General features: G+C 45.0%; 5 protein-coding genes across 7 annotated transcripts; 1 reads left to right on the top strand and 4 right to left on the bottom strand.

Annotated features, from left to right (window-relative positions):
* Positions 1-997: 997 nt before the first annotated feature.
* Positions 998-5752, bottom strand: LOC112240132 (zinc finger protein 79). Its single transcript, XM_042316834.1, has 4 exons — positions 5411-5752; positions 4821-4951; positions 4484-4594; positions 998-4299 (listed from the first exon to the last, which is right to left on the bottom strand). Exon 4 carries the CDS (start codon positions 3989-3991, stop codon positions 1652-1654), a length of 2340 nt encoding a protein of 779 aa, XP_042172768.1. The 5' UTR covers positions 3992-4299; positions 4484-4594; positions 4821-4951; positions 5411-5752; the 3' UTR covers positions 998-1651.
* An 18786-nt stretch (positions 5753-24538) lies between these two features.
* On the bottom strand, positions 24539-30172 carry LOC121845436 (zinc finger protein 135-like). 3 transcript variants are annotated; one of them, XM_042316839.1, is made up of 5 exons: positions 29814-30172; positions 29485-29728; positions 26348-26484; positions 26074-26170; positions 24539-25873 (listed from the first exon to the last, which is right to left on the bottom strand). In XM_042316839.1, the coding sequence occupies exons 2-5, from the start codon at positions 29708-29710 to the stop codon at positions 24654-24656; spliced, it is 1680 nt and encodes a 559-aa protein (XP_042172773.1). In that variant the 5' UTR covers positions 29711-29728; positions 29814-30172; the 3' UTR covers positions 24539-24653. The 3 variants fall into 3 exon arrangements, with proteins under 3 accessions (XP_042172773.1, XP_042172774.1, XP_042172772.1); XM_042316840.1 differs by having other exon boundaries at positions 29985-30172; XM_042316838.1 differs by having other exon boundaries at positions 29485-30172.
* Positions 30173-33955: 3783 nt separating this feature from the next.
* On the top strand, positions 33956-44401 carry LOC112240135 (zinc finger protein 250-like). Its single transcript, XM_042316835.1, has 4 exons — positions 33956-34569; positions 40368-40510; positions 40869-40980; positions 41163-44401. Exon 4 carries the CDS (start codon positions 41471-41473, stop codon positions 43763-43765), a length of 2295 nt encoding a protein of 764 aa, XP_042172769.1. The 5' UTR covers positions 33956-34569; positions 40368-40510; positions 40869-40980; positions 41163-41470; the 3' UTR covers positions 43766-44401.
* Positions 44402-44856: 455 nt separating this feature from the next.
* On the bottom strand, positions 44857-45889 carry LOC121845437 (zinc finger protein 239-like). Its single transcript, XM_042316844.1, has one exon. The coding sequence runs from the start codon at positions 45882-45884 to the stop codon at positions 45117-45119; it is 768 nt and encodes a 255-aa protein (XP_042172778.1). The 5' UTR covers positions 45885-45889; the 3' UTR covers positions 44857-45116.
* Positions 45890-58417: 12528 nt separating this feature from the next.
* LOC112240131 (zinc finger protein 628) lies at positions 58418-68263 on the bottom strand. The gene is made up of 4 exons (XM_042316836.1): positions 67676-68263; positions 60851-60987; positions 60408-60504; positions 58418-60157 (listed from the first exon to the last, which is right to left on the bottom strand). Exons 1-4 carry the CDS (start codon positions 67956-67958, stop codon positions 58932-58934), a joined length of 1743 nt encoding a protein of 580 aa, XP_042172770.1. The 5' UTR covers positions 67959-68263; the 3' UTR covers positions 58418-58931.
* Between the last annotated feature and the right edge of the window lie 2778 nt (positions 68264-71041).

The raw sequence follows: 71041 nt of genomic DNA, 5'->3' as shown, positions 1-71041 counted from the left end.
ACAGTTAGTGTCATGAACAGTGCCAGTGCCAATAGAAATAGACATGTTAGATTCTGGGTTAAACTTTGAACATTGTTATACTCAGAAGAATAGTATCTAACGGTGAGGGACTGGTTTTTACTTCAGAAGTTAATGGTCTGTAGGAGCCAGATGGCTTTGGAATGTGTAGGGGAGACGGGTGGAGATCTTAGAACAATGTCACTGAGGGAGAGGGTAATGTATAACGTTTACATTATGTCAGGATATGTTATTGTTAGACATTAGGGATCCTCTGGGAGAAGAGACACTGTCTATCAATCACCATGACAGCCTTGAGTTGAAGAGACTCAGCCTTGGAGAAAGGGTTGTCAGTACTTGTGTGAAATGTTGTTTGTCTGAATGCAGCTCTATCGACCCTTTGGGAAGAATTAAACTTGGATAAGCTTTCCTAGTGTCCGTGGAGTCATTAACTCAAAGAATTAGAACCTAACATGTGGTACGAGTTCCCCAATGCTGGAAGGGCCCCTGAGTGAAAATATTTTGGATCCCTTGGTCTCGATTTTTATTTGACATTGAGAACATTTTTTTTTATGATCAATTGTTTATTAATAAGGACATTGAAAATATAATCTGTTGGAAACCTAACCATGTTTTGAATAATCATGTATGCCTTTTATATCAGGAGTTCCCAAACTCTGTCCTCACGTTTTGTTTTTTTGCCATACTGTAAAGGACGTCACGCTGCTTGCTAAGCGAGTACCACATCCTCCAGATTCGGCCCATACCGGTTTTGAACTCGGGACCTCTCAAACACACGTGACCACCCTTCTCAAGCGTTTTATCCGATTGCGCCACCTCAACAGTTACCGAATGAGGCGATGCAAACGGTCTAGGAATCGTCTGTCATAATGATCATACCAACCATTTCAAAAGCACTTAAACACGATCATGGCAGACTTACAACTTCCCACAAGCACATGAATGCCCCATATTCAAGTATGACCAATTCTTCAACCAATAAGATTTTAGCTAGCTTGATTGCTAGCTACCTTTACTAATAATAACATTTGTTCGTTTGCTTAACATTGACTATATGATAAAACTAGCGACATTATCCGCATTAATACGTTTGTAATTGTGAAATAGATTTGTTGTCATGTTTTGGAGGAAATGTATAAGGTTAGTAGTGAAATGTAACAACCCCCTCCACAAGAAAAATTACGACTTCGACGGTTGTTCAAGTGAAACTTCCGATGCCAGACCAGATTTTCAAGTACAAATAAAACGGAATAAACACATTTTAAAGCAACAACTTCAAACCCGCAGAACATTTTTTTTAAAGCATTTTGTGTGACATGAACACAGTACACCTAAATTTAAATGTGGTTTTAGGATTCTAACTTTTCTAATAAATAGAATGAAAAACAAATGACAACCAGAATTAGTTTTAATTAAATTAATCAACTCAATTCAAATTCAACATTTTTCTTTAACATTTTGCTACATTCTCTCGCAGCATGATTCTTCCAAACAAAAGCAAATTCACAGCAAACAGAACTATTCCCTCATCACCATCTGACACCCTATTCCCTATATAGTGCTATATTTCTAGTCCAAAGTAGTGCACTATATAGGGAATAGGGTGCCATTAAAGGCTCGTCCCCTGTCCTCTCTATCTGTCTTTGTGTATTGTCTTCAGGTGTTTCTTCAGATGGCCAGTCTGTTTGAAGTGCTTGCCACACTCAGAGCAGGTGTAAGGTTTCTCCCCAGTGTGGACAAATTTGTGCCTCTTCAGATTATTGTAATCCAGAAAGCCCTTCCCGCAGTACGAGCACCAGTGTCTCTTCTCCCCGTTGTGCCACCTCAGGTGAACATTCAGCTCCACACGCCTCTTGAACCGCTTCACACAGAGGGAGCAGGCAAACGGTTTCTCTCCAGTGTGAACGCGGAGATGCGTCTCCATGTCGCGCCGGATGACGAAGCGTTTGTCACAGATCGGGCAGATGAACGGGCGCACGCCGCTGTGGACCATCTGCTCGTGCTTAGTCAGGCCGAAGCGGTAGACAAAGGTCTTGTCGCACTTCGGACACTGGTGGCCACGCTGTTCACCGTGGACGCGGGCGTGGCGGTTGAGGCCCTTGAGGTTGGGGAAGTCCTTGCCGCAGGTGGAGCAGGCGAACGGGCGCTTCCCCGTGTGAAGGGAGGCATGGCTCTCTAAAGCAGCGGCGCTGCTCAGTACGCGACCACAGTCTGCACACTGGTTCTTGGTAAAACGTTTCCGTGGAGACTTGGGAGACTGTTGGAGCTGGAACGGTCCTGGCGGCGACCACATCGGTTGTGACTTGCGATACCGCTGCGCCTGCTGGAATGTCAGCGTGCATGGGGGGGACTTTTTGAATCCGGAGTGAGGGCTGACGGTGACAATGAAGGGGATAGGTTGAGGGGTGGACGGAGAACGTTTCAAATTCAATAACGCCGCGGCCGCCGAGCGAGGTCTGCCGCGACGAGGGGTGGCAGAAATTACCTTGAACTGGTGAGGCTGTGGGTGAGGAGGGGTGGTAGGAGAAGGATTCAAATTCGCCTCCGTAGCCTGGTGTGGGCTGGGGGTACCGTGAGGGCTGGTGCAACGCGGGCTGGTGCGGCGTGGGCTGAGGCTTGAGGTAGACGCAGCATGAGGGCTGGGGCTGTACGACCGGCGGCGCTGTGGAGTGGAAGGCAGAAACGATGTCTGTGTGACCAGACCTCTAAGCTCTGACCTCTGACCTTGCTGTGAGGTCTTAGTGACCTTCGACCTACTCCTCTTAGCCTGGGCTAGGGCCAAACCTCTCTGAGCCTGCACCCAGGTCATGCTTCTCTTCTTGGATTTGGACACACAAACACCTCCACCAATAGGTGATTGTCTGGTCAGAGAGGTCACATCAGTGTTAGCTCCTCCCTCTTCCTCACTGATGATGTGGTTACTACTTCCTTGTCCACTAGACTTGTCGTCAGCCATCTCACCGTTAGCTGTGTCCTCTACTACATCCTGGTCAACGTGTGATTCGCTGGACTTTTCTTCTCCGTCCTCCATCACCTTTGAGTAGTCGTGGTCTAGAGGGGCGGTTCTCTCTCCTCTGGGTTTCTTAGCAACCACTGGAGATGGCGTGCTGTCCTGGGGGCGGGGCCTTAAGCGGAGGCGGAGACCGGAGAGGAGCGCTTCACGTCGACTTGACTTTCGCTTGCTGCCTAACTGGACAACAATCTCCTCCTTTTTCTCACCGACGGGGGTCGTTTCCGTAGCAACAGACCTGGTCATCACAGCTTCCATAGACGTGGCAGAGAGGGGGGAAAGCCTCTCCCCCTCATCTTCCTCCTCCTCTTTTTCCTCCACCCACGGTAGGGAGCGTACTAAGGGTGCTACTGACAACTGAGCTGAAAACTGTGTCATAAACATCTGACAGGGGCCAGAGGGTGTGGTTACAGCAGGGGCGGACAGCTGTAGAGGGGCTTCATCAGACGTCCTCTCTGGGACAACAGGGGACTTCGGTGATGGCAGAGTGGGGGACGGTTGCACATGCTCAGTGACCAAGGACACCTGCTTCTCAGAGGGGCCGGCAAGTTCTTCAGACAAAGTTAGCAACTGAGCGGACTGGACCGGTGTTGGCGGAGTTGCCGTGGCAACGCCCGATTTCTCCAAAACTGTAGGCGGTAGCGGTTGTGTTGGTGGTGCGGCCGGTGGTCCATCAGGTACAGCTGTAGGCCTAGCTGGTTGTGTTGAGGGCACTGCTATTGGACGAGCTACAGGTAGAACGTTTGTGTGGGACTGTGCTGGTGATGGTCGAGGAGATGGGGATGGACGAGGGGGTACGGGGCTGGGCTGTGTATTCTGAAGAGGGGTTCTGGGTAACCCGGAGATGACAGGTGGCGGGCGCTCTGACGATGCTGCTGTCGACTTCACCGCTACAGTCGACTGGACCGCCGTGGTCGTTTGGACAGTTTCTTTTGACAGAGTAGTTACCGTGGACTGGGCCATTACAGTAGACAGGACAGTTGATGTAGATTGGATAGTGGCTGCTGATTGAGGAGATGCTGTCAGGTGTAATGTTGGAGACTCTGCTGTTGGTATTACAAGTGACTGCTGTTCTGCTCCAGGGGCCTGGCCTGCACTGGCATTGGTAACTTCTCTGGTCCTGGGCTGGGATGGGCTGAGAGCCTGGGGGGTCTCCTGGGTGTCTGGATCTCCCTGGAGGGGGGCCTCTGCTGAGGTAGGCTGGGTGGTGGGAGGCCTTTCCTGGGTGTAACGGTTGACCAGGGCTCTGACGGCTCCAGGTGGGACCAGGGCTACAGAGGGAGGGAGATTGACAGGATGGAGAAAGGTAGAGGGGAAAGTTGTAAGGGAGAAACAGAAAGAAAAAAAGACAGAGAACAACAGTGGAGAGATTATTATAGATATTATTAGAGCCTGGTTCTCAACCCAATACTGTTTAATACATTGTAATAAGAAGCAGGTCTCCCTAGTTCCTACCTCTGCCTGGTAACTCTCTGAGAGGTTGTCTGCGGACCAGAGTCGGGGGCTCTCCCCCCTCCTGCTTTAGCAGTATGTACCCGGGGAGTAGTCATCAGAATAGTCTGCCTCCTTGGGGGGGTGAATGGGGAAAGACAACCACAATAGGGTCAACAAAAACTCTGATGAAGGCTGTGAGGTCAATATGTACACTTAAATACACAAGTGATTCTAGGGAGAGCAGTGTTAAGGTTTTTCTTTTCACTGGGGTCGACAAAAACAGGTTGAGTATAGAGGTAGATTAATTGTCAAGACAGCACCCACAGATCTGGGACTCAGGCTTGAAGCCTCGTCTTACCCAGTCCACCTCCTGTTTGATCAGTACAAAGGCCATCTGTGGGTTGTCCTCCTTGTCGTAGGCCCCACGGTGCAGGTCCTCCTCGCGCAGGTGCTGTTCCACAGACAGAGGCAAAGCTTGCACTGTCAGAACTGGAAATACCAGATTAGGAGAGACAGTGGTTAGGAGATGAGGAAATGTAGAGGTGAAGATGACATGACAACATATTGTGTTGCAAAGTGACTAGCATTATTAAGGTTATCAGTAATTTATGAATGCATAATATAGGCTACACCTCTCAAACATGTTCTGTTTAATATTGTAGTCTATACAAATTAAACATAGGTACATGAAGCAGTTTTGTTAAATATTCTCAACTTTGAGACTTCATATGCTCAGCTGAATAGCTAGCTATCAGGATGTGTGATCACTTGAACGTAGCTTAGCTAGCTTGTCCAAAGGTGTATTCATTCCACCGATTCTGTTGCAAAACGTTTCTTGAAAGGGAGCAAACGAAACCGGAGGGACCTACCTGAATTTGTACAATATCTACTAATTTTAAACTGAAAACAAACTGTTTTGAGGGAACAAATAACCCGGTTTCTACTCACCACATTGGACACCAATGTCACGTTTGCCGATACGTGATGTTCTTTGACTCGGTCCAGGCTCTGCGGTTTGTCTTTCACTTTCACCCGTCGATTTCTTCACATTTTCAGGGGATCGAAGGCGCGATTTGAGGTCCTCGTTCTCTTCTTTTATTCTGCATATTTCGAATCGCAGCTCCTCAATAGTTGTTTCGAAAAGTTGCGTTGTCTCCATGACTGCCGTCTTCAGCACCTTCTCCATAACAGAGGCGAACTGGGTTTCAAAACCTTCTTTCGCCATGTTAGCGGCGGCCATCTTCAACCCACACACACACGAATATAAATAATCTTCTTCTATGGTATATTGGCGAATGTACAATTTAATCTGTATCCCGCCACCTACTGTGCGGGATGGAAACATAATTCCCCAAAAGTGTAACAAACTACCAAACATAAAAAATACAATAGAGGTAAAATCGTTAAGTCCAACAAACGTTTCTGCAGTAGCCACAATAATGTCAAGTTTCTTAGACTTCTTTGAGATTTGAGCAGCACAGTTTATAACTGTGGCAATGAATGCCACAAAATCCACCTTTTTTCCACACACAGCATCTTTTGACTGGCAGCACACATTTACTACAGGCTGTGGTGCTTCCACTATCATATCTCCAGGAGCATCAACTGTTCTCAAGTATTTTAATTACCTCCTCATAGGAGATTGATAACTTTTGCAATCTCCTTCACCTTGTATGCAGGGCACTCGGGATCATGATCCCCACCACAATTGCAACACCATCCTTCTACACACCGTTGAAACATGGCCAAATCCTTTACAATTCTTAGACTGCAGTGGTTTGGGGATGAAAGCTCTTACAGCACATCTTACATAACCAAGCTTCACATGCATAGGTAGGTGTTCTTTATCAAAAAACAACAGTACCTACAGACTTTCTTCATTCACCCAGCGGGTCAGACGCTGGGCACCAACCACACCAGGAATTCTCTTCAGGTATTCAACCTGAACATCTGTCATCACCCGAAGTTTAAAGCACAAAATGTATGTTGCCCGGATTCATTTGAGGCCCACTGCAATCTTCCTCTGTTCTTCATAAATACAGATAATCATAATAAGACCACTCTTGGTCACTCATAGGCTACTTCACAATTTGTTACACCTCAAACGGGTCTCCCACATATACATCCTTACTTAACAAACGCATCCTAACAAGAAGCGATTCAATATCATCCACACACGTGTCCTCCACTCCAATTTTAGACCATTTCCTTTCTGTTCCGGTTCGACACTACTGTTATCCATTCAGAACATTCATCTTCACCAACTTTGATCGACGCGCTGCTTGATACGAACTCAGCGTCCACTTCCGCCATCTTACTTATTTTTATTTGTTATTGCAACAATAATAGCAATATTAGACATCAATACAGGGACATTCCTGTGAATACAATTTAAAAAATGTATTTATAGAACACCAGTCGACCACAAAAAAAAATCATAATAATTTGGAATTTGTGGCTGTGACAACTAGTGAAAACTGAAGCCATTTTCTGATCAATCCTGTCCATTATATTCAAAACAATAATATAGTTACCACAAACACAAAGTCAGAAGGCCAAACTACTCAAACCCGACCAAACAGATGCACAGCCTTTGGCAGGAGAAAAAAAACTCAGTTGGGTGTGTAAAAGTCTCCCATTCAAAGGTGTTCCGTTTCAAGATGTGGGCACAAAGACGTCTGAATGGCACCAGGGGAAAGACGGACAAACAAAAGCCAAAGAGAAAAATGCTGCTGAAATGGCAGTAAGTTCAAAGACAGATCATTGTAATTTATACCATACACTTTTACAAAAACATCCTTTTAATACTGTACTAACTGTCAAAATAAAGAATGTTGCACACTCCATGTGTAATCTCCCAGCAATTTAATGGGTATTTACCAACATTTTGGCATCACTGTGATGCCTCACCCTGAGGAAGGCACAGTGATGGCACGTTTCTCAATAAAATTGAAGAAAGTGGGACTTTAAACGGGTGGCCTATGTGGTTACTAAAGATCCAACGGCACTTATTGCCAGAGCACGTCATGATGAGTACCATTGTAGGTGTACTGTGTTTATCAAACTGTATTCCTATCAGTAACATGTATGTTAAGTGTATGAATAATGTATATTAGACAAAATATCTGTAAAAAATAAAATAAATAAATACTCATGTAAAATAGTTAAATTTGTCCTCCAAAGAGGGAGGTGGATGGGACAATACAATAAGGTTAGGATTGTGTGTTCCCCCTTAAGCTGTGAAGAGCTTTGGGTGTCTAGAAAAGTGCTATGTAAGCCCAATCAATTATCATTATTAATACTACTTCTGTAACCTGTAAGCCCAATCAATTATCATTATTAATACTACTTCTGTAGCCTGAAGACCATGCCTTTCTCAAAAGATGTAAACTGGTACAAAATACCAAAATAGGTAGACTGCAAGGCTGTGTAATGTTAATGAATAAATTACTATAGTAAGTGCCTATGTCACAAATAAAGTAATATGGTTTAAGTTTTCATCTTAAATCAGCCATAATTCTGCCAATTTCAAACATTTACGTTCATCTGAGCATTCCTGTGAAACCGTGTTACTAGTGGATTACGTGTGGGTTCTCATTTGTTTGCCTACATTCCATTTTTAAAACAATGCCGATATTGGAGTAAACCTATTTTGGGTTAAGACACGACTCCAACACCATCACTAAGTTTGCAGACGACACAGCAGAGGTAGGCCTGATCACTGACAACAATGAGACAGCCTATAGGGAGGAGGTCCGACACCTGGCAGTGTGGTGCCAGGACAACAAGCTCTCCCTCAACATGATCAAGACAAAGGAGATGATTGTGGACTACAGAAAAAGGAGGACCGAGCACACCCCCATTCTCATCGACGGGGCACGACAACGCCTATTCCCCCTCAGGCGACTGAAAAGATTTGGCATGGGTCCTCAGATCCTCAAAAAGTTCTACAGCTGCAGCATCGAGACCATTCTGACTGGTTGCATCACCACCTGATATGGCAACTACTCGGCCTCCGACCGCAAGGCATTACAGAGGGTAGTGCATACGGCCCAGTACATCACTGGGGCCAAGCTTTTTGCCATTCAGGACCTCTATACCAGGCCGTGTCAGAGGAAGGTGACTGACGGGGCCCCCCCTGAGGGGTCCCCGTGTTGAGGGTCAGTGTGGTAGATGTTGTTGCCTACCTGGGCACCTGGCGGTGTCCCGTCAGGAGATCCAGGATCCAGTTGCAGAGGGAGGTGTTCAGTCCCAGGGTCCTTAGTTTAGTGATGATCTTGGAGGGCACTATGGTGTTGAACACTGAGCTGTAGTCAATGAACAGCATTCTAACATAGGTGTTCCTCTTGTCCAGGTGGGAGAGGGTAGTGTGAAGTGCAATAGAGATTGCGTCATCTGTGGATCTGTTGGGGCGGTATGCAAATTGGAGTAGGTCCAGGGTGTCTGGGATGATAATGTTGATGTGAGCCATGACCAGCCTTTCAAAGCATTTCATGGCTACAGATGTGAGTGCTACGGGGCGATAGTCATTTATACAGGTGACCTTGGCGTTCTGGTACAAGTCAAACCCTTTGTTTGCGCCAAATTCTACATAAGTGTGGGAAAGAGAATTATTACTTCACTTCATCTAAGGTAAAACATATAGAGGTAAGCTATAGAAATGGCTAAAAACCTATTTACCAAATGTAAATAATTAATTATATATTAACTGAATACATGGGGAGTATTATGCTTATTGTACAAAAAGACCAACCATAGAACTCCATGAAACACAATTCAGGTAAGATTTTCCATCCAGTTAACATAAAGTATTATGTACAGTAAGACAATGGATGGTTGTAATATGGTGAGTGATTGGGGGAGAAAGCAAGCATGATGCTTGATGAACAGAAAATATACTTATTCTAGTTTGGTCGGGTGGCTTTAGTCTGACTACCCATACAAATCACTCCGGCCAAAAGACACGCCCACTAAGGTTTCTACTGGAGCGATTGATAGAGCAGCAGAACTGAATTCAAGACGAGTCTTCTAATAACCAAGATTATATCCTTCCTGTTTGGCCCTGTCTGGGGGTGTCCTCGGATGGGGCCACAGTGTCTCCTGACCCCTCCTGTCTCAGCCTCCAGTATTTATGCTGCAGTAGTTAATGTGTCGGGGGGCTAGGGTCAGTTTGTTATATCTGGAGTACCTCTCGTGTCCTATTCGGTGTCCTGTGTGAATCTAAGTGTGCATTCTCTAATTCTCTCTTTCTCTCTCTCTCTCTCGGAGGACCTGAGCCCTAGGACCATGACCCAGGACTACCTGACATGATGACTCCTTGCTGTCCCCAGTCCACCTGGCCGTGCTGCTGCTCCAGTTTCAACTGTTCTGCCTTATTATTATTCGACCATGCTGGTCATTTATGAACATTTGAACATCTTGGCCATGTTCTGTTATAATCTCCACCCGGCACAGCCAGAAGAGGACTGGCCACCCCACATATGCTCTCTCTAATTCTCTCTTTCTTTCTCTCTCTCGGAGGACCTGAGCCCTAGGACCATGCCCCAGGACTACCTGACATGATGACTCCTTGCTGTCCCCAGTCCACCTGACCATGCTGCTGCTCCAGTTTCAACTGTTCTGCCTTATTATTATACGACCATGCTGGTAATTTATGAACATTTGAACATCTTGGCCATGTTCTGTTATAATCTCCACCCGGCACAGCCAGAAGAGGACTGGCCACCCTACATAGCCTGGTTCCTCTCTAGGTTTCTTCCTAGGTTTTGGCCTTTCTAGGGAGTTTTTCCTAGCCACCGTGCTTCTACACCTGCATTGCTTGCTGTTTGGGGTTTTAGGCTGGGTTTCTGTACAGCACTTTGAGATATCAGCTGATGTATGAAGGGCTATATAAATAAATTTGATTTGATTTGATTAGACTAAACTAGAGCTTGCAGAACTTGATTTTTGTAGTGTGGTGTCAAAAAAGCAGAGAATCTCTTTATTACGGCTTTACAAACATTGAATCTATATGTTTTGACCATGACAGTTTAAAATCTAAGGTAACGCCAAGTAATTTAGTCTCCTCAACTTGTTCAACAGCCACACCATTCATTACCAGTTTCAGCTAAGGTCTAGCACTTAAGGAATTATTTGTACCAAATACAATGCTTTTAGTTTTAGAAATGATCAGGGCCAGTTTATTACTGGCCACGCATTCTAAAACAGACTGCAACTCTTTTTAAGGGTTTCAGTGACTTCATTAGCTGTGGTTGCTGATGCATGTATGGTTTAATCATCAGCATACATGGACACACATAATTGTTTTCATGCCAGTGGCAGGTCATTGATAAAAAAAATTGAAAATAGTAGAGGGCCTAGAGAGCTGCCCTGCGGTACACCACACTTCACATGGTTGACATTAGAGAAGCTTCCATTAAAGAAAACCCTTGGAGTTCTATTAGATAGATAGCTCTAAATCCACAATGAGGCAGAAGTTGAAAAGCCATAGCACATATGTTTTTTCAGCAACAGGTTATGGTCAATAATATCAAAGGCTGCACTGAAATCTAACAGTACAGCTCCCACAGTCTTCTTATGAACAATTTCTTTCAACCAATCATCAGTCATTTGTGTCAGTGCAGTCAATGTTAAGTGCCCTCCTCTATAAGCATGCCGAAAGTCTGCTGTTAATTTGTTTACAGAGAAATTCCATTGTATTTTGTAAACCCATTTTTTCCAACAGTTTGCTAAGAGCTGGAAGAAACCTTATAGGTCTGCTGTTAGAACCACTGAAGGCCGCTTTACCACTCTTGGGTAGCAGAATTACTTTGGCTTCCCTCCGGGCCTGAGGACAAAGACTTTCCTCTAGGCTAAGATTACAAAAATATGACAGATATGAGTGGCTATAGAGTCAGCTACCATCCTCAGTAGCTTTCCATCTAAATTGTCAATGCCACGAGGTTTGTCATCATTGATCGATAACAATAATTTTTCCACCTCTCCCACACTAACTTTACAAAATTCTAACTAGCACTGCTTTTCTTTGATTATTAGTTATTTTTATGCATGAATACAATTGCTCACTGTTTGTTGTAGGCATTTCCTGCCTAAGTTTGCCCACTTTGCCAATGAAATATTCATTAAAATAATTGGCAACATCAAATGGTTTTGTGATGAATAAGCCATCTGATTCGATGAAAGATGGAGTTGAATTTGTCTTTCTGCCCAAAATTTCATTTTTTCCATAATTATTTGTATCATTGATCTTGGCTTCATAATAAAGTTTATTTTTCTTTAGTCACATAATTTCTCAATTTACAATAAGTCAGATGTGCAGCTAGACCTATTAGCCACTCCTTTTGCCACATCTCTTTCAACCGTACAGTTTTCAAATTCCTCATCAATCCATGGAGCCTTAACAGTTCTAAAAGTCTAAACAGGTGCATGTTTATCAATAATTGGAAGAAGCAATTTCATAAATGTATCAAGTGCAGCGTCTGGATGCTCCTCATTCATCACATCAGACCAACAAATATTTCAAACATCCACATAAGAGTCACAGCAAAATATTTGGTATTATCTCTTATACACTATTTTAGGCCCAGCTGTTGGAACTTTGTCTTTCCTGGATATAGCCACTCTACAGTGGATTGCAGCAATTACAGCTGCAAGTCTCTTGTGGTATGTCTCTATAAGCTTGGCACATAACTGGGATATTTGCCCAATCTTCAAGACAAAACTGCTTCAGCTCCTTCAAGTTGGGTGGGTTCCACTGGTGCACAGCAATCTTTAAGTCATACCACACATTCTCAATTGGATTGAGGTCTGGGATTTGACTAGGCCATTCCAAGACATTTAAATGTTTCCCCTTAAATGACTCGAGTTAGCAATATGCATAGGGTCATTGTCCTGCTCGAAGGTGAACCTCTGTCCCAGTCTCAAATATCTGGGAGACTGAAACAGGTTTCCCCTCGAGATATTCCTTGTAGTTAGCGCCATCATTCCTTCAAATTTGACCCATTTCCCAGTCCCTGCCGATAAAAAACATGGTGTTCTCAGGGTGATGAGAGGTGTTGGGTTTGTGCCAGACACAGCGTTTTCCTTGATGGCCAAATAGCTACATTTTAGTTCCATCTGACCACGGTACCTTCTTTCATATGTTTGGGGAGTCTCCCACATGCCTTTTGGCGATCACCAAACGTGTTTGCTTATTTTTTTCTTTTAAGCAATGGCTTTCTTCTGGCCACTCTTCCGTAAAGCCCAGCTCTGTGTAGTGTACAACTTAAAGTGGTCAAATGGACAGATACTCCAATCTCCGCTGGGGAGCTTTGCATCTCCTTCAGGGTTATATTTGGTCTCTTTGTTGCCCCTCTGATTAATGCCCTCCGTGCCTGGTCCGTGAGTTTTGGTGGGCGGCCCTCTCTTGGCAGGTTTGTTGTGGTGCCATATTCTTTCCATTTTTTAATAATGGATTTAATGGTGCTCTGTGGGATGTTCAAAGTTTCTGATATTTTTTTATAACCCAAACCTGATCTGTACTTCTCCACAACTTTGTCCACGACCTGTTTGGAGAGCTCCTTGGTCTTCATGGTGCCCCTTGATAGTGGTGCCCCTTGCATAGTGGTGTTGCAGACTCTGGGACTCTTTCAGAACAGGTGTATATATACTGAGACCATGTGACACTTAAATTGCACACCGGTGGACTTTATTTACCTAATTATGTGACTTTGAAGGTAATTGAATGCACCAGATCTTATTTAGGGCTTTCATAGCAAAAGGGGGTGAATACATATGCACGTACCACTTTTCCATTTTTTTTTAAACAAGTTTTTAATTTTTTATTTCACTTCACCAATTTGGACTATTTTGTGTATGTACATTACATGAAATCCAAATAAAAAAAATCTATTTAAATTGCAGGTTGTAATGCAACAAAATAGGAAAAAAATTCCAAGGGGGATGAATACTTTTGCAAGGCGTTGTATTGTGATCACGGCATCTAATGGGTACAGATATACCTTTAGAACAAAGTCCTACAGCATTAGTAACAATGTGATCGATACATGGGGATGATCTTGTTCCTGTAGTGTTTGTAAACACCCTGGTAGGTTGTTTAATAACCTGAACCAGATTACAGGAAGAAGCTTCCTCTTGAGCGGACAGCTTAATGAAAACCAGTCAATACTCAGGTCCCCAAGAAAGTAGACCTCTCTTTTAACATCACATACACTATCAAGCATTTCAGACATATTATTTAGATACAGACTGTTAGCACTTAGATGTGCCAAGTGAACCTGCAACCACAACACATAAGATATTCTCTAAGCATTACAGGGATATGTCTCTGAATATAACAGCAACTCCTCCCCCATGAGCATTTCTGTCTCTTCTATAGATGTTATATCCTTGTATTGCTACTGATATATCATCAAATTAATTATCTAAGTGAGTCTCAGAAATGGCTAATATATGAATGTTATCTGATGTTAGCAAGTTATTGATTTCATGAATCATATTTCTAAGGCTACATATATTAATATGGGCTATTTTCAGCCCTTTCCTGGGTAGCTTATCAGAGATAGACATAATAATGAAAAGAGCAGACAAAGCAAGATAAAAAAAAAAACATACAATCAGCAGTCCATTAATCAATTGGTGTGTGTGTGTGCGCGCGCACGCACTGCGGGGTTGAGGCTTTGAACCATAGGCTTGGCTCTCTCATCACTTCCAGGCTTCTGGGAGGGTGGACAGTGAGCCTGTCATAGCGGATGTACGCAATGTCCCCACGCGCTCTTGCCGCTTTCACTGCTGGGATCAGTTCTTTCCTCTTCTGGTACACTGCTTCAGGATAGTCCTCATTAAGGAAGATGTACGTTCCTCTCTGGTTCTTGGCTCTTTCCAGAACAGCTACCTAGTCCTTGAACCTCAGGAACTTGACCACTATTGACCTGGGCCTATCACCTGGGCCGGTGGTGGGTTTTCCAGTCCTGTGGGCGCACTCCACCTGAATCTTCCTGTGGTCCATCTTAAATTTCTCAGAGATCATTTCCCTCACTTTGTCCTCAGACTCTGTCCAAGTTTCATGTGGAGATTCTGCAATTCCATCCACAACCATGTTGTTCTGCCTTGATTTATCTGTCATTGCTATCATGGATTCACACAAAGAACTGATGTCCTCTCTCAATGACTTACAGATTGCTGTCATCTTGCATTTCTCCTGTTTCAACTCATCGTTCTGACCCTGGGAGAACTGTAAACTGTTCTTCAGGTCCTGGACCTTTCTGGTCAAGTTGTCCATTATTTTATTAGTAGAATCCACAAGTATTTGGACAAAACACTTGAAACTATTTTCTTGTTGTTGTAACAACTGCTTGTAGGTCTCTTTTTGTTCGTTTAAAAGATCCTTTACGTGTGATAGAGAGACACCACTGTCTTCAACAATACTCCTGCTGGCTTTGGTCTTTGTCATGGTAGCTAGCAATGTCTGTTACCCTGTTACTCCTCGCAGTTCCAGACAGGGCAGGGTAAAATTGAAAACAACAAACAGCAGGAATCTAGACAGCCACAAACCCGGGACAATCCGCGGTCCCAGTCACAATGGCTAACCGCATCGCGGGCTGCATTCAAGTGAACCTTGCTAGCTTGATATGCTGCTAGCTATCAGCTAGGCTAGCTGCGACGCCAAATAGCTCCACAGACCCGTCCTTGGTTGGCAGGATCACTGGAAAGAGAGACAAGCCAGCAACTGATGATGCCAACTGCATCGCGGGATCCTAACGAAGAAGGTAGGTCGCTACCAAGAACTTTCCAATACACTTTCAAATAACAAACTTTCCAAACAAACAAAACCGAGCTCTTTCTCATTCTGCGTTCAACAGGAAGTTACATAGCAAGTATCTTTAATAAGTGTGCATGAACTCGATTGTCATTTTATATGTGAAGTTGTGACGGAAGTCCCACCTTTGCGGGAATCCCATGTGGCTTTGGCCTTAGGGATAAGTGACCCTAATGGTGAATATTCCCTAACATTTGAACTACTGGTTACACTTATGATAATCCAGACAATCTCAGTTGATTGGATATCATCACCTCATTCAATTTAATAAGAAGCAACACTTTCAGGTTAATCAAGGTATGATTATTTATTATTTTATTTATCTGTTATTTTACCAGGTAAGTTGACTGGGAACACGTTCTCATTTGCAGCAACGACCTGGGGAATAGTTACAGGGGAGAGGAGGGGGATGAATGAGCCAATTGTAAACTGGGGATTATTAGGTGACCGTGATGGTTTGAGGGCCAGATTGGGAATTTAGCCAGGACACCGGGGTTAACACCCCTACTCTTACGATAAGTGCCATGGGATCTTTTAATGACCTCATCGAGAGTCAGTACACCCGTTTAACGTCCCATCCGAAAGACGGCACTCTACACAGGGTAAGAGTGCCGTCTTTCAGCACTGCCCTGGGGAATTGGGATATTTTTTTTTATACCAGAGGAAAGAGTGCCTCCTACTGGCCCTCCAACAGTATCTGGTCTCCCATCCAGGAACTGACCAGGACCAACCCTGCTTAGCGTCAGAAGCAAGCCAGCAGTGATATGCAGGGTGGTATGCTGCTGGAACATTAATCATTATCATCGATTAATCAATTATATTTGCTTTTGCAAATTAATTCACGCTCAACTACCACATTACGGATACAGTAGTGATGGTTCATTAACGTCTACAAATAGCTTCAATCGTTTTTTGCAGCTTCCAACGAATTCCAAACCCACACTTTGAAAAAAATTGTAACAGTGTTCTCAATTTTTTCAAATATTTTGCAAGCTATCAGAGTGGGTGGTCCCCACTCCCCCGCTAATTAGTGAACACTCAGAAAGGATTGACCTCTGACCTCAGCAGCGATACCAACCCTAACTATGCCATTAGCGGAAAAACGGTAGAAATCACTACAAACTCTCTCCAAAATCAACCATCGGGCGCAGGCCTTTTCCAGTTTAGCCCTGATGTCTTGCCATCCAAGATTGACATCGGTCCAATACCACAGTTCTCAGCCGAAGCACGAGCAGGAAACGATAGACAAAGGGACAGGTGGCGAGAACTGGGGAACTAATGACAAAAGCAGAAAAGCAAACATTCTGATAGCTAAGGAACTGCGTTTGAAAACTGAACCATTAAATGTAATTGCTAAAACGTATGACGACGAACGAGCACAAACTCTTCAACAAAATCGTCTTCAACAGGAACAAAATAGTTTTCTACAGGAACAACTCGATTTAGCCAAAACTAAATACGACGATGTCCACGCCAAACTAGATAAATCTGACGAGTAATCTACTAACAGGAGCGAGCAAATTGATAACATGCATGCAGTTTGGTTGAACGTTACTTAAAGTAACATTGTTCTACTCCAAATGCTGCAGACCAAAGACGATCAGTTAATGAACACAATGACTAAGTTGGATGGCAAATCAGCAGAACTCATTGAAGTTACTGACCTAATGAATGATGAGAGAACTCAGGTGATGAAGTTGGAAATAGTGATTTCTAGACTAGCGGAGGAAATCTCATCACTGAATCTCTCGCTCTGTACTCAAGAACTCTATCTGCAAACCCTGACAGATAAGTATGAGACCGAAAGGAGCAAGTGCGACACTCATGTGTCCAATATCAGTACTCTATGCGCTCAAGTGGACTCTGTAATGCAGCAGAATACCATCCTTAAGTACAATCTGGTTGAATTCCAGAACAGTCACGCGCTACAACGTCACTACCCAACCAAGCAACCGTAGCCCGGCACTCAGGAGTGAAGACGATAGTAGGTTTCAGACTTTGCCTCCCTCCTGTGTCCCTCAGTATTCTTCTCTTGGCCATTTAGCACTGAATAATGTGGCGCCTCTTCGCCAACAAAGCCAAGCTTCTCCTCTTGGCCTTTCGCCCCCAATTTCCCCACAGGGTGAAGCCAACCCTCTCCGCCCTCTTGGTGCGGAACGCCTTGACAAACTCATCAAGAATTTCCCCACCTTTGACCCTGTTCCAGGTCAGCCAAACGATACTGAGACGTTCGTAGCTGACATAGCGGACGCATTGGATGGCTACCCGAACGCTACGGGTTCTGACAGGGTTTACCTGTTGAAGTGAACATCGAATAGACACGCGACGAGGTTCATTTGTCTACAACAGCAACACGTGCTAAACGACTACGCTAAACTTGCCACAGCTTTGAAATTAGAATTCAGTGGTTCTGCGACTCGCAAACACAATAGCTCACTGGCTAACGCTATAAATCAAGCTCAGAAAGAACACCCACAAGCTTACTGTCATAGGCTTCGTTCAGCTTACTTTGGCCTACTCACCGAAACAGGAATGGAAGAGCTGTTACCATTCAAACAAATGTTTCTGTTTAACATGTATCCCACCTTCATTACCTACTTGAGCCCTACAGCCCACGTTGGCTTGCCTATCTTATAACTCAGAGAGCTTGAAGCACAGCTTTTGAGGAATCAAAAGCTCGCCACGCCAAGAGCCCTGACAACTCTGTTTTGAAGTTTGACCAGAGGCGCTCACTCCAGTTAGAGGGTGCATTATCAGGTATTGGAGCATTGAGAGATGACGCACAACAATGGTCTCTACGACGAATCCAATAACCACCTCGGTCGAAATAACTGTAAAGTGGGTCGCCATCGAAACGACTACCGCTACAATCGACCTGTTCACACCGTTCCTGCACCCAACCAAAACAAAGTGTCAGAGCACAAGGGTAACAAAGGGTTAAATGACGATCAAAAAGTAGACCAATGTTCTTAGAAGCGCCACTTTGTGAAGAACTAAAGCAATAATTATTTTTTAGAAAAGGGTAAAAGATAAGTCACAAGGACTAGACGGAGAATTGCCGGGCACCAGGTCCGCAGGAAATAACACCCGTAGCAAGTTAAAAATCGAATTTCTCCCGCTCTCACTCGAGACCCTATCCAGGGCCTGCTCGATCAAGAAACAAGCCCACAGGCTGTGTCTACAGACTCTGATACTAAGGTTGCGAAGAAAAAGGTCAAAAGCTTCACTAAAACAAAGCCCACTCAAAATCAGAAGTCAATCTGTTTTCACCTTGAACAGAAATGGCACATCACGTCGTTGTGAATGACCACTCCCCTTTGTGGGGAATGTGTCCACTAAACATAACTCTAAACGACCATACCTGGAAACAGTCCTGGAGGACTGCTTAACTTGTCATGTGCTAATTGACTCGGGCGCGACAATATCACTCACCTATCAAACGTTGTTCAATGATCTCAAAATGGCTTTGAAGCCAACTAAACATTGGTTAAAAGTGGAACGATGCAATACACGACACACATCGAGGTTTCACTCAGACTACCTCACCTCTCACATTGAGAATCATGCTGAAACTAGACTTCCAGGACGTATCGCTTGTTCGCGCTGTGTATGTTACCAGCCTTGAATCTGAACCCCTGCTACTCGGAGCAGACTTGATGAATCAGTTACTCCCACTGATGGATTGGAAAACCAACCATGTATGGTCACAAGTCACAGTGCCTTCTCTAATGACCACACTTTCTTCCCTTAACGCAGGTTGCAATGCAGTCATCCTCGAGGGGGTATCTGTCAAAAGCACCCCTTGGTAAAAAGACGTTTAGACATCTCTTGGTGTAGAATTCGACCCAAGGAGATATTACGATATCTCGACACATTCAATCAGCAAACCTGATTGACCATTATTTTCATGATTTTGAGCCAGAAGTCTCTGTGAATGAGCAACTTCCCTCCTCCTTGATGTAATACTGTAGTTGAGTTGAACTTCTCTGGCCCTTCGGACACTTCTGCAAGCACCGCAGCTGTCTCAGCAAGTACAACATCGACTCGCAGAGTGTACTCTGCTTCCGATGATACATATCATATATCCTCGTCTCAGTTCGCAGGTACTGAAGAAGTTGCCACACACGTACACTGTGGTGACTGACAAGCTTTGACAGCCACTAGGCGTTTTGAAGCACAAACACCAGGAGATTTGGTTGAAAGGTTACAGCCATTCTCAAAACAACGGGGAAGCTGACAACTCGTACATAGGATCCAAACTTGTCCTTTGTGCCTCGGACACCAATACCAACCTCTGGTGGGGGGGGTCCCGAGAGATGAAGGGGGGGAATGCTAGCCCAGACCCATGATGAGCCTCATCGAGGCCGATGGGGGGGCAGGGTGTTTAAGACTATGTGCAACACTGTACGAGGCCGCCAGAGCCGAAAACAAATTTAGTTGTAAACTTTCCCATGAGAACAGAGAGCAGTAGACAGGATATTGGACAAGATATTAGGAATCGCCAGAACAGTCTTCTGATGGTTAACACACATACCACTAATAAATAGAACCATCCATTCCTTCAGGAGGAAAGTTATTAGAAGTCATGAACCATGATCACACCGCGTATGACTGATTGAGTGCTTAGAGAGTACTTCTGTTGTGATGTTAGCTCCTCCATAGATAACATAGCTATGAAAGGGACTCCTTCATATCTATCACCACTACAATGGTGTAAGACACATTGACGTGTAGTAAAATTAAACTCTTTTAGTTTTATTTCCATTGACACTTAGGAAGTGATAGAGTCATAAACAAGTTCCCCATACAACCATCGCTTAGTGCCACAAGACCGTTCATTTGGGAAGAAATGTAATGATGTATTTCATAAGTGTGCGTGCATTGTTAATATCTACCTAAGTTACTGCCTAGATCCACCAGCCTGGACGACGAGTCCGGAACGACGATCCCAATCTGGACAGCCGCTGCCAATCCTTGTGGTAGCCTGCTCCATTTGCAGAAATCCTACCCGGGTCAACCACAAGAGGGGGACTGCAACGGCGATCACCAACCAGACATCCACCGCCCATCCTTGTGATGGCCTGCTCCATTTGCAGAAATACTATCCGGTTCGACCACAAGAGGGGGACTGCAACGGCGATCACCAACCAGACATCTACTACCCATCCTTGTGGTGGACTGCTCCGCTCTCAGAGAGCCTACCAAGTTCAACCACCAGAAGGGGACTGCAACCAGGACATCACGTGGTCATTATTTTTATGTTGGTTTGCAACTTGCAGGATAATCACAGGATTGAACCCACCAGAGGAGGACTGTCACGACATTGCCCTTTTGGGTGTATATCGTGGCTCCCCCTCTCACTCTCTCTCCCACATCAGGTTTTACAACGGTCATAAATTCCTGGTAGAAACTCTGAATATGAAGGGAGAGCCTACAGAGAACAAATACAATATCCTTGCCAAACCTCCTAATCCCCAAAATGGGAGAATTAAACAATATTTATATTTTTGAGAATGTGGGAATGGTCCATGGACACTTAAGGGACAGTCATGTCGAGTGTGTTTCATTTGGTGATCTCATGAAGGACAGGAAACACACATTACTGTGTCTTTGGTTGCGTATACTTCTCAATTATGGGGTTTACATCTAAATGTTGTGAAACGTATATGATTACATATTAATCTATTTGTGAAAAGATGAAATGTGATGTTAGCCTTCTAAATGCGAGTATGGGTTTTCATATAAAGTTTAACTAGTCAGTGGCCAAGCCCCCGTGAACACAGCCATGACACAGCATCATGGAACGAGTATAAAACCAGAGTATAAAACCACTTCCGACAAAATGTACATTAGATCAGAAAACATGTAGCTACATGTTGAACTGGTTAACTTCTCTAGGGTAGGGTGCAGAATTGGGAATTTTGGATGAAAAGCATGCCCAAATTAAACTGCCTGCTACTCAGCCATAAAAGCTAGAATATACATATAATTAGTAGATTTGGATAGAAAACACTGATTGAATGATGTCTGTGAGTATAACAGAACTCATATGGCAGGCAAAAACCTGAGAATAAATCCAACCACGAAGTGGGAAATCTGAGGTTTGTAGTTTTTCAACTCTTTGCCTATCGAATACACAGTGTCTATGGGGTCATGTTGCACTTCCTAAAGCTTCCACTAGATGCCAACAGTCTTTAGAACCTTGTTTGATGCTTCTACTGTGAAATGGGGCAAATGAGAGGGGATTGAGTCAGAGGTCTGCCAGAGAGCCATGAGCTGACCATGCGCGTTCATGTGATAGTTAGCTTTGCGTTCCATTGCATTTCTGAAGACAAAGGAATTCTCCAGGTGGAACATTATTGAAGATTTATCTTAAAAACATCCTAAAGATTGATTCTATACATCGTTTGACATGTTTCTACGGACTGTAACGGAACTTTTTGACTTTGTCTGCACCTAGTGATCATGCCTCATGAATTTTGATTACTGGGCTAAACACGAGAACAAAAAGGAGGTATTTGGACATAAATGATGGACATTATCGAACAAAACATTTATTGTGGAACTGGGATTCCTGGGAGTGCATTCTGATGAACATCATCAAAGGTAAGTGAATATTTATAATGCTATTTCTGACTTCTGTTGACTACACATGGCAGATATCTGTTTGGGTTGTTTGGGCTCTGAGCGCTGTAGTCAGATTATTGCATGGTGTGCTTTTTCCGTAAAGTAAAAAAAAAAAATCTGACACAGCGGTTGTATTAAGGAGAAGGGGATCTAAAATTCCATGCATAACAGTTGTATCTTTTAGCAATGTTTATTATAAGTATTTCTGTAAATTGATGTGGCTCCACAAAATCACTGGATGTTTTGGAACTACTGAACATAACGCGCCAATGTAAACTCAGATGTTTGGATATAAATATGAACTTCACCAAACAAAACATACATGTATTGTGTAACAAAGTTCTTTGAGTGTCATCTGATGAAGATCATCAAAGGCTAGTGATGAATTTTATCTCTAATTCTGCTTTTTGTGTCTCCTCTCTTTGGCTGGAAAAATGGCTGTTTTTCTGTGACTTGGCTCTGACCTAACAATCGTTTGGTGTGCTTTCGTCGTAAAGCCTTTTTGAAATCGGACACTGTGGCTGGATTTACAACAAGTGTATCTTTAAAATGGTGTAAAATACTTGTATGTTTGAGGAATTTTAATTATGGGATTTCTGTTGTTTTGAATTTGGCGCCCTGCAGTTTCACTGGCTGTTGACGAGGTGGGACGCTACCGTCCCACATACCCTAGTGAGGTTAAGAACTACAGCTCTTCCAAAGGACAAGACCAGAGAATGTGGAAATCATTCCCACATTGAAATGGCAATGAAATCTACAAACTAAAGAACAAAACATACTCAGAAATATGTAAATTGCTATTTATTTTAGAATGAGCGGTTGTTCATGTTCAAAGTATTAGCAATTTCTACGAGTGCAGTTATCCTATGAGTTCCCCGCTCTTGAGCGGTACCCACCTCTTTCCTTAGTCTACCAAGCCGCCATATCAGTTTTGTCCGCTAGGGACTTTTTCTTTGTATCATCTAGTAACCAATGTATGAACTATTTGTGTGTGTTTATGTAATTCTGTGATTGATTAAGTTAGTTAGTAAATAAATAATTAAGCCAAATGTATATATCGCTTATTCATGATTCCATGCTAGGGTTCGTGCAGATATCCAAAGGTTTGCGACGTTCAGTAATGAGCCTGATGAGGTCAAAATTCATTAATAAGCAACTGTTTTGATAAGATATGAAAATATCTGAAGAGTTATATTCCGGAAATTGAAACTCTAAACATGTTCCCGTGGTACCCCGACTTCCTAGTTAATTAAAGTTACATGTTTAGTTTAATCGCAAAATTAAATGACACAGAATCGATTTGATAATATAGTCTTCACATTTAATGATAGTCAACGACACGACATTCTCATTCAAGGGTTTTTCTTTATTTTTACTATTGTCTACATTTTAGAATAATGATGAAGACATCAAAACTATGAAAAAACACACATGTAATCATGTAGCAACCAAAAAGTGTTAAACAAATCAAAAGGTATATTACCTTTGAGATTCAACGTAGCCACCCTTTACAATGGTGACAGCTTTGCACACTATTGGCATTCTCTCAACCAGCTTCATGGGATAGTCACCTGGAATGCATTTCAATTAACAGGTGTGCCTTGTTAAAAGTGAATTTGTGGAATTTCTTTCCTTCTTAATGCATTTGAACCAATCAGCTGTGTTGTGACAAGGTAGGGGGGTATAGAGAAGATAGCCCAATTTGGTAAAAGACCAAAGTCCAAATTATGGCAAGAACAGCTCAAATAAGCAAAGAGGAACGACCGTTCATCATTACTTTAAGACATGAAGGTCAGTCTTGGTGATCAGTCAATTCGGCACATTTCAAGAACTTTGAAAGTTTCTTCAAGTGCAGTCGCAAAAACCATCAAGCCCTATGATGAAACTGGCTCTCATGAGGACCATCACAGGAAAGGAAGATTTAGAGTTACACCTGCTTCAAAGGATAGGTTCATTAGAGTTGCCAGCCTCAGAAATTGCAGCCCAAATAAATGCTTCACAGAGTTCAAGTAACAGACTCATCTCAACATCAACTGTTCAGAGGAGACTGTGTGAATCAGCCCTTCATGTTCGAATTGCTGCAAAGAAACCACTACTAAAGGACACCAATAAGAAGACTTTTGGGCCAAGAAACACAAAAAAAATGGACATTAGAACGGTGTAAATCTGTCCGTCTTCGTGAGATGCAGAGTAGGTAAACGGATGATCTCCGAATGAGTGGTTCCCACGTAAAGCATGGAGGAGGTGGTGTGATGGTGCTTTGCTGGTGACACTATGTGATTTATTTTGAATTCAAGGCATACTTAACCAGCATGGCTACCACAGCATTCTGCAGCGATAAGCCATCACATCTGGTTTGCGCTCAGTGGGACTATCATTTGTTTTTCAAAAGGATAATGATCCAACACACCTCCAGGCTACGTAAGGGCTATTTGACCAAGAAGGAAAGTGTTGGAATGCTGCATCAGATAACCTTACCTCCACAATCACCTGACGTCAACGCAATTGAGACGATTTGGGATGAGTTGGACCGCAGAGTGAAGGAAAAACAGCCAACAAGTGCTCAGCATATGTGGGATCCTCTTCAAGACTGCTGGAAAAGCATTTCAGTTGAAGATTCCATATGTGTTATTTCATAGTTTTGATGTCTTCACTATAATTCTACAATAGTAAAAATAAATAAAACCCTTGAATGAGTAGGCGTGTCCAAACTTTTGATTGGTACTGTATATATTTTTTAAAACAAATTCATTTCAGGAGATCCGGCCTGTGTTTGCGCTGGTGTGACTTCAGATGGTCCAGTTGTTTGAAGCGGAGTCCACATACAGCGCAGCAGTATGGTCTCTCCCCAGTGTGGATACGCTGGTGCACCTTCAAATTGTCCGCCCGTGTGAAGCGCTTGTCACACATAGTGCAGCGGTGAGGTTTCTCCTGCGTGTGAATGCGCTGATGCAGCTTGAGGTTCCAGAGCCGATTGAACTTGTTCCCACAGATGGAGCAGCAGTAGGGCTTGTCTGTGGTCTGGCTGCACTTGTGCCTCTTCAGGTCGGAGAAGGAGGTAAAGCCCTTGCCGCAGTGGCTGCAGAGGTGGAGTCCCTCTGCCTGGTGGACCCGCTGGTGGACCTTGAGGTTGCAGGCCTGGGTGAAGGTCTTACCGCACTGGGTGCGCAAGTATTGAGGTCCAGACTCTGTGCTCAACCCTCTACCCATTTCGTGTTTCTGCTTGTGGGCCTTGAGAGAAATGGAGTCTGGGAAGGTCTTGGTGCATTGATTGCAGGCGTGACACCTCCCCCCTCCTCTCACTCTTCCTGTTACCTGCTCTTGTGAACGATCTCTGAGGTTTAAAGAGTTTCCAAAGTCGTCAGCAGCATCATACAGGCTCTCTGTGTTGTTGTTGTGGGCTGAGCTTCCAGAGTGGATGGAGGTTAGCCCCCTGTGGCTGGCTCTGTTACCTGACTCTGGGACCCCGTGTTCTGGGTACAAGACACTGGAGTCCTGCAGGTACCCCTCCTCGTTTATCAACAGGCAGTTCCGTTCTCCCACCTCTGGGTGGGGGGATGGCGTTGGCGACCCCACCTGCTCCCTCTGATGGGGGTCAGGCATGTGGGAGCGATGGTGATGGTCTCCCCCCTCAGACCCTCCCAGGTCCACCTGGTAGTGACCCACAGCTCCGTAGCTCATCGCCCCCAGACGAGACGGAGAACCAGGAAACCTATCCAGCCCTTCTATGTCTGCAAGATGGCCGCCACCACCACTTCCGTCGCAATCAGACTTCTCAAAGCCGCCCACCAGTTCCTTCATGCTGTAACGAGGGCGGTAGAGAGGGTCGGTGGGGTCCCCTGCGTCTCCCTCGGGGCCCGGAGGTTTAGGCCCCTGGTCTAGAACAGATCCCCAGTCAGCCTGGCACTGCTGCAGTGCTTGCTCACTGAAACTCTTACTGGGCCCCGAGACGTCCGAACCATCGGCCCCTGAAGAACACAGGAGACATGAGGCATTGGCAATAGTAGAAACTGTAGTAGAGTAACTAAACGCTCAATTTGAACTTAAAGTTTCAAGTTGACTTGTTATAATACCAATGACAACGTATTAGAAGCTACTCTCCTTATCATTCTCATCATCATAAAGGTTGGCTATTGTCTGTTATATTTGTTGTAAACTCCTGACTCACCATCCAGGCAGAACTCCCATCTCTCCTGTAGCTCAGTGTTGTGGAGAGGCTCCTCTTTCAGCAGACTGTCCAGCTTCTGACCTCCAACCTCTGTGGACTGGAAGAGGAAACTAATGAGTCGACTGACTAAATTATGGATAAACTGACAGTGACTGAACAGAGCTGACATGATGGTCCCCTTATTCTTCCTGACAATCAGTTCTAATCTGTTCTGTACAATATAGTTCTAAACGAACATTCCGTTACACAGGTGTTTAATCAGTCCCCTACCTACCTCAGAGATTCTCCTAGGGCTGGTGGCCTCAGCCTCCTCCAGGTCATGGAAGGTTGTTTCCCCGGCCACGCCCCCACAGCTGCTCCACTCCTCCCCTGATACCTTCTCTTGCTTCAGGCCACACCCCCTCTCCACACCTGGCCACAGGTAAACAAAGAGAACATTTCATTTCAAGTAAAAGGAAAGGGCCTAGATTGAAACAACAGACTGAGCAGATCAGAGTGCGATGACGGGTAAGTGTAAAAATGTCTCCTGAATAGAAACCACGTAAAAGTTCCTATAAATGTACTTGTTCTTTTGAGAACCATGAGTCAGTCAGCAGTAGTGAGCGCTCTGAAGTTGAGCCAGACCAGGGTGAAGTAGGCGCTCTGAAGTTGAGCCAGACCAGGGTGAAGTAGGCGCTCTGAAGTTGAGCCAGACCAGGGTGAAGTAGGCGCTCTGAAGTTGAGCCAGACCAGGGTGAAGTAGGCGCTCTGAAGTTGAGCCAGACCAGGGTGAAGTAGGCGCTCTGAAGTTGAGCCAGACCAGGGTGAAGACCAGGGTGGCGCGCTCTGAAGTTGAGCCAGACCAGACCAGGGTGAAGTAGGCGCCAGGGTCTGAAGTTGAGCCAGACCAGGGTGAAGTAGGCGCTCTGAAGTTGAGCCAGACCAGGGTGAAGTAGGCGCTCTGAAGGTGAGCCAGACCAGGGTGAAGTAGGCGCTCTGAAGGTGGCCAGACCAGGGTGAAGTAGGCGCTCTGAAGGTGAGCCAGACCAGGGTGAAGTAGGCGCTCTGAAGGTGAGCCAGACCAGGGTGAAGTAGGCGCTCTGAAGGTGAGCCAGACCAGGGTGAAGTAGGCGCTCTGAAGTTGAGCCAGACCAGGGTGAAGTAGGCGCTCTGAAGTTGAGCCAGACCAGGGTGAAGTACCTGTGACTACAGGTGTGGTAGACATTCAGAGATGATTTTGGACCGGTAGGAGCGGCCGACCCGTGCGTTGTGTCAGGTTGGGTAAAGGACAAACTGGGAGCGGTTACATCTGTGACAGATCCGAGAAGTGGAATTGTTTTGAGTTTTTGTGCTTCCTCCGCCCAAAGGCAGGGGGCGCTGCACATCACACGTTTCAACTTGTGTCGTGCTTTGCTCTCTGGAGCAGAACACCACTCAAAGGAGTGACCGGTAGAGGTGGATCAGATGAAAAGGAATACTCCTAGTATTTGTGACGCCCGCCGTTTGGTGAGTTGTAGACCCGGTGGCAATGGTGAAACAGAGTTTCTACCTGATAAAGGTCAGGTTAGGTTAGATTTGATATTCTGTGAGGGCCCATGTTCCGAACATGCTATGGTGCTTCAGGTGTCAAGGATTTGATATTGCAGCAGTGTGTAGAAGGGACCGTCCACAATCTCAGAAGTGTGCAGGAGGGTGTAGTCAGACAGTGTAACAAAGGGATAGAGAAACACTGTGTGTCAACTCTGGGGACACCCGTGCAGCTGGGGATCCCAAGTGCCCCGTGAGAGGGACGGGTTGAGATTGCCAGAGTTCGAAAGGGACAAAATGTTCCCTATGCGGACGGAGAGTAGAGGATAGCCCAAGGATACCACCCCCACCCCCCCATCCTCCCAGGCCGACAGCCAGGTGTAGGATATTTTAGGGCCAAAGTAGTAGGACAGGGTGGTGGGTTTCTGAAGATAGTGTATAGGTGCAGGGTTAGATGGTGGTGCAATTTAAGATATTCCTCTTCCTCGTTTCCCTTTTTTTTGTGATCAAAATCTGCAATCTGCACTCCAACCTGCGAACGGCAGCAATCTAGTCTGCCGGAAAAACACACGAAGAAGAAGTAGTAAAAGGAAAGGAAAGAAACATTGTGGATAATGGAGTCTCCTCACATCAGATAAAGGAAAGGAAACGTGTTTATTAAGATGCCACCACCAATTCAACTGTCTGGTCAGTGATCACCAAATTATGGATGCTAAACATTACAGCAGCCCCACTAGTGACTCCTTCATATATACACTGAAAGTACAAAACATTAGGAACACCTTATCCTTCTATGACCAGGTGATTTTCCATACTTACAAAAAACATATTTTGCTCAAATTTTGTGAACAAATTTGTTTACGGTCGCTGATAGTGAGCATTTCCTCTACCATTAGCCATTTTTGAGAATTTGGCAGTACATCCAACTGGCCTCACAACCACAGACCAGGCACCCTGACAGCTGATGAAACTGTGGGTATGCACAACCGAATCATTTCTGAACAAATTGTCAGAAACCATCTCAGGGAATCTCATCAGCGTGCTCGTCGTCCTCACCAGGGTCTGGTAACCGACTTCAGTGGGCAAATGCTCACATTCGATGGCCACTGGCACACTGGAGAACCATACTCTTTCAACTGTACTGGGCAGATGGCAGACAGCGTGGATGTCGTTGTGTGGGCGAGCGTTTGGCTGATGTCAACGTTGTGAACAGAGTGCCCCATGGTGGCGGTGGGGTTATGGTATTGGCAGGCATAAGTTACGGACAACGAACACAATTGCATTTTATCGATGGCAATTTGAATGCAGAGATACCGTGATGAGATTCTGAGGTCCATTGTTGCGCCATTCATCCGCCGCAGTCACCACATGTTTCAGCATGATAATGCTTGGCCCCATGTCGCAAGGATCTGTACACAATTACTGGAAGCTGAAAATATCCAAGTTCTTTCATGACCTGCACACTCAGATATGCCACCCATTGAGCATGTTTGGGATGCTCTGGATCGGCGTGTGTACGACATTGTGTTCCATTTCCCACCAATATTCTGAAAATTTGCGCAGCCATTTTCTGAGGAGTGGGACAACATTCCACAATCAACAGCCTGATTAACTCTATGTGAAGGAGGAGTATCGCACTGCATGAGGCAAATGGTGGTCACACCAGATACTGACTGGTTTTCTGATCCATGCCCCTACCTTTTTATAATGATATCTGTTACCAACAGATGCATATCTGTATTCCCAGTCGTGTGAAATCCATAGATTAGTGCCTAATGAATTGATTTCAATTGACGGATTTCCTTATGTTTACTGTAACTCAGCAATAACTTTGAAATTGTTGCAGGTTGCGTTTATATTTTTGTTGAGTAGATATATTGTCTTTAAAAGTCTCTCACTCCTCACCTGTCTGTGAGGTTCCAGAGCTTGTCTCCACGTCAGCTCTCCCACAGTCCGCACACTTCCCCCTCTGGCCTCCCTCTCTATCCCTCTCCTTGCGACTGTTCTCCGTCCACTGCAGCCGCTTCTTCAGCGACTCGACCTGCTCCCGGCTCCGGAACACCTCTTCCAGGAAACTATCCTCCACCAGCCTGGTGATCTCGTATATGGCTGACTTTAGGACCGTCTCCATAACCCCGGAGAGCTGAGACTGGAAGGTTACGATGGCTTCAGACATCATGGCAAACTGTCTACGTGTAGCTAGCTACAGTTATGAGATCGTAAAGTTTACCTACTTTTGTTCAGGTTGGTCAGTGTTACGATCCAGTCTATCAAAATGATATGAAGCTAGCTAATTAGCTAACCTTAGCAGAAAAGATACTGGTAACTAAACCGCTTTTGCCTCCACCAATAACTGTCCTATTGCAATTGTTTTACCATTTTGAGATATAAGCTGTAGTACTTACTGTATATGAGGCTATTCTAATAAATATAAATACCAGATGTATTGAGAGAAAGTAAGGCTATGGTAGTTGGCATGCTACTTAGCTAGACAGGCAACACAAAAAGCATCCATTAAAAACAGTCGAACTTCCGGAAACAAACCAACGGGTTGGGTAGTGGGACAATCTACATCGGAACGCTCTTTACTGGAGTAAAAAGACAACCTTTATTTAAGCAATAGCTTTGTATGTTACACGTTTACTAATATTGACGTTCAAAATATAATTCAGATATGATTATATATTAGGATACAGACACTTACAGTTTTTATTGTATACATATTAGTTATTACATCACACGAACATTGTACAAAACCAAACAATATACAAATATCACAAATCATTTTGACAAATACTGTGGACAGTTCTTTGACAAATTGCTATTTATACCTTTCAGGGATGATAAATAATATTCTAAATAGATTAGAAAAATATTGAAACGTTTTATTAAACTTCTTTTAATGGATTTAACATTTTCCCAATAAAATGAAAAAAATAAAATGAATGTATTGACAGTCACTTCGCATGTATGTAAAATAAAAAAGGAGAACATTTGGTAATGCTTACAGGTTTACCCATTTTATCGCTAATGTATATTTTCATATCTGCCAAAAATATTTCGCTATGAAAACAATCAGAAAATAAATGCCCTATAGTCAAATTTTCCAATTCACAAAAGCTACACTTATTTTCTACATTAATTGCATATTTAGAAATAAGACTATTACAATGATAACATATGTAATGAATCTTGTGAGAAACGTCTCTTACTTTATTAGTTATCAAATAACTCTGTGGATTATGTGAAATGGGAACGCGGAAAAATACGACGTCAATTCATGCCGTCAGTGATCTTCAGCTCAGAGCTCTATAAAGAGGCCCGAGTTGGAATTCAGAGTTGAATGACCGTTCAAATCGATTTTTCAAAGTCGGAGCTAGTTTTTTAAATTTCTTCTTCGATAGGAGGTTTAACAGCCGGTTTAAGAGGTTAACAGCCGGTTGGCATCCAATATGCTGCATTACCGCCACTTACTAGACTGGAGTACAACTCCTTTATACTTTGCTTGAAAATAACAATGAAAAAACAACCCTACTCCACTATTTAAATATATTTAGTCCTACCTCATGCCAACAACCTGAAAGAGACATTACCACTTAACACACCCTGTAACTCTTCTGATGGCAAGTCTCTCACACCCAAATACCTCTCTGCAGCTGCCACCACAAACTCAATTGTCTGCGACTTACGTTCCATCCGTGCAGTACAGTTTATAACCATTGCTATAAATGCTAAAAATCCAATCTTACTGAAACATATATCACTTGTTGGTTTATCCCTCTGTACTGGTACATATCTACTACTCACACCACTCCTCTCAGGATCCCTCCCTCTGTTCTGGTACAGATCTACTACTCACACCACTCCTCTCAGGATCCCTCCCTCTGTACTGGTACAGATCTACTACTCACACCACTCCTCTCAGGATCCCTCCCTCTGTTCTGGTACAGATCTACTACTCACACCACTCCTCTCAGGATCCCTCCCTCTGTACTGGTACAGATCTACTAGTCACACCACTCCTCTCAGGATCCCTCCCTCTGTTCTGGTACAGATCTACTACTCACACCACTCCTCTCAGGATCCCTCCCTCTGTACTGGTACAGATCTACTACTCACACCACTCCTCTCAGGATCCCTCCCTCTGTACTGGTACAGATCTACTAGTCACACCACTCCTCTCAGGATCCCTCCCTCTGTACTGGTACAGATCTACTAGTCACACCACTCCTCTCAGGATCCCTCCCTCTGTTCTGGTACAGATCTACTACTCACACCACTCCTCTCAGGATCCCTCCCTCTGTTCTGGTACAGATCTACTACTCACACCACTCCTCTCAGGATCCCTCCCTCTGTACTGGTACAGATCTACTACTCACACCACTCCTCTCAGGATCCCTCCCTCTGTACTGGTACAGATCTACTACTCACACCACTCCTCTCAGGATCCCTCCCTCTGTACTGGTACAGATCTACTAGTCACACCACTCCTCTCAGGATCCCTCCCCCTTGATCCATCTTCCTCTACTTTCTTCACTGCCTCAGCATACGACAACTTCTGCACTACTCTAACCCTGGAAACCTCAACCTGCCTCTCACGAACGGGACATTTCTGATGCCCAGCCCCATGGGCACCTCTACAATTAACACATACCACTACTTTCCCCAATGCTACACATTCCTTTGTCTCATGCCCTTCTGCACACTTCTCACACCTAGGAACCTCCCTCCTACACACTGCTGTCACATGCCCCTCTGCACACTTCTCACACCTAGGAACCTCCGTCCTACACACTGCTGCCACATGCCCTTCTGCCACATGCCCTTCTGCACACTTCTCACACCTAGGAACCTCCCTCCTACACACTGCTGCCACATGCCCATAAGCTTGAAACCTGTAACAACGTAATGTATTTGGTACAAAAGCTCGTACAGGATAACTTGTATATCCTAACTTCACTCTGTCGGGCAAAGACTTAACATCAAAACTCAAAAGAACAGACAATGACGCTTCTATTTCACCACCCTGTCTGTGTCGCACCAAACAACGAGCATCTTCCCCTTCAGTTGGTCAACTTTTATATTTACTGCTACCCCAGTAATCACTCCTTTCAATAGCCCCCTTTTCTTGACAGCGAAACAATTCAAATGTCTTGCCCCCATTCGTTTAACGCCGACCGCCTTCTCCCTCTGACCAACATAAACACAAACAATTATCACAAGACCATTTCTGGTTACCTTCACCGATTCCACAGTACCCAACTCTGTTTTCACCCACCGTGAAACCAGAAATGGATCAGACAAAGGGGCAAGGGTCCACTTTCCCCCAAAACGTCACTCTTATTGTCACAGACTCATCTCTATCCTGACCCTCTGTGAAAGCCTCAGGGTCCGAGAACTTCACCACACCTACCACCTCCGATACTTCGCCCTCATTCACTTCCATTTCTCCTCCTGTCTTCAGTTCACTCTGCTTACACTTTCTACCATTCTTCTTTAACAAACATTCACCCCATTTTTAACCGACCCAAGCTCACCATCTTCCTCCCTCTCTCTCAGACCTCCTCTGCCTATTTTTCCCCTCCCACGTATTCCAAGTATAAGACTCCTTATGACAATACTGCACTTCTCCTGACCCATATACATACATACATACATACATATTGTTCTTGATTTCTCAAGGGACGCCATTTAACCGGCTGTCACAATATCCGTACAATCAGCACAAACCCCTCGGGATGTAGCGCTCAACAGTACATCCCACTGAAAATGCAGCTGCTTCGTCATGACGTTATTCTTTATCAAAAGCTACCGTGACACTTTTCAATTTCAAACAAGCGCGCTCCCAAAAAAACGCCCCCACCACTAGTCTCTCTACCCCCACCTGTTATTTTGAAAGCACTGAAGTCCCCAGTTGTATTTTAACGAGACAATAGTCCACGCACGCTGCCAAATGAAGATTACGTTGAAAAATGGTTGCAGGGGTAAACATCCTGTTTATAATTTCTCTGACTAAATTGTTGTTACATTTATCTAATATATCGACGCCATTAACTTCTACATGATCACCAATGAAAAGCTTGATCGATCCTTCAGTAAATTGACAGAAAAATCTACACTGAAGCGGTTTATCCCGCCCACCACTCAGAACGTCACACTATGCATTGTGCGCAGAGTTCCATTGCCTTCTTGTACATAACATACATTGAATTATTAAAATGTTTGTCGCTGAGGCAGATTTGTTCCCCATCATTCACAGACGAACATATTGGCCGTGTTCGAGAGGATCAAAACTGCGAGTATTATGGATACATTTTCTCACTAATCTACAAATCATAATTAGTCGTTATTTATGATGCAATGTGATTTGTGGATCAGTCAGCTTGCAGTTACTTTGTGGCTCTCGAACACAGCTATCTGGGCTGCTCCCCCTGAGTGCTAGTGCGCATGTGATGTTGGTCTGTATAAACCGGATGCAAACGGACAACCCGGATATGGACCGTCCATGAGTCGGCGTATGCGAACGTGGGTAGATTACCTAAAACAGCGGTCGGCCATCTTGCACTCAGTCTCCATTTAATATCATACCTCAGTGGTCCACAGTGGAAAAAGAAACCATGATGTCACGGACATAGGCCGCCAATTCTGATTAATCCTGTACATTACATTGGAAATAATAATCGAACGTGTGGGGTGAAGCTGGTTGCCGCCAACATGTCGAAAGAGTGTTTTCAAACCCAGTTCGCCTTTGTTATGGAGAGTGTATTGAATACTGCAGTCACCGAGACAACGAAACTTTTTGAAAAAACTATTGAGGAACTGCGAGCCGAAATATCTAGAATAAAAGAAGAGAACGAGGACCTCAAAACGAGGCTTCGATCCCCGAAAATGTGAAGAAATCGACGGGTGAAAGTGAAAGACAAACCGCAGAGCCTGGACCGAGTCAAAGAACATCACGTATCGGCAAACGTGACATTGGTGTCCAATGTGGTGAGTAGAAAACGGGTGTATTCATTCCGCCACACAATTTTATCATGGTTTTACAACAAACGAGTTTCTATTTGACAAATTCAGGTAGTTCCCGCCCCGTTTGTTTCCGAGACATTTTGCAACAGAATCGGCGGAATGAGTACGCTCCTGGACTAGTTAGCAAAGCTAACTTCAAATGAACAAACATCCTAATAGCCTAGATATTTAGCTGAGCATGAAAGCTCAACGCTGAGAATATTTCCTCAAACTGCTTAATGTATACGTTTGATTTGTATACACCTTTTTTTTTTTGAACGTAACCAGTAAACTCTACATCAGGCTGACAGCTTCCCTGGAGAACTCAACATGTCAGGTGTATGTTACAAGCGGAAATGAAGCCAAGTCAGTGTATGGAGAAGTTGGAGGCGAAACTAGCCAGACACTTCAGATGATGTGGGCTGCTTGGCCTGGACAGTGGCGATAAGCAACGGGCGGTACAGGGGGGAGGCGACTCCAAGTCGATAATCACGTAATAATAAGGAATTCCCCTCGACAACAAATGGGTGGAACCCGACATTCGTCCCTACTGATCACTGCTGTGTTGTTCGATGTACATGTAGCCAGGTCAAAAATCCCGACCTACAGTTCACAAGGGGCGGCAGGTAGCCTAGCGGTTAAGAGAGTTGGGCCAGGAACAGAAATGTCGCTGTACAGTTCACACGGGGCGACTAAGAGCGTTGGACCAGGAACCGAAATGTCGCTGATTCAAATCCCCGACCCTGCAAAGTGTCACAAATCTACCGTTTTAATTTTCTTCTGCCCTTGACTAAGGCGCGGTTGATGTCGATTTAAGCCTGCAGCGCTGATTCAGAGGGGTTGGGTTAAATGCGGAAGACACATTTCAGTTGCGCAACAGACTCCCTTTTGCTTCCCTCTCATTTTCCCAATGCTCTCACATAGGGACATGGAGTTTGCGAGAAAGCCCTGTGGCTTCAGGCTAGTCGTTGTGGGGGGACGGGGTGTCCAAGTAGGCTACACATAGCTGTGTGTGTGGAAAACATTGAATCACAGGTCAGACGTTTAACTTGTTTAGTTCTGTCCGCTTGGAACTCCACTCACTGCTTGCAGCTGTATAGTCTGTTTTGGTGTTGTTGGTCTCGGTAACATTATAATAAAAAATAGACCAGAGCCTGTCATTTCCAAATGGGAGCAAATGAATCAGAGTGGGCAGAACAAGCAAGGAGGACTGCAGAGCCGTGCACCAGCTAGTGAGATCCTATAGAGTCCCACAGTGGAGGTGTCAATGTTGGACTGGCCATCTGGAGCACCAGGAGTTCTCCCAGTGGGTCCGCTTGGCAGTTGGGGCCGATGCAACGTAGAATATAAATAACCCCAGCCCCTGCTTAAATAAAAGTAACAAAGTGCTGTGTGTCTGATTGGCCCACTGGCACTGCGGTTGGGTATTACATCTGTCAGCTTCTCTCTCCCAGCCAATTACTTTTGGTCCAGTCCATTCTATCTTTACCTGGGCCCCGCCCCTTTCCCATCTCTGTTAAGTGGTGACATTTGAATACATAGTGCAGTGGAGCAAGATGGACAAACATAGAAAACGTAAAGGTGCTGAAAAGCAGAGAGAGAAGTGGTTGAAGTCCCTTTAGGCTGATGAAGCCAAATATTTAAAAATAACAAATTATTCATTTGGCGCCGTTACCAGTCAATCATCTCAGTCTAGTTAGCCTGAAGGCACTGGCAGCAGAGAGGAGAGAGAGAGCAGCCCATTGAGCCCAGTGATACCAGTTCAACTGTTAGTCAGGGTTTTGCAGCTGAAGTGGTAAGACCGAAGACAATAGGGATAAGAAAAGCATGAGTCTGGGTCAAGAGGGGACAGGGGCTCTCTAATCACTCTGTCAAAGACTACCGTTGATAACGTCATTACCACCATCCAACACACAACGCAGGCCACCATAGCAAGTGAAATCCAGGAAGCTGGTGTGTTTTCAGCCCAGTTTGACACTACGCAGGACATTACAACACAAGATCAATGCTCTTTCATAGTCAGATATGTAACGAACACCCTCCATGAGAGGCTTGTGGCTGTGGTGAAATGTGAGGCATCCACTGGACAATACTTTGTCCAGGCACTGAGTGAAGTACTGGAAAACATGAAGCTTGACATCAGCAAGTGCCTTGGCAAATCCACTGATGGATCCTCCAGTAAGGTCAGTATAAAGGCTTCTCCGCCCGGCTCTCTGCAAAGTCCAACAATCAAGTGCATGTGTGGTGCTGTGCACACATTTTGAACCTTGTTTTGACAGACACAACAGAAAGTGTCTTGGCAAGTGGGTCAGGTTTCTCTCATTAACAACATAACTGTGTTCTTCCGTGAATCCTACCAGAGGATGAACATTTGGGAGAAGCAGAGCAAGGACCCAAGACAGACGTCTTGCTCCAATTGGAGAGACACGCGGGTGGGCTAAAGACAGTGCCTGAAAGAAGGTCTCTGGAGCTTTTGGAAATCCAGATGAGGGTCTGTATGTTGATGTCCTTCTCACCATGCAAGATCAGAAAAACAACACTCCTGCACGGGTCAAGGCACGGGGATACTTTGAGGGGTTGCTGAAGTATGAAACAATACTTCCAGGGTCAAGGCACGGGGATACTTTGAGGGGTTGCTGAAGTATGAAACAATACTTCCAGCTCAGATATTCCTCAGAATATTTCAGGTCACCTCACCAGTCTCAAAATATCTTCAAACAAGTGGAATGGACATTCTGTCTGCACATCGTATGGTTGTGTCTACAGAGGAGCAGCTGAAAGGAACGACAAGAGATTTTGAAAAAGTCTAGGCAGCTGCAGACACAGTTGTTCAGTGGGCCAACAGGAAGTTGCAGGAATGGGTTGGGAAAACAGAGCTGGAGTTAGAGACCACTCTGCCAATGAAAAGGGCTCGAAAGAAGAAAACCATGCTCGGGGCGATGGCACAATGAGGCATTTACTGGGGCAAAGAGCGCATACAGGATTGGTGTACATAATCAAATACTGGATACAGTTATAGATGGCATCCATCAGCTATTTCTGAGTAATGACACTTTGTATCCCGAAATGGCTCTTCTGGACCCTAAACTTTAGTCAGCTAACATCCAGTGCCAGTGGCCTTCCACAGACAGCCCTTCCACAGACAGTCCTGCCACAGACAGCCTTTCAAGAACTAAGCAATTGTTTGATCAAATTTGACAGCAGAGCAACGGTGGCCAATTTACAGAGTGAGCTCTTGAGACTGGCAGAACAGTGGACTAGGTTAAAACAATCGGGATTTGAAAAATACACAACCAGGACTATGCAGGATCATGGGCCTGAAGGAAATGAAGATGAGGTAGAGATGGTGAACAAGAGCTGTTCATCTGGCAAGGACTGTCCAGTGTGTTGCTACCATATTCTTAGTCGGTACAACCTATTGACAGGCGCATACCACATCCTGGGCCTTGCTTACGAGTTCCTACTTACCCTGTCAGTAACCTGGGTAGCCTGCGAGTGGAGCTTCTCTACTCTGAAATTCATCCACAGTAGGCTCGAGCACTCTATCTCAACAGCACCTGGAGGCCTTTACGCTCATGGCTACTGAGTGAGATGTTTTAATGGCCCTGGACAGTGACCTGGTTATTGATGGCATTGCTAAGAGAAGTGAGCTGCTGCAGAAATTGCTAATTTAAGGAGGTAGGAAATATGTTTGGTTTTATTTTAGGACTTGCCTACTCACCAGTCTTTTCACCAACACACTTCATCCTGTATTATTTATTTTAATGGTCAGATGGTTCCAGAGATTCTCGCCACCTTGCTGCCAGTTCCATTATGCCAATATGTGCTCCTTCCAGCCAGCCTCCTCATAAGAGCAACACGTTCCCCTTGTTCTAGTTTTATCTATTTTACTAAAGTTATTGTTATAAATATTGTTCAGTAATCTTGTTTACATAAAGTTTTGTTTTGGGGGTGTTTTGGTGGTGGGGGTGTTTTGGTGGGGGTGTATTGCTGGTCTGAGTCAAGGTACAGGGCCAATTTTCATTCCCAGTCCATCCCTGGGAGGTGTCGTCATACCCATAAAACCTAGCAGTCAAATAGAGAAATGTTTTCAATCATTTTTCACCATAGGACTTTTAATAACTTAAAATAAGGCCTGTGCTTTGTCAGTCTTCACTTGCTATTATGACAATTGAATTCAACAATACAAATAATGTTTTAAAATCAACTTTTGCTTTCAACAGCATTTCAAACAAAACATGTAACTAACTAAAGCCATTGAATTCTACTATGTCAATATACTGTGCATTAGAGGGAATTGTAAACGCTCTATAGCGCCCATCAAGCCAATCATAAAATAGTATTCAATAATGCCATGGAGAAATAAGAATTTGTCAGGCAGACAATGGAACAACTTTTTGGTTAAACAAAGATACACAAGATTAATTTCTATTTATCTGTTTATAACTTCTGAGATGTGATGGACCCATGTTTTCATGAGCTGAAATAGAAGATCCCAGAAATGTTCCAATACACACAAAAAGAGTGTTCTTCTCAAATGTTGTGCATAAACAGGTTTACATCCCTGTTAGTGAGCATTTCTCATTTCCTAAGACAATCCATCCACCTGACAGGTGTGGCATATCAAGAAACTGATTAAACGGCATGATCATTACACAGGTGCACCTTGTGCCGGGGACAATAAAGGCCACTCTAAAATGTACAGTTTTGTCTCAATGCCACAGATGTCTCAGGTTTTGAGGGCATGTGCAATTGGCATGCTGGCTGCAGCAATGTCCACCAGAGCTGTTGCCAGATAATTGAATGTTAATTTCTCTACCATAAGTCGCCTCCAACAGTGTTTTAGAAAATTTGACAGTATGTCCAACCGAAGACCAAGTGTAACCATGCCAGCCCAGGACCTCCACATCCGGCTTCTTCACCTGTGGGATTGTCTGAGACCAGCTACCCGGATAGTTGATGAAACTTGAGGAGTATTTCTGTCTGTAATAAAGCCCTTTGTGGGGGGGGGGAAACTAATTCTGATTTGCTGGGCCTGGCTCTCAAGTGGGTGGGCCTACACCCTACCAGGCCCACCACCCTACCAGGCCCACCACCCTACCAGGCCCACCACCCTACCAGGCCCACCACCCTACCAGGCCCACCATGGCTGCAACCCTGTCAAGTCATGTGAAATCCATAGATAAGGGCCTAATGAATTTATTTCAACTGACTGATTTCCTTATAAACTGTAACTCACCTAAATTGAAATTGTTGCGTTTTATATTTTTGTTCAGTGTGTGTGTGTGGATATTTCATATACAAAATCACTTTAAATTAAATTAGTCCTTGACCATGTCACCTCAAACCAACTTTGGATTGTTCAGAGGGTAGGAGCAAACAAAAAATAAAATATATATATTTTATCTTTATTTCGTTGTCACTTTTTTATTTATTTGGACTTCTAGTTTCAATGGCTCCTTGAACACCCACTGATGAATATGAATTTGTCTCAAGTCAAAGCATCCTTTAAGTTTCTCATTCTCATCAATATATATTTATAAACTACTGGACAGGTGTGCAGCCATAGTAGCGGTAGTATTGATTGTAGTAGCAGTAGATACATTAGGCTTATGATTATGGGCTTAGATCTTTAGCTAACAGTTGTAGGATTTTTTTTCAAAGGTCTACAGACTACAATATATCACAGAAGAAAATTGGGGTTTGAGAGGTGTGGTACGGTGTGTTGCAACACATGATGGTATGTCCTAACCACTCTCTCTCCCCTGATCTGGTATTTCCAGTCCTGACAGCGCATGCTTTGCCTCGGGCTGGGGAGCAGCACCGGCGGGAGGAGAACCAGAGGACGGAGCTGCACCGGGGGGCCTACGACGAGGAGGGCAACCCACAGACTGCCTTAGTGCTGATCAAACAGGAGGTGGACTGGGTAAGATAGTCCCCACCTAGCCTGAGTCCCCGAACTGTTTGGGTCAGTGCTATCAAGGATCGTTGGGACGTCCCTGTCCTAAACCCCTACCTAACCATTTTACATTTCAACTTCAATGGGGTAGGGAAGTCCTAAAGATCCCGGATAGCACGGACCAATCTGTTTTCTGTCTTCCCAATTCATCCACCTCTCTGCTCAACCTATTGTTGTTGACCCCAGAGAAAAGGAAACACCTGTACACTGCACTTGCTGGAATCTTCTTATTTTTATTTAAACTTACGTACATGAGCCTAACAGCCTTTCTCAGAGTTTATGTTGACACTAATATAGCCTGTTGTTGTTGGCATTGTCCCCCCAGGAGGCAGACTATTCTGATGACTACTCCCCCGGGTACATACTGCTGAAGAAGGAGGGGGGAGATCTCCCGACTCTGGTCCGCAGACAACCTCTCAGAGAGTTACCAGGCAGAGGTAGGAACTAGGGAGACCTGCTTCTTATTACAATGTATTAAACAGTATTGGGTTGAGAACCAGGCTCTAATAATATCTATAATAATCTCTCCACTGTTGTTCTGTCTTTTTTTCTTTCTGTTTCTCCCTTACAACTTTCCCTTCTACCTTTCTCCATCCTGTCAATCTCCCTCCCTCTGTAGCCCTGGTCCCACCTGGAGCCGTCAGAGCCCTGGTCAACCGTTACACCCAGGAAAGGCCTCCCACCACCCAGCCTACCTCAGCAGAGGCCCCCCTCCAGGGAGATCCAGACACCCAGGAGACCCCCCAGGCTCTCAGCCCATCCCAGCCCAGGACCAGAGAAGTTACCAATGCCAGTGCAGGCCAGGCCCCTGGAGCAGAACAGCAGTCACTTGTAATACCAGCAGCAGAGTCTCCAACATTACACCTGACAGCATCTCCTCAATCAGCAGCCACTATCCAATCTACATCAACTGTCCTGTCTACTGTAATGGCCCAGTCCACGGTAACTACTCTGTCAAAAGAAACTGTCCAAACGACCACGGCGGTCCAGTCGACTGTAGCGGTGAAGTCGACAGCAGCAACGTCAGAGCGCCCGCCACCTGTCATCTCCGGGTTACCCAGAACCCCTCTTCAGAATACACAGCCCAGCCCCGTACCCCCTCGTCCATCCCCATCTCCTCGACCAGCACAGTCCCACACAGACGTTCTACCTGTAGCTCGTCCAATAGCAGTGCCCTCAACACAACCAGCTAGGCCTACAGCTGTACCTGATGGACCAACGGCCACACCTCCAACACAGCCACAACCGCCTACAGTTTTGGAGAAATCGGGTGTTGCCACGGCAACTCCGCCAACGCCTGTCCAGTCCGCTCCATCTCCTACTGTGTTGACAGAACCTGCCGTCCCTCCTGAGAAGCAGGTGTTGTTGGTCACTGAGCATGTGCAACGCTCCTCCACCGTGCCCAGACCAAAGTCACCTTCTGTCCCAGAGACATCTTATGAAACCCCTCTACAGCTGTCAGCCCCTGCTGGAACCACACCCTCTGGCTGCTGTCAGATGTCTAAGACACAGTTTTTAGCTCAGTTGTCAGTAGTACCCCGAGTATGTGCTCCACCGAGGCTGGAGAAAGACAAGGAGGAGGAAGAAGAGGGGCAGGAAGATGAGGGGGAGAGGCTTTCCCCCCTCCCTGCCACATCTACGGAAGCTGTGATGACAAGGTCTGTCGCTACGGAGACGACCCCCGCCAGCGAGAATAAGGAGGAGATTGTTGTCCAGGTAGGCGGCAAGCGAAAGTCAGGTCAACGTGAAGCGCTCCTCTCCGGTCTCCGCCTCCGCTTAAGGCCCCGCTCCCAGGACAGCATGCCTTCTCCAGTGGTTGCTAAGAAACCCAGAGGAGAGAGAACTGCCCCTCTAGACCATGACTACTCAAAGGTGATGGACAACGAAGAAGAAAAGTCCAGGGAATCACACGTTGACCAGGATGTAGTAGAGGACACAGCTAACGGTGAGAAGGCTGACGACAAGTCTAGTGGACAAGGAAGTAGTAACCACATCATCAGTGAGGAAGAGGGAGGAGCTAACACTGATGTGACCTCTCCGACCAGACAGTCACCTATTGTTGGAGGTGTGTCCAAATCCAAGAAGAGAAGCATGACCTGGGTGCAGGCTCAGAGACTATTGGCGCTAGCCCAGGCTAAGAGGAGTAGGTCAAAGGTCACCAAGGCCTCACAGAGAGGTCTGAGGTCAGAGCTAAGAGGCTTGGTCACACAGACACAGTTTCTGCCTTCCAACCCACAGCGCCGCCGGTCATACAGACCCAGCCCACAAGCTGCCTCCAGCCCACGCCGCACCAGCCCTCGCCAGGTTACAGGGGACAACACAAACCCTCCTCCTGCCACCCCTCCTAACCCACAGCCTCACTCCTTCAAGGTCACTTCCACCACCCCTCGTCGCGGAAGACCTCGTTCTGCGGCTGTGGCGACTTTAAATTTGAAACGGTCTCCCTCCACCCCTCAACCTATCCCCTTCATTGTCACCGTCAGCCCTCGCTCTAACTTCAAAAAGTCCCCCCAGTGCCCACGGACTTTCCAGCAGGCGCGCCGATGCCGCCAATCACAACCGATGTGGTCACCACCGGGACCGTTACAGCTCCAACAGTCTCCCCAGGCTCCACGGAAACGTCTCGCCAAGAACCAGTGTGCAGACTGCGGTCGTGTCCTGAGCAGCGCCGCTGCTTTAGAGAGTCACGCCTCCCTCCACTCAGGGAAGCGCCCGTTCGCCTGCTCTGCCTGCGGCAAGGACTTCCCCGACCTCAAGGGCCTCAACCGCCACGCCCGCGTCCATGGTGATCAGCGTGGCCACCAGTGTCCGAAGTGCGACAAGACCTTTGTCTACCGCTTCGGCCTGACTAAGCATGAGCAGGTGGTCCACAGTGGCGTGCGTCCGTTCATCTGCCCAATCTGTGACAAACGCTTAATTACACAGCGTGACCTGGAGGCTCATATCCGCGTTCACACTGGAGAGAAACCATTTGCCTGCTCCCTCTGTGTGAAGCGGTTCAAGAGGCGTGTGGAGCTGAATGTTCACCTGATGTGGCATAACGGGGAGAAGAGACACTGGTGCTCATACTGTGGGAAGGGATTTCTGGATTACAATAATCTGAAGAACCACAAACTGGTCCACACCGGAGAGAAACCCTATACCTGCTCCGAGTGTGGCAAGCGCTTCAAACAGACTGGCCATCTGAAGAAACACCTGAAGACTGTACACAAAGACCGATAGACGGCGGGGGAAAAATATTCAATGACACCCTATTCCCTATATAGTGCACCTCTTTGGACCAGAAACAGTGTCAGGCCCTTGTAAAGTAGTGCACTAGATAGGATGTCATAGGAGCTATTGAGGGGGAATAGTTATCTCCATTTGCTGTGAATTCAAAACCCAGCCATGTTAGTGTTAATGAGGCAGGGATTCCAATCTATTCTGACAGTGATTGGGAAGGACTTGTTATTTTATGTATTGATTAATTAAAAGTATCAAAGCTTTTGTTTTATAAACATTTGGTGCCGCTTTTGTTGTTTAGAATAATCATGCTACGAGAGAATGACGTAGGTAAGTGTAAAAAATGTTTTTACAAATTGTTTTATTTTAGTTGAGACTGAGTTGGTTATTTGTATTTAAAACATGAATTCTGGTTATTTGCTATAATTCGTTATTCATAAGAAAAGTTTGAAGCCTTAACAAGTTTAAATGTAGGTGTACTGTGTTCACATCATGGTGTTTATGTTCTGCGGTTTTGAACTACAATGAACAAAAATAAACGCAACATGTAAAATGTTGGTCCCATGTTTCATGAGCTGAAATAAAAGAACCCACAAAAAGCGTATTTCTCTCAAATTAAACACATTTGTTTCCATCCATGTTAGTGAGCATTTTTCCTTTGCCAAGATAATCCATCCACCTGACAGGTGTGGCATAATTATTACACAAATGCACCTTGTGCTGGGGATAATGTCCACTTAAAATGTGCAGTTTTGTCAAACAGTATCCCATGGTGGGGTTATGTTATGGGCAGGCATAAGCTAATTGCATTCTATCAATGGCTATTTCAATGCACAGAAAGACCATGACTAGATCCTGAGTCCCATTTTTTTTTTCTGTGACAAACACATGCATATGTCTTCCCAGTTGTGAAATCCATAGATTAGGGCCCAATGAATTCAATAAAACTATTACTTTAGTGTTTTTATATAAAAATCTGGGCTGGACTTAACCCTCCAGGTCGTAATTGCAAGTGGGAAACTGACAAAATATTGTTCCCGGAGTTGACATTTTACTACTGACCTTTCACCCAAAACATGAAAAAAGTAGGATAAGTTTGACCATATTGTCAATGGTAAGCAAGCTTTTTATTGGTCTGACATCAAAAGCACTTGAACACAATCATGGCAGACTTACACCATCCCATAAGCACATGAATGCCCTATATTCAAATATTTGTTAGGTTGACATGGTCATTATGGCATACATTCTTATTTAACATGGATTTCCAACAGTTAATATTTTCAATGTCCTTATTAAAAAGCAATTGATCACCCCAAAAATTGTTCTCAATGTCAAATTAAACAGTTTTCTAGACCACCACTCTGCTCAGGAGATCCGGCCTGTGTTTGTGCTGGTGTGACTTCAGATGGTTAAGTTGTTTGAAGCGGAGTCCACATACAGCGCAGCAGTACGGTCTCTCCCCGGTGTGGGTGCGCTTGTGGACTTTCAAAATGTCCGCCCGTGTGAAGCTCTTGTCACACATGGTGCAGCGGTGGGGTTTCTCCTGTGTGTGAATGCGTCGGTGCAGTTTGAGGTTCCAGAGCCGACTGAACTTGTTCCCGCAAAGAGAGCAGCAGTAGGGCTTGTCTGCAGTCTGGCTGCATGTGTGCCTCTTCAAGTCAGAGAAGGAGGTGAAGCCCTTGCCACACTGGCTGCAGAGGTGGCGTCCCTCGGCTTGGACCTTGATGTTGCAGGCCTGGGTGAAGGTCTTACCGCACTGAGTGCGGGAGTATGGAGTCCCTGGCCCTGAATTCGACCATCTCCCAGTTTTGTGTTTCTGCTTGTGGGCCTTGAGGGAACCAGAATCTGGGAAGGTCATTGAACATTGATTGCAGGCATGATGCCTCCCCCCTCCTCCTGTTACCTGCTCTTGTGAACGATTTCTGAGGTTTAAAGAGTGTCCAAAGTCGTCAGCAGCACCATACAGGCTCTCTGTGGTTGAGCTTCCAGAGTGGATGGAGGTTAGCCCCCTGTGGCCAGCTCTACTACCCAAGTCCGGAACACCGTGTTCAGGGTACCCCTCCTCGTTGATCAACAGGCAGTTCAGGTCTCCCACCTCCGGGAGGGGGGATGGCATTGGCGACCCCACCGGCTCCCTCTGGCTCCGATGGGGGCCAGGCGTGTGGGAGCGATGGTGATGGTCTCCCCCCTCAGATCCCCCCAGGTTCACCTGGTAGTGACCTGCAGCTCTGTAGCTCAGCCCCCAGACGAGACGGAGAACCAGGAAGCCTATCCAGCCCTTCCATGTCTAGAAGATGGTCACCACTACTGCCGTAACCAGACTTCTCAAAGCTGACCCCCAGTTTCTCCATGCTGTAGTGGGGGCGGTAGAGAGGGTCGGTGGGGTCCACTGAGTCTCCCTCAGGACCCGATGGTTCAGGATCCTGGTCTAGACCAGACCCCCAGTCATCCTGGCACTGCTGCAGCTCCTGCTCACTGAAACTCTTACTGGGCCCCGAGACGTCTGAACCGTCGGCCCCTGAAGAACACAGGAGACATGAGGCATTAGAAGCATTAGCATTAGAGGCATTGGCAATAGTAGAAACTGTGGTAGAATAACTAATGCTAAATTTGAACTTAGTTTCAAGTTGATTTATTATAATTCCAATGACAACATATTAGAAGCTACTCCTTTTCATTCTCATCATAAAGATGGCCTGTTGTGTTTGTTGTAAACAACTCACCGTCCAGGCAGACGCCCCATCTCTCCTGTAGTTCAGTGTTGTGGAGAGCTTCCTCTTTCAGCAGGCTGTCCAGCTTTTGACCTCCAAATTTATTTATATAGCCCTTTGTACATCAGCTGATATCTCAAAGTGCTGCAAAAACCCAGCCTAAAACCCCAAACAGCAAGCAATGCAGGTTGATTCTAAAAAACTAAAAGAAAACCTGGATAAACTGGCAGTGAATGAATAAACCTGGCATGATGGTCCCCTATTCCCCCTGAAAGACAAGTTCTAATCTGTTCTGCACAGTACATTTTTATCTGAAGGTTCTATAACACTGGTGTTTCGTCAGTCCCCTACTTACCTCAGAGGTTCTCCTAGGGCTGATGGCATCGGCCTCCTCCAGGTCATGCGAGGCTGTTTCCCCGGCCACACCCCCACAGCTGCTCCACTCCTCCCCTAGTACCTTCTCCTGCTTCAGGCCACGCCCCCTCTCCACACCTGGCCACAGGTAAACAAAGAGTAACATTTATCTCAACTAAAAGGAAAGCTGAATTGTGAATAATGGAGTCTCCTCGCATCAGTACAGAGGAGGAAATTAAGCATCTTACCACCAACTCAACTGTCTGGTCAGTGATCACCAAAGTATGGAAGGTACACATTACAGCAGCCCCACTTCAGAGTGATTCCTCCATATATACAGTGCATTCGGAAAGTATTCAGGCCCCTTGACTTTTCACACAATTTGTTACACTACAGCCATATTTCAAAATGGATCGAATTGTTTCTTACCCCTCATCAATCTACACACAATACCTCACAATGACAAAGCAAAACAAGGTTTTCAGAAAAGTTTGCAAATGTATTAAAAATAAACTGATATCCCATTTACATAAGTATTCAGACCCTTTACTCTGTACTTTGTTGAAGCAGCGAATACAGCCTCCAGTCTTCTTGGGTATGATGCTACAAGCTTGGTACACCTGGATTTGGGGAGTTTCCCCCATTCTTCTCTGCAGATCCTCTCAAGCTCTGTCAGGTGTGAAGGGGAGAGTCGCAGCACAGCTATTTTCAGGTCTCTCCAGAGATGTTCGATCTGGTTCAAGTCCGAGCTCTGGCTGGGCCACTCAGAGACTTGTCCCGAAGCAACTGCATTGTCTTGGCTGTGGGCTTAGGGTTGTTGTCCTGTTGGAAGGTGAACCTTCGCCCCCAGTCTGAGGTACTGAGTGCTCTGGAGCAGGTTTTCATCAAGGATCTCTCTGTACTTTGCTCCATTCATCTTTCCCCTCGAACCTGGCTAGTCTCCCAGACACTGCTCTTGAAAAACATCTCCACAGCATGATCCTGCCACGGTTCACCGTAGGGATGGTGCCAAGTTTCCTCCAAACGTGACACTTGGCATCCGGGCCAAAGAGTTCACTCTTGGTTTCATCAGACCAAAGAATCGTGTTTTTTTTAGGTGCCTTTTGGCAAACGCCAAGTGGGCTGTCATGTGCCTTTTACTGAGGAGTGGCTTCCGTCTGGCCACTCTACGATAAAGGCCTGATTGGTGGAGTGCTGCAGAGACGGGAGAACCTTCCAGAAGGACAACCATCTCCACAGAGGAACTGTCAGAGTGACCATCGGGTTCTTGGTCACTTGGTCACTTCTAGGAAGAGTCTTGGTGCTTCCAAACTTCTTCCATTTAAGATGGAGGCCACTGTGTTCTTGGGGACCTTCAATGCTGCAGAAATGTTTTGGTACCCTTCCCCCAGATCTGTGCCTCGAAACAATCCTGTCTCGGAGCTCTATGAACAATTCTTTCAACCTCAGGGCTAGTTTTTGCTATGACATGCACTGTCAACTGTGAAACCTTATATAGACAGGTGTGTGTCTTTCCAAATCATGTCCAATCAATTGAATTTACCACAGGTGGACTCCAATCAAGTTGTAGAAACATCTCAAGGATGATCAATGGAAACAGGATGCACCTGAGCTCAATTTCAAACCTCAGAGCAAAGGTCAGAATACTTATGTAAATAAGGTATTCCTGTTTATGTTGAATAAATTTGCAAACATTTCTAGAAACTTGTTTTTGTCATTATGGGATATTGTGTGTGGATTGTTGAGGAAAAAATGTATTTAATACATTTTAGAATAAGGCTGTAACATAGCAAAATGTGGAAAAAGTCAAGGGGTCTGAATACTTTCCGAATGCACTGTACAGTTGTGGCCAAAAGTTTTGAGAATGACACAAATATTAATTTCCACAAAGTTTGCTGCTTCAGTGTCTTTAGATATTTTTGTCAGATGTTACTATGGAATACTGAAGTATAACTACAAGCATTTCATAAGTGTCAAAGGCTTTTATTGACAATTACGTGAAGTTTATGCAAAGAGTCAATATTTTCAGTGTTGACCCTTCTTTTTCAAGACCTCTGCAAACCACCCTGACATGCTGTCAATTAACTTCTGGGCCACATCCTGACTGATAGCAGCCCATTCTTGCATAATCAATGCTTGGCGTTTGTCAGAATTTGTGGGATTTTGTTTGTCCACCCGCCTCTTGAGGATTGACTACAAGTTCTCAATGGGATTAAGGTCTGGGGAGTTTCCTGGCCATGGACCCAAAATATTGATGTTTAGTTATCACATTTTTTTTCTTTTTTTCCCCCTTCCACAGCCCCCCGAGAAAATAATAATAAAATACAATTCATTCCATTCCCCACCCCCAAGAACCCCCCAAAACACCAACAACCAAGAGAATGAACTACAGAGAAAAAAAGGAAAAGACAGAAGAAAACAGCAAACAAATAAAACAAAATAATACATTTAAAAATGACATCAAGGACACCTAAAATCATAACAGCAACGACTACTTTATATTTTGGTGTGCATGTCTGGCACTATTACATGAATGTGTGTGATCTTGTATGTGTTTATTTGAATGAGAGTGTTTGTATATTCATGTGTACAAACACCTGCACGGCATCAGCCTCAGGCAAACCGACATTAGTTGTAAAAACACTGCCACTTAGTGGCCTTATGGCAAGGTGCTCCATCATGCTGGGAAAGGCATTGTTCGTCACCAAACTGTTCCTGGATGGTTGGGAGAAGTTGCTCTCGGAGGACGTGTTGGTACCATTCTTTATTCATGGCTGTGTTCTTAGACAAAATTGTGAGTGAGCCCACTCCCTTGGCTGAGAAGCAACCCCACACATGAATGGTCTCAGGATGCTTTACTGTTGGCATGACACAGGACTGATGGTAGCGCTCACCTTGTCTTCTCCGGACAAGCTTTATTCCGGAATCCCCAAACAATGGGAAAGGGGATTCATCAGAGAAAATGACTTTACCCCAGTCCTCAGCAGTCCAATCCCTGTACCTTTTGCAGAATATCAGTCTGTCCCTGATGTTTTTCCTGGAGAGAAGTGGCTTCTTTGCTGCCCTTCTTGACACCAGGCCATCCTCCAAAAGTCTTCGCCTCACTGTGCGTGCCAATGCACTTACACCTGCCTGCTGCCATTCCTGAGGAAGCTCTGTACTGGTGGTGCTCCGATCCTGCAGCTGAATCAACTTTAGGAGACGGTCCTGGTGCTTGCTGGACTTTCTTGGGAGCCCTGAAGCCTTCTTCACAACAATTGAACCGCTCTACTTGAAGTTCTTGATGATCCGACAAATGGTTGATTCAGGTGCAATCTTACTGGCAGCAATATCCTTGCCTGTGAAGCCCTTTTGTGCAAAGCAATGATGACGGCACGTGTTTCCTTGCAGGTAACCATGGTTGACAGATGAACAATGATTCCAAGCACCACCCTCCCTTTGAAGCTTCCAGTCTGTTATTCGAACTCAATCAGCATGACTGAGTGATCTCCAGCCTTGTCCTCGTCAACACTCACACCTGTGTTAACGAGAGAATCATGGACATGATGTCAGCTGGTCCTTTTGTGGCAGGGCTGAAATGCAGTGGAAATGTTTTTGGGGATTCAGTTCATTTTCATGGCAAATAGGGACTTTGCAATTCATCTTATCACTCTTCATAACATTCTGGAGTATATGCAAATTGCCATCATACAAACTGAGGCAGCAGACTTTGTGAAAATGTATATTTGTGTCATTCTCAAAACTTTTGGCCACGACTGTATGTATGTATGTATGTATGTATGTATGGATGGATGGATGGATGGATGGATGGATGGATGGATGGATGGATGGATGGATGGATGGATGGATAGATGGATAGATGGATAGATAGATAGATAGATAGATAGATAGATAGATAGATGGATGGATTAGGTAAGAGTACCAATCAAAAGTTTGGACACATACTCATTCAAGAGTTTTTCTTTATTTGTACTATTTTCTACATTGTAGAATAATAGTGAAGATATCAAAACTATGAAATAACACATATGGAATCATGTAGTAACCCAAAAGAGTGGCCACCCTTTGACAGATTTGCACACTCTTAGCATTCTCTCAGCTTCTGAGGTAGTCAACTGGAGTGCATTTCAATTAACATGTGTGCCTTGTTAAAAATTAATTTGTGGAATTTCTTTCCTTCTTAATGCGTTTGAGGCAATCAGTTGCGTTGTGACAAGGTAGGGGGGTATACAGAAGATAGCCCTATTTACTTTAAGACATGAAGATCAGTCAATCCGGAGAATTTCAAGAACTTTGAAAGTTTCTTCAAGTGCAGTTGCAAAAACCATCAAGTGCTATGATGAAACTGGCTCTCATGAGGACCATCACAGGAAAGGAAGACCCAGAGTTACCTCTTCTGCAGAGGATGAGATCATTAGTGTTACCAGCCTCAGAAATTGCTGGTCAAATAAATACTTCACAGAGTTCAAGTAACAGACACATCTCAACATCAACTGTTCAGAGGAGACTGCGTGAATTAGGCCTTCATGGTCAAATTGCTGCAAAGAAACCACTACTAAAGGACACCAATACGAAGACTTGCTTGGGCCAAGAAACACGAGCAATGGATATTAGACCGGTGGAAATCTGTCCTTTGGTCTGATGAGTCCAAGTTTGAGAGTTTTGGTTCCAACTGCCGTGTCTTTGTGAGACGCAGAGTAGGTGAACAGATGATCTCTGCATTTGTGGTTCCCACCATGAAGCATGGAGGTGTGATGGTGCTTTACTGGTGACACTGTTTGTGATTTATTTAGAATTCAAGGCACACCTAACCAGCATGGCTACCACAGTATTCTGCAGCGATACGCCATCCCATCTGGTTTGTGCTTAGTGGGACTCATTTGTTTTTCCAACAGGACAAACACCCAACACACCTCCAGGCTGTGTAAGTGTAACAATTTTGCTTCCGTCCCTCTCCTCACCCCTACCTGGGCTCGAACCAAACACCCTCTGCACACATCAATAAGTCACCCACAAAGCACCGTTACCCATCACTCCACAAAAGCTGCGGCCCTTGCAGAGCAAGGGGAACAACTACTTCAAGGTCTCAGAGCGAGTGATGTCACTGATTGAAACACTATTAACGCACACCCCACTAACTAGCTAGCCATTTCACACCGGTTACATAAGGGCTATTTGACCTAGAATGAGAGTGATTGAGTGCTGCATCAGATGACCTGGCCTCCACAATCAAATCAAAGTTGATTTGTAACGTGCGCCGAATACAACAGGTGTAGTAGATCTTACAGTGAAATGCTTACTTACAGGCTCTAACCAATAGTGCAAAAAAGGTGTTAGGTGAACAATAGGCAAGTAAAGAAATAAAACAACAGTAAAAAGACTATATATATATACAGTAGCGAGGCTATATACAGTAGCGAGGCTACATACAGACACCGGTTAGTCAGGCTGATCACCCTACCTCAACCCAATTGAAATGGTTTTGGATGAGTTGGACCACAGAGTGAAGGAAAAGCAGCCAACAAGTGCTCAGCATGTGGGAACTCCTTCAAGACGGTTGGAAAACCATTCATATATTATATATATAAAAATATATATACACTGCTCAAAAAAATTAAGGGAACGCTAAAATATCACATCCTAGATCTGAATGAATGAAATATTCTTATTAAATACTTTTTTCTTTACATAGTTGAATGTGCTGACAACAAAATCACACAAAAATGATCAATGGAAATCAAATTTATCAACCCATGGAGGTCTGGATTTGGAGTCACACTCTAAATTAAAGTGGAAAACCACACTACAGGCTGATCCAACTTTGATGTAAGTTCCTTAAAACAAGCAAAAATGCGGCTCAGTAGTGTGTGTGGCCTCCACGTGCCTGTATGACCTCCCTACAACACCTGGGCATGCTCCAGATGAGGTGGCGGATGGTCTCCTGAGGGATCTCCTCCCAGACCTGGACTAAAGCATCTGCCAACTCCTGGACAGTCTGTGGTGCAACGTGGCATTGGTGGATGGAGCGAGACATGATGTGCTCAATTGGATTCAGGTCTGGGGAACGGGCGGGCCAGTCCATAGCATCAATGCCTTGCTCTTGCAGGAACTGCTGACACACTCCAGCCACATGAGGTCTAGCATTGTCTTGCATTAGGAGGAACCCAGGGCCAACCACACCAGCATATGGTCTCACAAGGGGTCTGAGGATCTCATCTCGGTCCCTAATGGCAGTCAGGCTACCTCTGGCGAGCACGTGGAGGGCTGTGCGCCCCCCCCCAAAGAAATGCCACCCCATACCATGACTGACTCACCGCCAAACCGGTCATGCTGGAGGATGTTGCAGGCAGCAGAATGTTCTCCACGGTGTCTCCAGACTGTCACGTCTGTTACGTGCTCAGTGTGAACCTGCTTTCATCTGTGAAGAGCACAGGGCGCCAGTGGCGAATTTGCCAATCTTGGTGTTCTCTGGCAAATGCCAAACGTCCTGCATGGTGTTGGGCTGTAAGCACAACCCACACCTGTGGACGTCGGGCCCTCATACCACCCTCATGGAGTTTGTTTCTGACCATTTGAGCAGACACATGCACATTTGTGGCCTGCTGGAGGTCATTTTGCAGGGCTCTGGCAGTGCTCCTCCTGCTCCTCATTGCACAAAGGTGGAGGTAGTGGTCCTGCTGCTGGGTTGTTGCCCTCCTACGGCCTCCTCCACGTCTCCTGATGTACTGGCCCGTCTCCTGGTAGCGCCTCCATGCTCTGGACACTACGCTGACAGACACAGCAAACCTTCTTGCCACATCTCGCATTGATGTTCCATCCTGGATGAGCTGCACTACCTGAGCCACTTGTGTGGGTTGTAGACTCCGTCTCATGCTACCACTAGAGTGAAAGCACCGCCAGCATTCAAAAGTGACTATAATGCCTATAATTTCCACCTGTTTTCTATTCCATTTGCACTATTCCATTTGCACACATATATATATATATGAATGAGAGAGAGAGAGAGACTGTCTTTAGATGTCTCTCTCTATACCTGTCTGTGAGGCTCCAGAGCTTCTCTCCTTGGCTTCGTCGTCAGCTCTTCCACAGTCCGCACACTTCCCGATACGGCCTCCCTCTCTGTCCCTTTCCCTGCGTCTGTTCTCCGACCACTGCAGCCGCTTCTTCAGCGACTCGACCTGCTCCCGGCTCCGGGACACTTCCTTCATGAAGCTATCGTCCACCAGCCTTGTGATCTCGTACATAGCAGCCTTGAATACCGTCTCCATGACTCCGGAGAGCTGAGACTGGAAGGTTACGGTGGCTTCGGACATCATAGCAAACTGTCTATGTGTAACTAGATAGTTACGAATTCGTAATGTTTAGTTACTTTTGTACAGGCGAATCAGTCCAGAGATCGAGTCTTGAAAAAATGATAGGACGCTAACGTTTGCAGCAAATATACTGGGAACTAAACCCTTCTGTCTGTGTTAACAGGCTAGCAAATCTAACTACTATTGGAAGTTGTTGTCTGACTCAGTGACTGTCCAAGTAATACATGTTTTTATCATTTCGAGAGATAAGATGCAGCAGTTAATGTGTATGAGGCTATTGTAATAAATATAAATAACAGAGATAATGAGAGATGGCAGTTAGCTTGTTAGCTAGTTAGAGCCAACGCAAAAAGCATACACAAAAACAATAGAATTTCCGGAAACAAATCTACGGATCGAGTAGTAGGACAATCTACATTGGAACGATGAGAGAAAATACGACCTTTCTTTGAACAAAACATCTGTACGTTTACTGTAAATAAGATTCGAAATTTAATTCGGCTATTATTATACGATTCGAATACTGATCAGTGCCGTTGTAGGCTATTTATTGTGTAAATGATTTACAGGAAATCTACACCGAAGCGATTTATCCCGCTCTCCACTCAGCCCTTTGCGGGCCCTGGTCCAAAGTGGAGTGGACTGGGAATAGGGTGTCCAAAACTAGGTTTCTCTCCAATTGGCGACATAACTGTTAGGTTATATCAGTTATCCTGTTCGAAATTTCGTGCAGAATCCACTGCGTTGTTTCAGATGCAACGTTTATGGTCATGTTGCAGCAGTGCCCTTACGAAAAAAGATTGCAGTCACAGTGCAGTATAACTGCGGTATGCAGCAAATACTGCGTTCAAAATAACCGTTTTTTTATGTCAGAATTGACTTGTAATTTAAGCTTTAAGCTGAATCCATGAATTAAATACACGTATATTTATAATTCCATTCTCAGTCCTTTCTTCATTGTCTATTACTGTAACTCAACCATAGTCTTGTGTACATATTCATTATCTTTATGGGGTCAGATAAACATTTTAATAGGCTAACTGCTTAGTCTCATGTGATGTGTATATAATATACTGTGTGTTAACATCAAATATTAGTGCCCACTATAGTGCTCCCTCTCTCTTAGCTGTGAATTCAAAACCCAGCTGTGTTAGTTTTAATTAAACAGGGATCCCAATAATGTGCATTGCTTGCTGTTTGGGGTTTTAGGCTGGGTTTCTGTACAGCACTTTGAGATATCAGCTGATGTACGAAGGGCTATATAAATACATTTGATTTGATTTAGTCTCACAGGGATTGGGTAGGACTTGTACTTTTATGTTTTTATGTATTGATTGATTATACGTATCAAAGCCTTTGCTGATTAACATTTAGTCGCTTTTGTTGTTTGGAAGAATCATGCCATGACAGAAAGATGTAGTAAAAGTGTAGAAAATAAAAAGTTGATTTTGAATTAGCAGTTGATTAATTGTTTAAAAAAACAACAGAAATTCTTGTTACTTGTCATTTGTTATTCATTAGGTAAGTTAGATGCCTGAAATCAAGTTTAAATTTAGGTGTACTGACTTCACGTCTCACGTCATGGTTTTTATGTTCTGCAGGTTTAAGCTACTTACTTGAAAGACTGGGAAGTTTCACTTGAATGACCCTCTAAGTCATAATTAAGAGTGGGGGAAAAATGTTGTTACTCCAGTTGCACGTTTCACCACTGACCCTTCATCTTTTCAACCAAAAGATGTGAACAAACAAATGTTTGACATCTACAAAATGTATCAATTTGGATAATGTATACTGAACAAAAATATAAACGCAACATGCAACAATTTCAAATATGTTGCAGAGTTACATTTCATATGAGGAAATCAGTCAATTGAAATACATTGATTTGGCCTTAATCTATGGATTTCACATGATTTGGAATACAGCTATGCATCTGTTGGTCATATACCTTTAAAAAAAGGTGCCTCACAATGGGCCTCAGGATCTCGTCAAGGTATTTTTTTGCATTGAAATTGCCATCGATAAAATGCAATAATCGTGTTTGTTGTCCATAGCTTATGCCTCCCCATACAATAACCCCACCGCCTCTATTGGGCACTCTGTTCACAACGTTGACATCAGCAAACTGCTAGCCTACACAACGCCATACACATGGTCTTCGGTTGTGAGGTCGGTTAGATGTACAGCTAAATTCTCTAAAACGATGTTAGATGTGGCTTATGGTAGAAGAATGAACATTCAATTCTCAGGCAACAGCTCTGGTGGACATTCCTGCAGTCAGCATGCCAATTGAACGCTCCATCAAAACTTAAAACATCTGTGGCATTGTGTTGTGAGACAAAACAGCACATTTTAGAGTGGCCTTTCATTGTCCCCAGCACATGGTACACCTGCATAATGATCATGCTGTTGAATCAGATTCTTCATATGCCACACCTGTCAGGTGGATGGATTATCTTGGCAAAAGGAGAAGCGCTCACTAACAAGGATGTAAACAAATGTTAAAGTAAGCTTTTTGTGCATATGGAACATTTCTGGGATATTTTATTTCAGCTCATGAAACACGAGACCAACACTGTACATGTTGCATTCATATTTTTTGTTCAGTGTACTGTAGGTAGTTTGACCATATTGTCAATGTTAAGCAAGCTAGCTTATAACATGCTTTACCAAGAAAGCATAATGTGAAAGTGAAATGAAACATTGCCCCTAAAATAAATCTAAATAATGTGTTGCTGTATGTACTTAGTCTTGTCTTGGGCTGCAGAGGTTTTGTGGCAACATCTACAACCAGACTGCTTAGAGACCTGGGAATTAAGGGCCAGAGCCAGCGTTCGGCAATCAAAGCTATATCGGAGGCGGCAGAAGGCAGCAGTCAGTGGCTCTGGATGAAGAGGAAAGACCCCAGCTGGGCCCCGAAGTGAGAGGGCCAGGAGGTATGCGGTCAACAATGCTTGACTCAGGGAGGAGGACGCCCCTGCCATGCATAGTCCCATGGGATGTTGGCTATCAACAAGGCAACTCCTATGACTAATTGGGAATGGGACGCAAGCGTAGGATTGATCACCCTGTCGCTGGCCGCCTTTGGGGAGGGTGTATAGTGTGAAAGGCCGAAACACCCTAGGAACCAAAGGTACACTACTGACGATGCGCTCCCCAAATTTCACCACGCTCACTGTTCATTAACTCTTGGAAGTGCTTGCACAAAGGATAGTAACATCTCATCCCGTGTTCTTGGAATCTTTGTCCATGTTAACGTACTGTGTTGGGAATATAATTGCCTATTATGCAGTTGGCCTTTAAGGTTGCAGATATGGGTGTGGTGGGGAGGCGTGTCCACCCCACAGGTGCCATCTTGAATTGACTGCAAGCCCATTGTGGAAGAGAGGTAGCATTGTTTGCTGTGTGCTAAGAGGGATTTGTAGGCCTCTTTCCTATCACAGTCCACTGTTTTGATGAAAATTAGAGGCCTGGATGACACCAGTGTCGTGATAAGGAAACAAAACACTAAAGTGGAGTTCTTTAGCAAAACAGTCCTAAACAAACATCACTATGTTGTCATCCAGAGTCCCATGTATTTCTTTTCCAAGCTATAGCACACAGTATTTTACATACAGCAGCTTTTTAAAAGGACTAAAAGATTAAGTCTGCTCCATGTTTTCATTTTTCATCTAAAAAAATATCTCGATACTGGTGTTGTCCTGGCGCTAGTGAAAATATCTAGACATAGCGCAGGGGAATGTGGCCCATTGTGTCTTTTCTGTTGGATTATTGCTTTTAAATTTAGATCTGGTTGGATTACCTTTTTGGGAGGGGGGCTTCCTTTGGGTTACAAACATTTATTTGGTCTTGGACTTCCATTTAAGGACTCACACTCTCAACCAAAGGTTCTGGTAGGACTAAGGTTTCGAACTGAGACTGTTGACTCTGACAGGACTATACGATCTTATTGTTGATTATTTTGTTGTTCATGCTGAACCGTCCTATCAACACGTCACAAGCTAACTTCATTATTAGCAATGTTAGCTAGCAATCCAGATATCTAAAATCTTATTGGTTGAAGAATTGGTCAGACTTTAAATGCACTTGAACACAATCATGGCAGACTTACGACGTCCCACGAGCACATGAATGCCCCATATTCAAATGTCTGTTAGGTTGGCATGATAATTTTGACAGACAATTCATAGACAGTTCATGTATGGCGTGAATTCTTAACCAACACACAGATTTACAAACGTTCATATTTTCATCAAAAAGGAGGACCAAGGCACTCTGAAAATAATTTATTAAAATGCCTTCATTTGTACGGCATGTTAAATGAAAAAAGATTAAACTCCGACGCGTTTCGGCTGCATGGCCTTAGTCAGGGAGTACAAAGATTTGATAATGCATGTCCTCATTTGAACAGCATTTTCCAATCAAACTTGATTTGAAGAGGGTTACAGAATTCATTGGACAACACCTAGTAAAAACTATACATATTAAAAAGTGAAATACTGTATATGTTATAAAAATTAAAATCAAGGCTAGAAGGATCAGAACTCATAGAAAAGTAGTTCCGCCTTTTTGACTGGGCAAAGTTGTAAGAATAGCAGAGCTGCCTAATTTATTGTACACTAGATCACAGCAAACATGTTCATATTTTCAATGTCCTTATTAATAAAGAACTGATCACAAGAAATGTTCTCAATGTCAAATGAAATAATAAAACTAGCTGTCCGAAGATTCATGTAGCAATTGTAAGTGTCTGCTATATAACAAAAAAATGTATCAATAAAAAAATCAGTCCAGGAGATTTGGCCTGTGTTTGCGCTGGTGTGACTTCAGATGTGCCAGTCGTTTGAAGCTGAGTCCACACACAGAACAGCAGTATGGTCTCTCCCCAGTGTGGGTGCGCAGGTGCACTTTCAAAATGTCTGCCCGTGTGAAGCTCTTGTCACACATATTGCAGCAGTGGGGTTTCTCCTGCGTGTGAATGCGCTGATGCACCTTCAGGTTCCAGAGCCGACTGAACTTGTTCCCACAGATGGAGCAGCAGTAGGGCTTGTCTGTGGTCTGGCTGCACTTGTGCCTCTTCAGGTCGGAGAAGGAGGTGAAGCCCTTGCCGCAGTGGCTGCAGAGGTGGAGTCCCTTGGCCTGGTGGACTCGCTGGTGGACCTTGAGGTTGCAGGCCTGGGTGAAGGTCTTACCGCACTGGGTGCAGGAGTACAGAGGCCCAGACCCTGACCCTGTACTCGACCCTCTCCCCGTTTTGTGTTTCTGCTTGTGGACCTTGAGAGAACCAGAGTCTGGGAAGGTCATGCTGCACTGATTGCAGGTATGACACCTCCCCCCTCCTCCTCCTGTTACCTGCTCTTGTGAACGATCTCTGAGGTTTAAAGAGAGTCCAAAGTCGTCAGCAGCATCATACAGGCTCTCTGTGTTGTTGTTGTGGGCTGAGCTTCCAGAGTGGATGGAGGTTAGCCCCCTGTGGCCGGCTCTACTAACTGACTCTGGGACACCGTGTTCAGGGTACAAGACGCTGGAGTCCTGCAGGTACCCCTCCTCGTTGATCAACAGGCAGTTCAGGTCTCCCACCTCCGGGTGGGGGGATGGCATTGGCGACCCCACCTGCTCCCTCCGGCTCCGATGGGAGCGAGGCATGTGGGAGCGATGGTGATGGTCTCCCCCCTCAGACCCCCCCAGGTCCACCTGGTAGTGACCTGCAGCTCTGTAGCTCAGCGCTCCCAGACGAGACGGAGAACCAGGAAGCCTATCCAGCCCTTCCATGTCTAGAAGATGGTCGCCACTACCACTACTGCCGTAACCAGACTTCTCAAAGCCGACCCCCAGTTCCTCCATGCTGTAGCGGGGGCGGTAGAGAGGTTGACTGGGGTCTCCTGGGTCTCCCTCGGGGCCCGGTGGTTCAGGATGCTGGTCTAGACCAGAAGCCCAGTCATTCTGGCACCGCTGTAGATCCTGCTGAATAAAACTCTTACTGGGCCCCGAGATGTCTGAACCATCGGCCCCTGAAAACACAGGGGACACGAGGCATTAGAAGCATTAATATTTAAGACATTAGAATTACTAGAAACGGTAGTAGAGTAACTGTAATGTTAAATGTCTACTTACAGTTTCAAGTTGACTTTCCATGTATAATAATGAATACATTTTAAATGAAACAGCATACTTACTATAAGTTACTCTTGTTATCATTCTCATCATCATAAAAAGTAGGTTATTGTCTGTGTTATATTTGTGGTACACTCTTCAACTCACCATCCAGGCAGACGCCCCATCTCTCCTGTAGCTCAGTGTTGTGGAGAGGCTCCTCTTTCAGCAGACTGTCCAGCTTCTGACCTCTGACCTCTGTGGACTGGAAGAGCAAATGATTCTGACTAAATAATGGATAAACTGACAGTGATTGAATAGAGCTGACATGATGGTTCTATATTCAGAACTCTCCTCTGGGACCCCCAGACATCTCACAACTTTGTCGTAGCCCTGAACTAGCATACTTGATTCAAGTAGTGAAGGACTTGATGATTTGTTGACAAGTTGAATGAAGTGTTTAAGTTCTGGAACAGTTCAAATATGAGGAGAGGTTTGAAAATGGCTGCCCTATTCTTTGTGACAGACAATCTGTTATGTACAATATATTTCCACCTGAACATTCTGTAACACCACACCCCCCACAGGTGTTTAGTCCGTCCCCTACCTACCTCAGAGATTCTCCTAGGGCTGGTGGCCTCAGCCTCCTCCAGATCATTTAAGGCTGTTTCCCTGGCCACGCCCCCACAGCTGCTCCACTCCTCCCCTGGTACCTTCTCCTGCTTCAGGCCACGCCCCCTCTCCACACCTGGCCACAGGTAAACAAAGAGAACATTTCATTTGGAGTAAAAGGTAAGTAACATTGTGGATAATAGAGTCTCCTCACATCAGATGAAGGAAAGAAAACATCTTATTAAGATGCCACCACCACCCATGACTGACTCCTTTCTTAAACCAATACTGTCTGATCACTAAAGTATGGAATGTACACATTACAGCAGCCCCACTTCAGAGTGATTCTATATTTATCACAGGAGGTTGGGGGCACCCTAATTGGAAAGGACGGGCTCATAGTAATGGCTGGAGCAGAATCAATGGAATGGTATCAAATACTTCAAACATGGTTTCCATGAGTTTGATGTCATTCCATTTACTCCGTTCCAGCCATTATTATGAGCCTTCCATCCCTTAGCAGCCTCCACTGATTGTATGTATGTACAGTACCAGTCAAAAGTTTGGACACACCTACTCATTCAAGAGTTTGTCTTTATTTGTACAATTTTCTACATTGTAGAATAATAGTGAAGACATCAAAACTATGAAGAAACACATGAAATCATGAAACCAAAAAAAAGTGTTAAAGAAAACAAAATATATTTTATATTTGAGATTCTTCAAAGTAGCCACCCTTCTCCTTGATGACAGCTTTGAACAGTCTTGGCAATCTCTCAACCAGCTTCACCTGGAATGCTTTTCCAACAGTCCTGTAGGAGTTCCCACATATGCTGAGCACTTGTTGGCTGCTTTCCTTCACTTTGTGGTCCAACTCATCCAAAACCATCTCAATTGGGTTGAGGTCGGGTGATTGTGGAGTCCAGGTCATCTGATGCTGCACTCCATCACTCTCCTTCTTGGTCAAATAGCCCTTACACAGCCTGGAGGTATGTTGGGTCATTGTCCTGTTGAAAAACAAATAATAGTCCCACTAAGCGCAAACCAGATGTCATATCGCTGATGGCATATTGCTGCAGAATGCTATGGTAGCCACATTGGTTAAGTGTGCCTTGAATTCTAAATAAATCACAGACTGCGTTACCAGCAAAGCACCCCACACATCACACCACCTGCTCCATGCATGGAAATACATATGCGGAGATCATCTGTTCACCTACTCTGCGTCTCACAAAGACATGGCGGTTGGAACTAAAAATCAAATTTGGACTCATCAGACCAAAGGACAGACTTCCATCGGTCTAATGTCCATTACTTGTTTTTCTTGGCCCAAGCAAGTCTTCTTATTATCGGTGTCCTTTAGTAGTGGTTCCTTTGTGGCAATTTGACCATGAATTCACAGACGAGTAGGTAAACCACCACTACTCCCTGTCAGGAAGTCCAGGATCCAGTTGCAGAAGGAGGTGTTTAGATGTGCTTTGTGGGCACTATGGCGTTGAACACTGAGTTGTAGTCAATGAACAGCATTCTCACATAGGATGTTCCTCTTGTCCAGGTGGGAAAGGGCAGTGTGGATTGTGATTGCATCATCACAAAATCAAATCAAATCAAATGTTATTTGTCACATACACATGGTTAGCAGATGTTAATGCGAGTGTAGCGAAATGCTTGTGCTTCTAGTTCCGACAATGCAGTAATAACCAACAAGTAATCTAACTAACAATTCCAAAACTACTGTCTTATACACACAAGTGTAAGGGGATAAAGAATATGTACATAAAGATATATGAATGAGTGATGGTACAGAGCGGCATAGGCAAGATACAGTAGATGGTATTGAGTACAGTATATACATATGAGATGAGTATGTAAACAAAGTGGCATAGTTAAAGTGGCTAGTGATACATGTACTACATAAAGATGCAGTAGATGATATAGAGTACAGTATATACGTATACATATGAGATGAATAATGTAGGGTATGTAAACATTATATTTGGTAGCATTGTTTAAAGTGGCTAGTGATATATTTTACATCATTTCCCATCAATTCCCATTATTAAAGTGGCTGGAGTTGAGTCAGTGTGTTGGCAGCAGCCACTCAATGTTAGTGGTGGCTGTTTAACAGTCTGATGGCTTTGAGAAAGAAGCTGTTTTTCAGTCTCTCGGTCCCAGCTTTGATGCACCTGTACTGACCTCGCCTTCTGGATGAAAGCGGGGTGAACAGGCAGTGGCTCGGGTGGTTGTTGTCCTTGATGATCTTTATGGCCTTCCTGTAACATTGGGTGGTGTAGGTGTCCTGGAGGGCAGGTAGTTTGCCCCCGGTGATGCGTTGTGCAGACCTCACTACCCTCTGGAGAGCCTTACGGTTGTGGGCGGAGCAGTTGCCGTACCAGGCGGTGATACAGCCCGCCAGGATGCTCTTGATTGTGCATCTGTAGAAGTTTGTGAGTGTTTTTGGTGACAAGCCGAATTTCTTCAGCCTCCTGAGGTTGAAGAGGCGCTGCTGCGCCTTCTTCACGATGCTGTCTGTGTGGGTGGACCAATTCAGTTTGTCTGTGATGTGTATGCCGAGGAACTTAAAACTTGCTACACTCTCCACTACTGTTCCATCGATGTGGATAGGGGGGTGTTCCCTCTGCTGTTTCCTGAAGTCCACAATCATCTCCTTAGTTTTGTTGATGTTGAGTGTGAGGTTATTTTCCTGACACCACACTCCGAGGGCCCTCATCTCCTCCCTGTAGGCCGTCTCGTCATTGTTGGTAATCAAGCCTACCACTGTTGTGTCGTCCGCAAACTTGATGATTGAGTTGGAGGCGTGCGTGGCCACGCAGTTGTGGGTGAACAGGGAGTACAGGAGAGGGCTCAGAACGCACCCTTGTGGAGCCCCAGTGTTGAGGATCAGCGGGGTGGAGAGGTTGTTGCCTACCCTCACCACCTGGGGGCGGCCCGTCAGGAAGTCCAGTACCCAGTTGCACAGGGCGGGGTCGAGACCCAGGGTCTCGAGCTTGATGACGAGCTTGGAGGGTACTATGGTGTTAAATGCCGAGCTGTAGTCGATGAACAGCATTCTCACATAGGTATTCCTCTTGTCCAGATGGGTTAGGGCAGTGTGCAGTGTGGTTGAGATTGCATTGTCTGTGGACCTATTTGGGCGGTAAGCAAATTGGAGTGGGTCTAGGGTGTCAGGTATGGTGGAGTCTCTCAAAGCACTTCATGATGACGGAAGTGAGTGCTACGTAGTCGTTTAGCTCAGTTACCTTAGCTTTCTTGGGAAAAGGAACAATGGTGGCCCTCTTGAAGCATGTGGGAACAGCAGACTGGGATAGGGATTGATTGAATATGTCCGTAAACACACCAGCCAGCTGGTCTGCGCATGCTCTGAGGGCACGGCTGGGGATGCTGTCTGGGCCTGCAGCCTTGCGAGGGTTAACACGTTTAAATGTTTTACTCACCTCGGCTGCAGTGAAGGAGAGGCCGCATGTTTTGGTTGCAGGCCATGTCAGTGGCACTGTATTGTCCTCAAAGCGGGCAAAAAAGTTATTTAGTCTGCCTGGGAGCAAGACATCCTGGTCCGTGACGGGGCTGTTTTTCTTTTTGTAATCCGTGATTGACTGTAGACCCTGCCACATACCTCTTGTCTCTGAGCCGTTGAATTGAGATTCTACTTTGTCTCTATACTGACGCTTAGCTTGTTTGATTGCCTTGCGGAGGGAATAGCTACACTGTTTGTATTCGGTCATGTTACTGGTCACCTTGCCCTGATTAAAAGCAGTGATTCGCGCTTTCAGTTTCACGCGAATGCTGCCATCAAATCCACGGTTTCTGGTTTGGGAATGTTTTAATCGTTGCTATGGGAACGACATCTTCAACGCACGTTCTAATGAACTCGCACACCGAATCAGCGTATTCGTCAATGTTGTTGTCTGACGCAATGCGAAACATATCCCAGTCCACGTGATGGAAGCAGTCTTGGAGTGTGGAATCAGATTGGTCGGACCAGCGTTGAACAGACCTCAGCGTGGGAGCTTCTTGTTTTAGTTTCTGTCTGTAGGCAGGGATCAACAAAATGGAGCCGTGGTCAGCTTTTCCGAAAGGAGGGCGGGGCAGGGCCTTATATGCGTTGCGGAAGTTAGAATAGCAGTGATCCAAGGTTTTGCCAGCCCTGGTTGCGCAATCAATATGCTGATACAATTTAGGGAGTCTTGTTTTCAGATTAGCCTTGTGTAAAAAAACAAAAAACTGCATAGTTTCCTAGGAACGCGAAGCGAGGCGGCCATCTCTGTCGGCGCCGGAAGTGGATCTGCTGGGGTGGTATGCAAATTGGAGTGGGTCTAGGGTTTCCGGCATGATGGTGTTGATATGAGCCATGACCAGCCTTTCAAAGCACTTCATGGCTACAGACGTGAGTGCTACGGGGCGCTAATAATTTAGGCAAGTTACCTTCCCTTTTTTGGGCACAGGGATTATGGTGGTCTGTTTGAAACATGTAGGTATTACAGACTCGGTCAGGGAGAGGTTGAAAGTGTCAGTGAAGATACTTGCCAGTTGGTCCGCATCCTGGTAATCCGTCTGGCCCAGAGAGTTTGTGAATGTTGACCTTTTTAAAGGTCTTGCTAACATCCGCTACAGAGAGCGTGATCACACAGTCATCCGGAACAGCTGGTGCTCTCATTAATGCTTCAGTGTTGCTTGCCTCGAAGCGAGCAGATAGACATTTAGCTTGTGGCTGGGTTTCCCCTTGTAGTCCGTAATATTTTTCAAGCCCTGCCACATCCGACGAGCGTCAGAGCCGGTGTAGTAGGATTCAATCATAGTCCTGTATTGACGCTTTGCCTGTTCGATGGTTTGTCTGAGGGCATAGCGAGATTTCTTATATAAGCATCCGGATTAGTGTCCCGCTCCTTGAAAGCGGCAGCTCTAGCCTTAAGCTTGGTGCGGATGTTGCCTGTAATCCATGGCTTCTGGTTGGGGAATGTATGTACGGTCACTGTGAGGATGACATCGTCGATGCACTTATTGATGAAGCCGGTGACTGAGGTGGTATACTCCTCAATGCCATTGGATGAATCCCGGGACATATTCCAGTCTTTGCTAGCAAAACAGTCCTGTAGCGTAGCATCCTTGTCATCTGACCACTTCGTATTGAGCGAGTCCCTGGTTCTTCCTGCTTTAGTTTTAGCTTGTAAGCAGGAATCAGGAGGATAGAATTATGGTCAGATTTGCCAAATGGAGGGAGAGCTTTGTATGCGTCTCTGTATGTGGAGTAAAGGTGGTCTAGAGTTTATTTCCCTCTACTTGCACATGTGACATGCTGGTAGAAATGAGGTAAAACGGATTCAGGTTTGCCTGCATTAAAGTCCCCGGCCACTAGGAGCGCTGCTTTTGGGTGAGCATTGTCTTGTTTGCTTATGGCCTTACAGTTTTTAATGTCCCGTTGGTAGGATAGTCTTAGCCGTAGATCATCCAGTTTGAATTCAAATGATTGCATGTTGCCCAATAATACTGAGGGTAGTGGTGGTTTACCTACTCATCTGCGAATTCATGGTCAAATTGCTGCAAAAAAAAGAGTACTAAAGGACACCAATAAGAAGAAGAGACTTGCTTGGGCAAAGAAACACAAGCAATGGACATTAGACTGGTGGAAATCTGCTCTTTGGTCTGATGAGTCCAAATTTGAGAGTTTTGGTTCCAACCGCAGTGTCTTTGTGAGACGCAGAGTAGGTGAATGTATGATCTCCGCATGTGTGCTTCCCACCGTGAAGCATGGAGGAGGTGGTATGATGGTGCTTTGCTGGTGACACTGTCTGTGATTAATTTAGAAAGGGCTATTTGACCAAGAAGGAGAGTGATGGAGTGCTGCATCAGATAACCTGGCCTACACAATCACCCGACCTCAACCCAATAGAAATGGTTTGGGATGAGTTGAACCGTAGAGTGAAGGAAAATTAGCCAACAAGTGCTCACCACACGTGGGAACTCCTTCAAGACTGTTGGAAAAGCATTCCAGGTGAAGCTGGTTGAGAGAATGCCAAGAGTGTGCAAAGCTGTCATCAAGGCAAAGGGTTGCTACTTTGAAGAATCTCAAATATAAAATATTTTGTGATTTGTTTAACACTTTTTTGGTTACTACATGATTCCATATGTGTTATTTCATAGTTTTGGTGTCTTCACTATCATTCAAAAATGTTGAAAACAGTAAAAGAAATAAAGAAAAACCCTTAAATGAGTAGGAGTGTCCAAACATTTGACTGGTATTGTATGTATGTATGTATGTATGTATGTATGTTAGTATATATACATACATATATAATTGATTTGCAACCCCATTTTTCCCTCAGAACAGCATTAATTTGTCTGGGGCATGGACTCTAGAAGGTGTTGAAAGCGTTCCAAAGGGATGCTGGCCCATGTTGACTCCAATGCATCCCACAGTTGTGTGAAGTTAGCTGGATATCCTTTGGGTGGTGGACCATTCTTGATACACATGGAAAACTGTTGAGCATGAAAAACCCAGCAGCATTGCAGTTCTGGACACACTCAAACCAGTGCGCCTGGCACCTACTACCATACCCATCAAAGGCACTTCAATATTTTGTCTTGCCCATTCACCCTCTGAATGGCACACATACACAATCCATGTCTCAAGGCTTAAAAATTCATATTTAACCTGTCTCACCCCTTTCATCGACACTTAAAGTGGATTTAATAAGTGACATTAATTAGGGGAAATAGCTTTCCCCTGGTTAGTCGGTCATGGAAAGAGCAGGTTTTCCTAATGTTTTGTACATTGTAGATATGTGTTTTGATGTCTCTCTTTTCACCTGTCTGTGAGGTTCCAGAGCTTCTCTCCTCGGCTTCCTCGTCAGCTCTCCCACAGTCCGCACACTTCCCCCTCCGGTCTCGCTCTTTGTCCCTATCCCTGCGTCTGTTCTCCGACCACTGCAGCCGCTTCTTCAGTGACTCGACCTGCTCCCGGCTGCGGGACATCTCCTTCAGGAAGCTATCGTCCACCAGCTTGGTGATCTCGTACATAGCAGCCTTGAATACAGTCTCCATGACTCCGGAGAGCTGAGACTGGAAGGTTATGATGGCTTCAGACATCATAGCAAACTGTCTATGTGTAGCTAGCTACAGTTAAGAGTTCGTAACATTTAGGTACTTTTGTTCAGGTGGGTCAGTGTTACGATCCAACTCAGCAAAAGGCTAGGAAGCTAGCTAGCTACTGTTGGATGTTGTCTCTTTCAATGACGGTCCTAATAACAATTTTAATACTTTCTAGATATAAGATGTAGCATTTACTGTATGAGGATATTCGAACAAAGAAATACCATAGGCATTGAAAGACCGCAAGCTTATGACAGTTAGGTAACTAGCGTTTGATAGTTACAGAGCCAACACTAAAATCACAGATAGAACAATGAGACAGACATTTCACCGGATGTATAAAATGTAAAGCATCCGCTTAGCCTTTCCATTCACTACCAAATATGGTAGTGACAGGAAATCTACTGGCCGTTAGTGGGAGAATATGGAACGACATTTTGCTCGTCGATGAAATTTGAGATTTGATCTCAAAACAATTTTCTGTTCCCCAAACTATTTCATGTTATAAACAGAGTGTACCATGTGCGAAAGTTTTTTTTAAAATCACGTTGTTTACAAGGAACGTCAAGGCGAGGAGGGGGAAGTAACGGAAATATGCAGATAAACGCTAGAACGCGCCAATAGGATCTTGCTAGTTCGTGATTGGCTCTTTCCTTGTTCTGCCCACTATGACTAATTTGTTCCCATTGGAAACAACAGGCTGTGTCTAGCTTGGTCTAGTTATAACAAATCTTTGCTAAAGTCATTCCCAAAAAACAATAGCACTTCCGGAAACAAACCTACGGATCTGGTAGTGGGACAATCTACACTACGCTCCTCTCTGGAGAGATGTCTTTATTTGAACAAAACCTTTGCATGTTCTCACGTTGACTGTAAAAAAGGTTGAAAATATAATCCGGCTATTTTTATAAAATGGTGTAAAATATTTACAGGAAATCTACACACCACTCAGTTCGTCACACAAAGCACTGTGTGCCGTGTCCATAGAAGAAGAAGCCATGTTCTGATCAATCTTGTAAGTTATATTCGAAATAATAATCGATTGTACATGTATATGAGTGTTGGTTGAAGTTGTCTGCCACCCACATGTCGAACGAAGGGTTTCAAATTCAGTTCGCCTCTGTTATGGAGAGTGTATTGAATACTGCAGTCACCGAGACAATGAAACTTTTCGAAACAACTATTGAGGAACTGCGAGCCGAAATATCCAGAATAAAAAAAGAGAACAAGGACCTCAAATCGAGGCGTCGATCCAATGAAATAACGAAGAGATGGACCGGTGAAAGTGAACGCCAAAACCACAGAGCCCAGACCGAGTCAAAGTGCTACACGTATCGGAAAATGTGACATCGGCGTTCAATGCGGTGAGGTGAAAACGTTATCCACTGTAGCTAACTATCTATCTACGTTCTAATTACTCACCCATGATCACACATCCTGATAACTAGCTAGCTGAGCATGTAGAATCACAGCTAATTTTTCCAAAACTACTTCATGTAGCTACGTTTAATTTGTATAGACTACAATATTAGGCAGAACATATCGTTTTGAGAGTTGTAGTCTATACTATTATGCATTCATAAATGACTGATAAGAGATCCTTCATAACCTAGGGATTGATATGTCACCCAAAATGATAGGTATGTTGCAACCATAGAAATAGATAACATAGAACGTACTTGGAACCTCAAACACTGGCAATTTGACGGGATTCTATTTGTATGGTTGCAACACAGGATGTTGAAATGTTCTGTCACATCAGTTGGTTTCTAAACTTTAACTCAGAGTGTTTTTCCTAAGTACAACTCTCTCCTGGTCTGGTATTTTCAGTTCTGACAAAGCAGGCTTTACCTTGGGCTGGGGAGCAGCACCTGCGGGAGGAGGACCAGGGGACTGAGCTGCACTGTGGAGCGTATGACGAGGAGGGCAACCCACAGATGGCCTTTGTTCTGATCAAACAGGAGGTGGACTGGGTAAGACAGGCTTCTAGCCTGAGTCCCCAGCTAGTCTAAGTCCCAGATCTGTTTGTGCTGTCTTGTCAATTCATCCACCTCTCTATACTCAACCTGTTGTTGGTGAACCCAGAAAAAAAGAGAAACCTTCACACTGCGCTTGCTAGTATCACTTGTTTATTTAAGCTTATGTACATCGGCCTCACAGTCTTTGTCAGAGTTTTCAATGACCCTAAGCTTTTGTGGTTGATTGTGCCATTCCCCCCCCCCATCAGGAGGCAGACTATTCTGATGACTACTCCCCTGGGTACATACTGCTGAAGAAGGAGGGGGGAGATCTCCCGACTCTGGTCCGCAGACAACCTCTCAGAGAGTTACCAGGCAGAGGTTGGAACTAGGGAGACCTGCTTCTGAATCACACATCTTATTACAATGTATTAAACAGTATTGGAATGAGAACCAGGCTCTAATAATATCTATAATTACCTCTCCACTGTTATTCTCTCTGTCTTTTGTTCTTTCTCTGTCTCTCTCTGCGTCTCTCGCTTTCCACTATCCCCGCCACCTTTCTCCGTCCTGTCCCTCTGTAGCCCTGGTCCCTCCTGGAGCCGTCAGGGCCCTGATCAACCGTTACACCCAGGAAAGGCTTCCCACCACCCAGTCTACCTCAGGAGCCGCAGCGGCCGTCCTCCAGGGAGATCCAGACACCCAGGAGGCCCCCCAGGCTCTCATCCCATCCCAGCCCAGGACCAGAGAGGTTACCAGTGGTAGTGCAGGCCAGGCCCCTGGAGCAGAACAGCAGTCACTGGTATGGTACACCCTCACCCTCTTGCCCCTTTCAAATGTCTAAGACACAGTTTTTAGCTCATTTGTCAGTAGTACCCCAAGTACGCGCCCTGCTGTGGTTGGAGGAAGAGGAGGAGGAAAAAGGGGGGAGAGGAAGATGAAGGGCAGGAAGATGAGGGAGGGCTTTCTTCCCTCCCTGCCACGTCTACGGAAGCTGTGACAACCAGGTCTGTCGCTACGGAGACGTCCCCTGCCGGCGAGAAAAAGGAGGAGATTGTTGTCCAGGTAGGTGGTGGCAGAAAGTCAAGTCAACGTGAAGCGCTCCTCTCTGGTCTCCGCCTCCGC

Source organism: Oncorhynchus tshawytscha, unplaced genomic scaffold (assembly GCF_018296145.1).
Source record: "Oncorhynchus tshawytscha isolate Ot180627B unplaced genomic scaffold, Otsh_v2.0 Un_contig_3021_pilon_pilon, whole genome shotgun sequence".
In the NCBI taxonomy this organism is placed as follows: Eukaryota; Metazoa; Chordata; class Actinopteri; order Salmoniformes; family Salmonidae; genus Oncorhynchus; species Oncorhynchus tshawytscha.
The sequence above is the reverse complement of the archived record's forward strand: the minus strand, read 5'-3'. Positions and strand labels throughout refer to the sequence as shown.

What these genes read in the sequence shown, in the direction of transcription:
- LOC112240132 (XM_042316834.1), bottom strand. Translation starts at nt 3,991, where the DNA reads ATGGCCCAGTCCACGGTAACTACTCTGTCAAAAGAAACTGTCCAAACG.
- LOC121845436 (XM_042316838.1), bottom strand. Translation starts at nt 29,758, where the DNA reads ATGATGTCTGAAGCCATCGTAACCTTCCAGTCTCAGCTCTCCGGGGTT. An exon ending in CTCTGGAACCTCACAGACAG is followed by an intron (nt 26,485 to 29,484) that starts GTGAGGAGTGAG and finishes ACCTGTGGCCAG; the next exon opens with GTGTGGAGAGGGGGTGTGGC. An exon ending in ATGGGAGTTCTGCCTGGATG is followed by an intron (nt 25,874 to 26,073) that starts GTGAGTCAGGAG and finishes TGTGTTCTTCAG; the next exon opens with GGGCCGATGGTTCGGACGTC.
- LOC112240135 (XM_042316835.1), top strand. Translation starts at nt 41,471, where the DNA reads ATGGCCCAGTCCACGGTAACTACTCTGTCAAAAGAAACTGTCCAAACG.
- LOC121845437 (XM_042316844.1), bottom strand. Translation starts at nt 45,884, where the DNA reads ATGCCATCCCCCCTCCCGGAGGTGGGAGACCTGAACTGCCTGTTGATC.
- LOC112240131 (XM_042316836.1), bottom strand. Translation starts at nt 67,958, where the DNA reads ATGATGTCTGAAGCCATCATAACCTTCCAGTCTCAGCTCTCCGGAGTC. An exon ending in CTCTGGAACCTCACAGACAG is followed by an intron (nt 60,988 to 67,675) that starts GTGAAAAGAGAG and finishes ACCTGTGGCCAG; the next exon opens with GTGTGGAGAGGGGGCGTGGC. An exon ending in ATGGGGCGTCTGCCTGGATG is followed by an intron (nt 60,158 to 60,407) that starts GTGAGTTGAAGA and finishes CTGTGTTTTCAG; the next exon opens with GGGCCGATGGTTCAGACATC.